Raw genomic sequence first — 71,442 nt, 5'->3', positions numbered from 1 at the left:
TTCCTGTTATATTAAGAATAAAAGTTTACATGTTTAAAGTACTTACCGACTGCTCCTTCCCCTGATTCAGGGTCCGGGTTAACGGCCGGGGAGGGTTGGTAGGGGATCTCCGTGACGGTGATGAAGAGATCCTGGCTGTCGGGGAAACCAGCGTTGTAAGCGCTGTCGCCTGCCTCGTCCTCCACAAACCCTTCCTCATCTTCCCCGTCCGTGAACATCGCCGAGGAACTGTCCGTCAACACTGTCCCATCGTCAGAGTCCATGGTCACTGGTGGGGCAGTGGTGGCAGGCTCCGTAGCGTCCGTTTGCCGCTTTGATTTTTTGGTAGCCTTGTCTGGGGTCCTTGATTTTCACGCGGCGCTGCGTTGCATCCCGCCTGTATCCTCCGTCTCTCATGGCTTTGGAGATCTTCTCGTAGGTCTTTGCATTCCGTTATTTGGAGCGCAGCTCCGAAAGCACAGACTCCTCGCCCCACACACCGATCAGATCCAAGACTTCCCGGTCAGTCTATGCTGGGTCCCTCTTTCTATTCAGAGATTACATGAACTCCTCTGCTGGAGAGCTCTGCATTGCTGCCGGTGCTGCTGAGCTCGCCCCGATGTCCAACCACGAAATGAGATTCAAACTGTCCAGACAGGAAAAGGAATTCAAATTTTCCCGGGGCTTCTCCTGTGTGGCTGGTCAGAACATCGAAGCTCGGACTACTGTCCAGAGCGTCAACAGAGTGGTGCACTGTGGGATAGCTCCCGGAGCTACTAAGTTCGATTTGCATCCACACCTAGCCTAATTCGACATAGCCATGTCGAATTTAGCGCTACTCCCCTCGTCGGGGAGGAGTACAGAATTCGAACTAAAGAACCCTCTATGTCGAATTAAATGGCTTCCTGGTGTGGACGGGTGCGCGGTTAATTCAATTTAACGCTGCTAAATTCGAATTAAAGTCCTAGTGTAGACCAGGCCTCAGGAAGCTTGGCCAGGGTTCCGTTTGATAGGAAGATCTATTGAAGTGCTTATATGACCCTCATCACCCAAGTAGACAAGCACTTTACAACCCTGAATGGATTTTATACTCAATACACCCATGAGATCGGGAAGCATTATCCCTATTTTAAAGGCCAGGTGCTCTGACAAAGGGTAAAGAAAGTGACTTGTCTAACATCATAGAGGAAATCTGTGGTTGAGCTAGGAACTGAACCCAGGTCTCCTGTAGCCAAGTCCAATGCTGTATCTACTCAGCTACCCTTAAGATAACACTCACCACTTCCTGTGATCCACCCTAACAGAAATCTGTGGAAACAAGCATCAGTTATGGAAGCCAAAGGGAGAATTTGGCCTTAGGTTTGCTCTTCTTATGTAGTCATATTTTTTAAATAAAAAATGAACCCCAAACCAAGATAAATGCCAAGGGCAAATGCCTAACAGCCCCAACTCCTGCCATTCCTTCATGGTGCTGTTCTCTGTACCTTTTAACATCTTGACAGCTACAGTGATGGCCTTGTCTGGTTTGTCCTTATCGATCCCAGTCGCTTCTGCCATCACCACTTGACCAAAACAACCTTCACCCAGAGGTTTCCCCAGAGTCAGGCTGAAGTGACAGACACAAACAAATGAATTAATGTGTGACCAGGCTGAGGACTGGAATGAAGACAGAAGAACGACACGTTTAACTGACCGAGATCTCGCTAATTCCCACTTGGGATCAGCAGGCAGCTCGAGCTCTGAGACATTTGCTAGCTTCAGCCCATCGCTGGATGAGAGGTGGGTGAGATTGACCAGCGGGGTACCGGAATTCATGGAAGGGTTTGACTCCAATGACACTGGCTTCAATAGAGCAAATAAAATGTTATTACCAACTGCCTCTGTGTCAGATACATGCAGCGGTGCTTGAAAAGGAACCAGCCAAGAAAATCACTTTGAACTAATCTTTGATTATTGAAGACTTACAATCAATTGTAACCTGGAAATTAAAAATATCAGTCTCATATTATGGGAGTGTATCTATCTAGGCAGGCAGAGCCAGATCCTCAGCCAGTGTAAACCAGAGCAGCCTCACTGAAGACAGTACTCTATTGATTTACACCAGCTACATCAGTTTAGAGCGGTTCTGGCCCATATGCATGGAGTGTGTTTGTGTCCATGGAGTCAGTCCCAGCTTTCCAGTCCCAATAGGTGGTTTACAGCCAGAGAGGCTGAACCAGCAGGGTTTGCAGTCCTTTTCAATTCCTACGCTTACTGCTCTGCAGTGCCAGTCCCTGATGCACGACTGGATGGGATTTTTATTGTACAGAGTGCCATCATTGTCCCTTGCGGAAAGAAGGCCCAATCCTGGACCCACAGAAATCAGTGGAAGTTTTGCGAGTGACTTCAGTGGGAACAGGACCAGGAATACACTTCTTTTCCCACTCCTCCCCTTCATGCTGGCTACGGCCACAGGACTGTAGGCTATTCTCTGGAAGGTCCATTTTCCCTGGGGTGTTGTTACGTGTGGCCAGCAGGGCTGGTTTAAGGGTCTGCTTTACTAGTCCTAGGTAAGCCCAGGGCTCTGTGGAATTGCTGGCCTCTGACAAACAATAACTGCAAACTAAAAAGAGAGTTAACTGCCACACACTACGTTTTCACTGAAAAAAAAAATGAATAAGTGAAACAAACTGAGACACGGGGCCTGACCCTCATTCAGGCAAAGGGCCCGCTGATGTTAATGGGATTGTTGCCTGAGTAAAAACATAGGGTCACGTTCCTAACGTAGAAAGGAAATGTAAAGGTAGGTTGGGGCTATAGGGGGGATAGGAATCTTGTATCTACTTTCTGTTACCTGTACAGTAGGGGTGTTCATGGCTTTTTTGTTGGTCATTTTCACCCTACAGACAATCATGATGACAACCACCAAGAAGAAGAAAATGAAGCCAACCCCACAGCGGAGGATCACAGCAAAAATGGAGCCAGAATCATCCACCTCCACTAGCTCTGTAGAGTAACAAGAGACGGAAGTGAGGAGTGAGGACAGGCGACAGCAGCCAACATGTACACATGTAGTGCGAGAAATTCAGGTAGGGCCTGAGCGAAAGCTCACTGTCACCAATAGGAATCTTCCCATTGACTTCAGTGGGAATTGGATCAGGCCTAGGTTGGACACCTCTTTGTCTATGCGTAACCCTGTTGGACTTGGCCCAGGAGCCCTGCCAAATCTGAATGCCTACAACATTGCAAACAATGCAGGATCGGGCCCTTCCTCTATTTCACTCATCAGTTTTGACTCCAATGCTGGCAACAGATGTGCCCCAGACAAGGGATTAACAGGGCAACTCAAGCTAAGATTTCAGTGTATCCCACCTGAATCACGCCTGTCTCCAAAGTATGGTGAGGTTAAAAACACGATACTTGGGGGAGGATAAATGGGAAACTTGGCTTAATTATATTATAATTCATAATGTAAATATTTTGTTCGGACAAGTAAAGGAAGGACAGATGATCTCAATAATTTTAGCAAAAATCCCACCCCAGGATTCCAGAAAGTCGGAACTTCCCGTAGGCCCCTTGAACAGGCATGAGCGCAATCATTTTGATGGCTAGAACATAATTAGCATCATGCACTCAGAGCTCAATCCTGCAACCCCCCCTCAAGCAAAGCGCAAATCAAGAATGATTCCCCACCTGCTCCCTTCAGTCCAGGCACTTCTGAATTTACAAGGGGTCAAGGCAAAACCAAAAACATACTAACAGAAAGAGGATGCCCCATGATTCTTTAATCAGCAGTGGAACTCCTTATAGTGAAATTACTCTGCTTCCTTTCACACAGTCACTTCACTCTGGGCTAAATGCTGAGCTGGGTAAGCGGGTGCACGTGGCTTGAAAGCAGTTGTACAGCTGCACTCGTGGGCACAGTAATGAAGAAAACTCATGGGGGAACACTAATCCTTCGTGGGCAAAGGGAATATGAAACCACTGAAGCTCCACCCCAAAGCCTATTGATTTCAATGAGTCTTTCCACTGACTTTATTGGACTTTGGATCAGGCTCTCAGTGACTGTGTCCATGAAGAAACATAGCAATGTGAAAAACGGGGGTTCCACTCATAATCAGGGCATGGCTATTGTCTATACATACACGTACAGACTGTGCAGCAAGCTACATGGCTGTGAGCCAGCTTAGCAGATGAGCTGTGGCATTTCTAAATTGAACACTGAAGCATCACCAAGAGGAAAGAAAGGGCACAGCGCAGAAGGAAATACCTGGTAGAACCGTCAGCCAAGCAGAATGATGTGAAAACCCCATAGAATTCCCAGCGAGACAAATATATTCCCCTGCATCCTCAAAAGTAACTGACTTGGCCAAGGTGACAGGGGGCCCATCGGTTGCAGGGCGGAAAATAAATGTTGGCATCCTTGCCTCAAAGTGATTGATGCACGCGCACACGCACACGCACACGTGCTCGGTGTGCATAATCCCCGTGAGCAGAGTTAGTTAACCTTCCCAAGCCTCTGGACATCAGTTAGAAGCCAACTGCCCCCATACAGCTGTCAACAGTATTTTAACAACGCGTTTTGGAGCGGATTCTTGGTACACAGAATCAACTGGCATCAGTGATGCCAGTTCTGCACACTACAGAAAACCAAGGGCTGATGCAGAAAATGAGTGGTTAATCAGCTGTCAGCACTTTTAGCTACAGCAGGTGAATTCAAACGGAGCCACTGTAACCAACTTTCACTAGTGGTTATCTGGATCCCCATGCCTTGTTTGAAAGGGATCAGAGCACAATTAACCTGTCAAAAGCAGCGTTACTACTGGACATTGGGTGTAAGGGCTATGAAGCAAATATGGCTTGGTTTTAATGGAGAGGGTGTCACGCTCTTGCCATAAAACTATACTTTCCCCCCACCTTTTGTATCTCGGCATCTGCTCAAGTAACAGTGTTGACTGGCCTACATTCCTAACTTGTTTCTAAGTGTTGACAACAAAGCATGTCACTGCATTTAAATGTATACGTAATAGAAAGACAGAAAGGTTTTGACTGAAGAAAGGTTTTGGCTGCTGACGATGATGGGTTCAATTCTGATGCTCTTCCTGGAGATTTCACTGGGCATTCTGTCATGTAATTTACAGGTGAAACTGGACCAGATTTGATGCCAGAACTTGGGGTGGGGAGAGGGGTGTCTCGATCTAAACCTGTTACTGATCTGTCTCTATAGTGGCTTATATCATAGCCTTGCATCTTCACACCCCTCTTTATCCTTCTCTCCTAGGCATTTGTAAAGCACCCATCATGGTAGTATCTAGGATCTGAACTCTGGTAAAGCTTGGCTCCAGATACGAAGCATGTGTCATAAACCTAGATCCAAACACTCCAAACATCCAACCACGTGTCTTGCCTATTCTAGATATAAAGTGTCCATCACCTCATTGTATGGGACTTGAGCTCTGGGGAAGTGGGCTCTGAATACAGATTCAAACTGTGGGTCAGAGCTCTGTTCCTGTGACACAGAAGGTGTCTGGAAAGGTTTTTTAAAAACAACTAAGGAAAAGTTTTAGTCGAAAGCTGAGTCCAGACCCAGGGGATCACAAGAAGGATGTTCCCAATTTTGGGCAGTCAGTGTACTCGATAAACCATTAGAAACATGAAGTAACTCGTTGCAGACTTTAATCAACATCAGTGAGACACTGGAAATCCCTCTGGTTTATTTGGTGTTGTCACCAGGGCTGACGAGAGGGTAGGGGGGAAGCCAGTACAAATTACCGGGGCCCGGCAGTCTAGAATGGGACCCTGGCTTCCCCAGCTTCATCGGCCCTGTTTAGCCAGTCCACTCTTGCTGGGGGGCCTGAAAATTGTTTTTCGCTGGGGCCCGAACCCGCTCTCGGTGGCCCTGGTTGTCACTCTTGGCTCCTTGAGAGACAAACATTTGCAGACACACTTAGAAACTAAGACCATGTTTGCTAGACTGGTACGCAAGCCGGTGCAATGGTCTGGGGAAGGGATAATCCTCAGTCTCCCCCTTCCAGCCGCCCATTCCCTTCTAGGGTCATTTAACACACACAGGCTTACAATATTATAGATTCCAGCAAGGATTCTATAATATTAATTCTCTTTGGGAAATGTCATGTGATAAGTCATATGAATTTCACTCCTCTGCCATTTAAGAATGAACTGTATATAATTTATTTCAGCCATGTTTGGAAGTCTTCTCTTCCCCCGTTTTGAGTTTTGATGCACATTAGGGGGTATCTAAATGCCATTTACCAGAGGTAAAAATTAGAGGTTAGGATGGGATATTAAAAAAAAAAAAATCCAAACTTGGATGTTGCAAGTTCCAGCTTTCTTCTGCTGGCCACGGATTTCCAAAGAACAAAGTCTAAACTACTCTGAACTCTGGAGAAAAAGAGAAAGAGGAAATGTTAATTTGTGATTCTGGTCTTTGCAGGTTAATCCACTGGGCTTGATCCTCAGCTGGTGTAAACTGTCCAAGCTCCACCAGCTGTTGATCTGGCCATTCACTTTTACCGGGCCTAAATCCTGGGATAGAAACTCCATCGTACCTGAAGAGCTTAATCTTCAATAAATGATACACTGAACTGATTTAATTTTTACTTTCTTTCTGGCGCAGATCCTCACCTGATATAAATGGGCATATCTATCTATCTAAGCTCTACGAGGGTAGGAGGCAAGAAAGAGAGAAACAAAGCGATGTTTCTGTATCTAGAGAGAGAGAGATCTTTTTCTAGGCAGACAGAGGGATTACACTCCTATTGGTTTAACAGACCACACACTGCCTCCGATAGCTTTTTAAACATTTACTTATTGCTGGAAGGTGCCTCTAGAGAAAATAAAGTGCTATGGTGCAAGAGATGTGACTGTGATGCAGAGGATGAAACTTTTCTATCTGAACTCAAGGGTAGATTCACACCACAGGAAAGTGGGAAGTGGAATTACTTTTACCTTTAGGTTTAATTCTGCGAGCATAATTTAGTGCAGCTGTCGTCACACATTTTTGTATAAATGCACATGCAAGCCTGAAAGAGCATGTAATTAGTACAAAATGTTTGTGCTGCACTGGGTGACTTGGAAATGTTATCTATAATCAGATCAGTTGCAGAGAGGAGTTACCTCCCTGATTCTCCTCTCCTTAACTTCTCCAAAGATCTAGAACTGCCTGTGTGCCCTCAACCTTGTCAACAAACCACAATGTGCTGATTAGGAAGCTTCAAAGGTTTAAGTGAAACAAACATATTCAGCTCTTCCAGGAAGAGCCTGAGTGAAGGAGGAGGAAACAGTCTGGAAAGAGAGAGATTTTTCTTTCTTGTGACTCTGCTGTGTTTATAACCATCTCACCAACTATTCTGTTCCCCAAAATGGTAAACAGGAAGGCATTTGTATAGTACAAGAGGGGAAAAACATCAAGAGCAACTGATTTTCCTGCTAAGTTACTGCCTTATTTTGATGTACAATTACAAGGTGGCACAGAAATTGTGGTCAGATAAGTCGCCTGGTTAGGCATTCATTTACTGGTTTTCGGTGTCTGTGGGCTCTGTTTGTAGACATCAAAATCACGCTGCCAACCGGTCCCTCTTTTGTATTACCCAGGGCAAAGGGGCTTCCAGCATTTCACCACAAGAATGTTACTGGACCGAGTCTCAGTATTTCTGCCGGGCTCGTGTTACACGTCTGAATGATGACAGAGAGAGGTCTGTTTAAGAGCTTAGATCAGATTAGGTGAAGGTTTCTAACCATCACAGACACGTTTTGGATCAGCCTCCCGAGGGGACCAATGGGGGCAAAAAGCTGAGCTCGATACCTTCATGGAGGGGATGGTATGATGGGCCTGCCGACAATGGCATGTCGCTGATCTGCGACTGCTAGCAGCAGATATCTCCAAAGGCTGGTGATGGGACACTAGGTGGGGAGGGATCTGAGTTACTACAAAGAATTCCTTCCCAGGTGTCTGGCTGCTGGGGCTTGCCCACATGCTCAGGGTCTAATTGACTGCCAGATTTGGGGATGGGAAGGAATTTTGTCCAGACTCAGATTGGCAGAGTTCCTGGTTTTGGGTTTTTCTGTGCCTTCCTCTGCAGCATGGGGCATGGCCTGGGTCATTTGCAGATGTAAACTAGTGTAAATGGTGGATGTTTTTTGTAACTTGAAGTCTTTAAATAATGATCTGAGGACTTCAGTAACTCAGCCAGAGGTTAGGGGTCTATTACAGGAGTGGATGAGTGAGGTTCTCTGGCCTGTGTTGTGCAGGAGCTCAGACTAGACAATCATGATGGTCCCTTCTGGCCTTAAAGTCTGTGAGTCTATAAACTGTCTTGCATTGAACTATCAAAAAAACTTATAAGCGTTTAGGAGGAGGGACTGGATTTTTATTAAGTATGTCTGCTGCCTCGCTCAATTGGCATTTGTGAAAGAAATGAATTTGTTTCAATCGTTTGTAATCACATGTACTGTGACGTTTGGAACCGCATCACTGTCTGCTTTCAAATACAAACACATTTAGAGGAAGAGCACTCTCATTTAAGCATAGGTTGGCTTGTATCCTACGTACAGGGATCAGAACCACACTAAACCATGCTTGTTGATATGGGTGTAACTAGCAGGGTGTCAGTCAGTGTGGACAGGGATTTTTTTTCCCCTGAAAATTGTGCTAGTGAATTTTCTTGAAGGCTAACTTTTTAGCAGTGTGCCACTACGTTCGACTGTTTGCCTCAAACAAAACCCAACCCCACCACATTCGGGGAGACGTGGTTAAACTTTGATAATAGCTATGTATCAACAGAAGTGTCACTAGTACAGGTCTGTTCCAAGTGTGGACCAGGCTATATTACAAAAGAAGTTGCTGTGGTGGAGGAGCTGGTTTCACATTAATTCCCAATATGGTTAAAACACTATTTGGCCTTATAGATGGGCTCAGACGATGCTGTTAGTACCTGACAGAAATTGAGGCTTTATCAAACAGTAGAATGGATTTAGCAGTAGTTTATTCACTTCACCACAACCAGTAGCTTGTTCTAAAAACAGCTTCTTAGGTTGGTTTTAGGACTGCATCTTCCTCCCCAGTTTAATTCACTTCAGTAGCTTCCAGAACTGATTAGCTGATTGCCATATTTGGGGTCGGGAAGGAATTTTCCTCCAGAGCAGATTGGCAGAGGCCCTGGAGGTTTTTCGCCTTCCTCTGCAGCATGGGGCACGGGTCACTTGCTGGAGGATTCTCTGCACCTTGAGGTCTTCAAACCACGATTTGAGGACTTCAGTAACTCAGACACAGGTTAGGGGTTTGTTACAGGAGTGGGTGGGTGAGATTCTGTGGCCTGCATTGTGCAGGAGGTCAGACTAGATGATCATAATTGTCCCTTCTGCCCTTTAAGACAGGGTGACTCATAGACTTTAACGATACATCTTTGCAAATGCTTAGACACCCCAGCTCTTCTCTAGCTTATACAAGTGCAGCCAGGAGATTGAACGCTGTGAAATACTGACCAGACACTCCCTCCCTGAGCCCAAACGTCCACACCCCCTCCTGTACCCCTGCCCCAGGTCAGAGCCTGCACCCCTCACCCAAACTCCCCACAGCCTGCACCCCAAACAGGGCCGGATTAACCTTTTGTGGGCCCGCATAGGGGCGAAGGAGACATGGGGTGGGGGGGCAGAGTCCTCAGAGCGAGGGGCAATGGGAGATGGGTCATGGCACGGCAGGGACAGCCCCGCTCCACCCAGCCCAGTACAAGAGCACTGTTCACAACCCGGGAGCCGCCAGACGTACACTGGCCAGCCCAGCCCTGCGCTGCCATCGTGCTTCTTCCCCTGGGGGAGGGCCCGTGCTGCACCATGCTACCCCCCTGCCCATTGCCACAACCCCAGAGACCCCCACAGACCACCCTGCCCAGAAATCCCGACCCCCAACACCCAGTGCCACGCCCCCCTCTGACCCCCCCCCCCAATCCTCCCCGCCCAGTTCCCCTCTGACCCCCTGCGCCCAGCGCCACACCACCTGGAGACCCCCACAAAACGCCCCTGCCCAGCCCCCCTCTGACTCCTTACACCCAGCACCACACCCCCCAGAGACCTCCCCCAAACCCACCTGCCCAGCCCCGCTCTGACTCCTTATGCCCAGCGCCACACCCCCCAGAGACCTCCCCCAAACCCCCCTGCCCAGCCCCCCTCTGACTCCTTACGCCCAGCACCACACCCCCCAGAGACCTCCCCCAAACCCAGCTGCCCAGCACCGCTCTGACCCCCATGCCCAGCACCATGCCACCTGGAGACCCCCCCGCCCAGCACCGCTCGAACCCACTATGTGCGGCACCACCCCCCGCCCAGAGACCCTCACAAACACCCATGCCCAGCACCCCTCGGACCCTCTACGGGGAAGCAGACCTGGGTTATTAATTAAAGTGGATAGTGGTTTGTGAGTTTTTCAGTTTGAGAAGCACCCTATACAATACCCTAATGAAGACAAAAATAACCAGGCTGTGATCCCATGCAGCACTTAAGCACGTTTAACTTTAAGCACAAGTATCCCATTGATTTCAAATGGAGTACTCGCATGTCAAAGTTAAGTATGTGCTTAAATGCTACTGTAGTTTAATTGTTTGCTAGCCTTTCATTTTAGGAAATCTAAGATTCAAACATAGGGCCTGATCCTGCAAACCTTATTACTCAAGAGAGCAGTCCAACTGGCATCAGAGGGACTTCTGCTCATGTAAAGATTACTCACAGGAGAAAGAGTCAGCAGGATAGGGTACAAAGTGTCGTTCATGATAAAATCCATTTTCCAACCTCAATCTAATCCCCTATGCAAGTCTACAGTCTCCATCTAGTCCCCGTGCAAATCCACCTTTCCTGCAGAGGGATTGTCACAAACGAGGTTTTGAGAGGCTTTGGTAGACTGTTATAGGGAACCTCAGACAGTGCCTGCCTGCACTTGATCTGATCCTAGCCAAAACCACTCACCTTTGACACGTTAAAATCCTGGCAAGTCCTAGAACGCTGGCATGTTTGGGGATCTGCTGTGCTGTTATACAAGGCACAGTCATATGCAGCTGTAGCCACCTGCTGCTCTTCCGCTGGATCATTTATCAGAGCAATCAAACCTTTCACAGGATGAATTAACAGTGGGGATTCTTGCATTGCCACTATTGCTTCGAAGTCACTGTATTGTCACAGTGGCTTCCTCCCTCCTCTGCCACCTTAGATTATAGAATTTAAAAAATGATTCCTTTAGGAGTCTGGTTTTCTGTTAATCATTTAGCTGATCAAAAAGGCTCCAAAAAAACTTGCTTCTTTGTCCATGTCAACTATGTCCTCGTTACGGACAGAGACAAAAATCTTATCATCCCTTTTTAGCTGAAATACTCCACCTTGATATATGGAGTAAAGTCCATATTCTGCCTTTTTAGACCAGCAGCTAGTTCTTGCACTTTTCATGAGAAGGATAGGCTCTGGATATGTCGTCAGTTTGTAAACATACTGGACCATTTGCTTAGGGTTTCTGCTTAGTGCTAACGGATCTGATTCTGAATCCTCGTTCTCGGGTTCGCTGAATCGAAAGTAAGTTTGAGAGTAGATGTAATAAAACCCTGTTCTGGGTATGATTAACTCCCCATTTTTCAACTCCACATTATAGAGGAATGAATGGTCTTTCCTTGAGGGTTCCCAGGTATTTATTTTCTGCCCAACACCTCTTCTGGGTGAGGAATCTATTTGAGGGGGAAAAAATAGAGAAGAATATAGAGCTAAATAATGCTGTGTGCAACAAAGTCCACTGTCTCTTAGCTGATGAGACTGTTTTTCAAAAACTAAATAAGAGCAATGGGCCAGATCCTGCATCCATTGGCTTCAGATGGTCCCGGATTGGGCCCAATCACTCTTAAAGGGTATGTCTTCACTTGTGGTAGATTGGCACTGCTGCAATCGATGCAATGGGAGAGCACTTGAGTACTCCACTGCCCCAAGAAGCATAAGGGAAGTCGACGGGAGACACTCTCCCGTCAACACAGCACAATGTAGCCACCGCGGTAAGTGGATCTAACAACAACAACTTCAGTTACATTATTCACATCACTGAAGTTGCTTAAGTTAGATTGGTTTACCGCGGTAGCGTAGACCAGCCCATAGATTTCAAGTTTCATTAAGTAGCAATTTGGCACATCACTTTGTGGGGACTTATTTTAGTTTTGATCTTTGAATCCTTCCCCACTGCTGCCTGAAATACAGAATGAAAATTAAACCAAGTTGCCACGTGGCTACTGAGCAAAATAATGTGAGAATCCTAACTCAGCCCTGGGTTTCCCAGAAGATTTGGGAACTTTAGCAAGTCCTTCAATAAATCTGGTGTGAATTTAAATTTTTTTATGTGCTTCTAGGCCCTCATACACATATATTTCTCCAAAAAGACACTGCAGAGGAGATAGGCAGAGTTACAAAGAGGGAATTTTCATTAAAAAAAAACAACTAAAGACATAGAAGGAAGGTGCACCATAGATACCCAAGTTGAATGGGGTTGATACTACTACTAGAGTGAGCTGAAGAATTATTTTGACCAAAACTAGAAAATCTTTGATTTTTTAAAGCTCTCTCTGTTTTCTGGCCAAAAAAATTGCATTAAGTCCATGAGAAACAATCAAAAAAAGTGTGCCTAGAATAATCAGTCAATATTCATTTCTGGAAAATCACAAAGCACACATATTCAGTGACCTTTCCCTATTTTGTATCCATTTTCTTCCTTCATCAATATAGCAAAATATCTTACTTGATGTGGCTAGAGAGCTCTTCTTATTGCGGCTTCCAGTTAAGTGAGCTGCTATTCTGTGTCCATGGTTCTGAGATCCCTGTTCTTCAGTTCCTGGAAGAGTTAGAGACATTTCAGTTACATGAAGATGAGAAATAACCATTTTAAATCTCAAATTAGAATTAGAGAAACAACAAAGCCATTGTCATCTCCATGGAAATACGTGACTGCCTAATTACTAAATTGACAGTATTTGAGGAGTTGTGTTTGTCAAAATATTTTATTTGACCAAATCAATGAGAGATTGAAGTGTAATGGTTGATATGGTCAAAATTTCTCTGAACTTCCCATACTCTCTTTGAAATGCCTTTTTAAGCCTTCTATATCTTCCCCCCACTCAAAACCAGTGCCCAAACACCCTGTACTAAAAATAAATATGTGCTCATGGAAAGGGTAAATATCTTTTAAGGCCAAATTCTGTGGTCTTTACTCAAGCAAAATTTCCTCTGACTTCTTGAGCCAGAATGCTTCTTGATAGTCCTCCAGGGGTGCATCAGTTTCAGAGGAGAGCTGTGCCCAATCCTTAATTAATGTACCTGCACAACAACAAAGTACTATTTGTTCTCTGAAGCACGGAGAGGTTAAACGAATTGCATAAAATCACTGAATCAGAGACAAGAACAGAAGCCAGGCACTTTTCCTGAATCCTGGTTCCATACTCTAATAACTTGACCACATTTCCTGACTGCTTAATATGTCTCTTAAAAGAATACCAACTAATAACTGTTACTCATCTCCCATGCTTTGCTGCAGAAGAACTGTACAACTGAGTAAGAAATTAGGAACTATTCTCTACAACTGGAAAACATGTATGGAACCACTGCACATCTGCTACCATCGCAGTTTCTTTTTTATGTGCTAAATAAATGTGTTACATTAAAAATACCTTTCACCGCAGATGAAATGTTTTCTTCATAGTTTCTTGATATCATCTGCAAACACACGTAAAGAAAACTGTTTTCTTTCTAGGAAATCAGTAGAGCAGTGACAAAGATGCCAGAAACACAACTATTCCACACACTCTTATATGCCACATAACTGAACAAACTCCAGCATTTGACCATCAAACAAATTTGATTCCTATTTGTAAATAAAAGTGGACATCAAAAGGAAACTGTATCATTCATTTCTCACAACAAACTGTTTTGCAGTAATTTTAAATATCTGGGGCCAAACTGCAAGGGAGCTCATCCAATTGAGTGTCAAAGTTCTTTGTAAAATCTGGCCCTCAATAAGAGGAAATATAGAGTTCAGGGCATCAGATTCTGTTTGCAATTACTCCAGTGTAGGTCTGGAGAAATTTGATTGTGGAATAATTCACTGGAGTTACTCCAGATTAACTCTGGTACAACAGAGGAGAATTAGATCCAGTAGTTTTCACAGTGGCAAAACCATTGATATATAAATAACGGCAGGAATTTATCTGGCTTAGTCTTTGTCTACACTGCCACTTTCAGTGCTAAAACTTTAGTCTTTCAGGGGTGTGAAAAAATGCCCCCCTGAGCGACAAAAGTTTTAGCACTGAAAAGCGCCAGTATACACAGCGCTTTGTAGCTCCCGGCGATAAAGCTACCACCCCTCGCCAGGAGAGCTTTCCCCCGGCGATACAGCGTGACTAGGCTGCCCATGTCACAGCACTGCTGCAGCCGCGCTGTAATGTGGGCAGGGTAGACATACCCTTATTTACTGTAGTAAATCTCATACCCTGTTCTCAGGCAGTCTATCACAAAACTTACATTCAACATCTTGAGCTAAGATTCATGTGAAAAGTTCTCACTCATAAATTCCTGGCTTTCTTGAGGTTTTAATCAGATCCCACCTTATTTTCATGTAATTTTGATGTTAGTTCTTTATTAAGCAAAAATATTCTGTCACTTGAAGCCATTACTATTTCTCCACTGTAACTCATGGTTCCAGTGTCATGGGAAGGGTATTTTGAATGCACTGGAATAGTTTCCATTAAGCAATGATGGCTCCTCAATCGTAATAGCTCCATGAGAACAACAAAAGCATTGTCATCTCCATGGAAATGTAAGAGACACTGCCATTATCTAAGGAATACTGAGATTACACAATGTAATGGCTCTGGAATACCTTAATCTGCATTTAATTGACCAAACAGCTTTCTTTCTAGCAGAGTGTTTATATGGATATGGAAACAGCTACAATATGAATATGCAGCAATTGCTTCTCTAGGAAATTCTGAATCCTAAGTGTCTTCCCAGTGGTAGCAGTGTTAGAAGTTGTAGTGCAGACAGGGTGAAGGGCCTTTCTCCAACTATGTTGTATAATTGCAGGACTACACTGGTGCAGAAAAATATTTATGAATTTTCCCATTGTAAAAACCTACTAAGTTAATATAGTGAACCAAATTCTGCCTTCAATTATACCAGTTAAATTTGGAGTAACTCCGTGGACTTCAGTTTGGGCCAATATTTTATTTAAAACAGACCTCCAGTGCATCACTGTATACTAACTAAATCACTATTAGTTTACTAGATCAGTGTTTCTCATCCTTTTCAATTTGGCAACCCCTTATTCAAAGTAAAACTTCTTCAAAATTACGTTTGTGATAAAAGTGAGAGTAAAGTATCAATGATAACCCTATATAATTTATTAGTGTGTATGTGTGTGTATTTTGAAAGGCTGACACACAATACCTGACCTTGAAGGGTAAGGCTGTGTGGGGAATGGGGGGGAGTGAGATTTCCAGTTTAGAGATTGTAATAAAACCGTCAAGGCTTCATGACATACCTGTTCTTTGTACAGTTGTGAGGCAGGAGGTGAAAAGTGGTTTTCTTTATGATAACAGAGACTGTGGGCAAGATTTTGATCTCACACCTGTTACATTTCCTGTGGCTTGAGTGGAATCACTCCTGATTTGCTAGTGTGAGTGAAAGAAAATCAGGCCCTACATCTCCATGCTCTGTCACAAATGAGGAGAAGGATAGACAGACATTCTAAATAGTGGGCATGCTAGACAAACATTAGTGGATGAAGCCCTCTTTGGGATGAACGTAGTAATAACTGGTCACCTGTATTTTCCGTTTCCTAAATACAGTGAAACTCTTAGTGAAATGACAATTTTTGTTCTCAGAAGAACTTCACTGCAGACAGAATTCCTTTATATCTGGAATTGCGATTTGACCACTAAAATGCAAGGAAACAATTTGGGATTTGCATTTTATTTCACTAGTTGGAGCTTAACTCTCTGAACCATCTGGATTGTTATAACCAAGCTCCATTGTTTAGTTTGTGTGAAAGTTCCAAAGTACCTTTTTAATTAATTTTCCTAGTTGCCACTTCAGTTGCCAGCAGGGGTCACTCTCTCTTTCTTCATTCTCATTTACATCCACATGTTTTATGAAAGTTCCCAGATCTTCCCCAGTGAGACAAGCAATGCCACTCTTGGAATACGTGTCCTGGAGCTGTGGTAGAAGGCAATACGCTAGTTAATTCACTTAATGTGCAGATATATGATGCATTTCTAAAACTCTTGTGTTTAGGAAAACTTTTTCTGTTCTAAGTAACACCAATATGCTACAGCAAGTTTATTTATTTTTATTTATTTTATAAAGGAGAGTTAATCCTGACTTTACATACTTATTTAGTTACAACCAGATACCTAATATGCAAGAATACACTTACATTTTTATTTCTATATGGTCATAAATTGGACATCCAGGACTCAGCTGAATACGTTTATGCACTTGCAATATCTACGTCACTAATGCTGACAATTATTTTATCAGCTCTGACATTGTTAGAATTTAGTTCCTCCACTGAGGACTGAAGATGAGTCTGAACATCAGCCACTAACCCACTCCCCATGTCTGCACTTTGGGCAAATTCCACCCCAGATTCAAACCTTGCAGCTTGGGGCATTTTCTGTAATGGAAGGGGGCCAGAAGACCACATTCAAACCTCTTCCCTATGAATTTTGAGGAAGCTGGCATTCAGATCTGATTCCACATCTCGGTCTTGTGACTTGGGCCCATCTCTACATCATTCACCTCTCTAAAGAGAGAATTCCTTCTTCTGATGTGTAAAGAGAAAGAGTGAAATCAGAGCCCCACTGAAGTCAATGGCAAAAGTCCCAATGTCTTCACTGTGGTCAGGAATAACTTTCCTAGTTATAGTTTACAAATAGTAGTTTAAATAGTTAGTAAAGAATATAGTGAACAACGAAACCCTTCCTCGAGCTCTGCTGCTTCTGCAGGGGATAACCCATTATCAAAACTGAAGCTGGCACTTGTTGCTTAATGTAAGAACACAGTAACCTAAGCAGCCTAGAGAGATCTCCTGATCCCATTGAGTTCAATGGTTCATCATCATCCACAACCCCTGTTAAGACCTGTATGCCCGTAAAGTTTGGAAAGGAAAGAAACTAGTGAACATACAAAGCATTCAGGCTGGCTGCTTCTTCTTGATTTAATAGTTTAAATTGAACCATTCCTATCTTAAAGGATTTTTGTTTGTTTGTTTGTTAATCTGCTGCCTCTGGAAGTTAATGTACTTAACATGTCACAGTTTAAACTATTCTTCAAGCTTGGAACATTCAGCACCAGAGAACAGGGGGACTGTTCTCCACCCCTCCCCACACCATTCCCATCCTTTCCCGTCTGCTTGAAAACAAAGGAGGCAAGCCACAGATTTCCCGCTGTAGCACGATGGAGAGAATTCAACCATCTGACCCTGCAAATCCTACCTCACTTAACCTCAAGCTCCTGACCTTTGTGCAGCAGCATCTACAGAGAATTCTCTTATGTTTAAAAATACTAGCCTATTCTATAATCATTGACACAAAATGCTCTGACGGACAGGAGTATCCCTACAGGCTTTTGGATCATTACTGCAGAATAGACTAGTATTTTTAATATAAGGCCTCTTACTTTCGGAACTTTACTTAAATTGGTGGAAGTAAGCTATACACCTTTATACTAGTGTAACTGCATCCATGAGAAGGGGTTGGTTTTTAAACCAATATAATTAAATTGATACCAAATCTGTGTGTAGACCAGCCCTTACCAGACCACTCTCCTACCAGATCTAGGGACCAGGAAAGGAGAGGGCGCTTCAAAACTTTTCTCTTCAATCTGGAAGCAAACAGTACTGCCATTTCTGCTTTCTGCTTACTTGTCACACACCTAGCCCCTGAGATAACTTTACTGTACTAGTACCTGGTGTTGCTGCAGTATCTTGCATCTACAGTGTTTAATGCACTCTGCAAACGTGAGTGTGGCAGGGAAGTATTATCCCCATTTTAGAGGTTAGGGAAATGGAGGTGCAGGGCATTATGAGTCTTAATGAAATGATATTTGTACAGCACTTTGAGATCCATGGAGGGAAGGTGCCACAGAAATGTTAAGTGGAGTATTATTAGTGAAGTATTTCTACAACTTCACCCATTACCTAAGGGCAACATTTGGATTATGCTTTTAAAGTCAATGAAGTCTGTTTTCTTCACTCTCCTATATCCTGGATGTGTAATTAACTCTACCGGGCTGAGTAACTGCTTTTCAGCACTCCCCTCCCATAAGCCAAACTAGGCTGTTCAAAAAGCTTTAGCCATCTTATGATCAACAGATGGTTACATTTAGCTAATCAGATGACTATCCATGTAGATTGAGAAAAATTACCTAGCATTAAATAAGATTTTTAATTTGTACAGACAGCTGAAAGGATCTGACCCCTGGCCAGTGATGATTATTTGACAGAAGTCTCGAAATACAGATACTATGAAACAGCAAAAAGAAGGGAAAAGAGGGACCAGGCTCACTGATAAATATCACTAACCATAACCCACAGGTACAATTAAGGTAACAAACTGTATTTACAGTTCTAATATAGCGATACCTTACATCTGTGTGCAGGAGAACAAAAAGGATGTGTGTAATAGAGACACCATATAATATTATTATGCAGATACTGTACCTAGGCTATTTTCAGCCCAACAGAAATCCCCTTCAAAGGACTGGAGTCAGCCTTCACACCACAAAAGGGTTAGTTATTCTCCTGCAATAATAAGAGCTATATCTGAGGTAAGAATTGTTGGACGTGGTTTATTCAGGATAGTAGAGTACTCTTTCAAAAGTTCAAACCATACATAGTTGGAGGAAAAGCAACTAGGAGAAGGTGCTGTGGTTACTAATTGCTGATGTTCAAAAGTTTGATAACAAAGAACTTTGAACCAAGTAGACGAGGGTTGGAACAACTTTGCCTACATTTCTCTCTTATCGCCAGTACAGTGTAACCTATTTTCTTAAGACAAATGAAATGTTTCTGTAGATTCCTAATTTCACCAGATATGAAGCTATCAGAGCAACAAATTCAGCAGACAGGTCCCCAGATTTATACACTTAAGAAGTCTGGTATTGATTGTAGAGTGGTGCAAATCATCTGATAAGAATTTCCCAAACCATCTGATTTAGCCATCTCAAAAGAAGCGGTGAGTAGAGTACTACTAAATTTTGCAGGTGGTAAATTCAAGGGTTGCAATAGTATTTTATACTTATACAGCACCTTTCAAATGCAAGGATCTCAAAACCCTACAGAAATGATATACCTAGAATGCTGCTTGTGTTCAGCCACCTCTGGAGCTAGGGAGAGCACCCAGATGGACAGCACACTATAGTAGGGATGGCAGGATAGGAAACGTGGATGGACACCTAGACAAACCCACTATCCCTACAGAACTGCCATGGGGTCATGAATGTCCATATAGGACCATGGTTTTTAAAGTCTTGTGCAAAAGTCAACCAGCCAAACGTTGCATGGACCTTCAATTACGTACTTAAGAAAAGATAAATGGCTGAGCTGATATATGAACCTGTGGTTGCAGAGTGTGGAAGGCGCAGCCCCCTCCACAGACATTCCCCAACTCTCTGCGTGGGGGCAATGATCAGCTTGTGTCTGCCTGAAATTCTATCAGGATTAGTCACTGTCCGAAAGCAAAGTAGTGTCGTTGGGTTTCTCTTTAAGCGTGTGACTATTCGGGTGAGAAGGCTGACTCTCCTCCTAGCCCCGAGCGCTACTAATGTTCCAGCAGTGCTGACAAGGCACAAATTGGAGAGAAGAAAGAGCGACTTTGGACCATTAATGAAAAGCGCATTTCTGTTTCGGGGGGGGGGGGGGAATAAAAGTCTAAGGTGAGTTTTTAAAACCTCTCTTTTCGTGACCTTCGTGTTCTGCATAAAGAGCAAACAAACCCAGCCTAACCCACTTCTCCTACAATGAAAGCAAAAGCGCTGGATCTCTAAGGCTTTTCTGCTACAATAAACACTGCCACACTACAGTTCAGCTCGGGCCCAATCCTGCTCCCTGCAAACACTGGGAGTTTTGCCACTGCCGTCAGTGGGAACCGGATCACTCGTGCAGGAACCCATACAACCTTCCTTTGAGCAGGACAAGGGCACACACGATGCGTTGGTTTTTCGTGGCTAGATTTGCAGGGAGAGTGAGAGAGAGAACGAGGAACTGCCTGTAGGCTGGCCAAATCAGCCTGCAGATTGAGCAGTGCTGGATCCAGCAACCTAGATCGCCGCCGTGGTACTTACCTGTTTCAGCTCATTAGTGAAGTAAAGGAAAGTCACCGCCACGCAAATGGATTGCAGCAGCACAGCGGAGATCAGCACAAGCCCACAGGTCTGGCCAGTGCTGGGGCCGGCCCTTGGCAGCCTCATGGTGCGCCCACAAAGAGAAGACACACAGACTGGGAGAGCGAGCGAGGCAACAAGGGAGGTTGTTATTGTTTGCTGTGTTTGAGGTGGAGCTCTTCCTGGTTGAGCAGGGCTGCAGACTTTGTCTCTCATGCCAGAACTAGAGAGAATTTGTATTGGGGGCGAGAGGCACAAACATGGACAGGATCCAATTAACTCCCCCCCCCCGGGAATTTCCTGGCTGCCCAGAGACAGTTCAACCCCCCCCCCCCAACTCCGGCTTCTCCCCTCCCTGCCTGACACCCCCCTCCCCCCACAGCGCTCTGCCCCCCCAATCCCAGCGGTGCCGGGGCGGATCCTGCTGCAGCTCCCCGGGGGCCGAGGCAGCTCCGAGGCTTCTCCCAGGTTCCCCGGGGCAGAGTCACTTTCCCTCCCGCCCGCCCCCCGGGGGTCTCTCACTCACCGGTTCACAGGGAGGCGGCAGCGGCAGCTTTATTCTCCTACCCCCAGCAGGGCTCGCACGGAGCATGCGCAGTTTTACATGCTGACTCCTCCCTTACCTGGGCTGGAGAGGGCGGGAGCGCCCCGGGGCAGGCTGGGAGATGTAGTTCGGGTTGCGGTTCCCGGCTCTGGGCATGCGCAGATCAGGGGGGCGGGGCGGAGCGTGATCAGCTGCTGGATGAGCGCCGCGTGGCTGCTCCATTGTGAGCTGGGAGCCTGGGCGGAGCAGCGCGGTCTGTGCCGGGGCCCGTTAATCCCGCCCCCCCCCCCGTGCCCGGGCCGGGCCCTGCTCCTGCTGGGGCCGCCCCGGGCTCCGCCCCCGCTGCGGAGCTGCAGCCTCTAGGTACCGGAGCGAGCCCGGGGGGCGGGGCCACTGACATTTTCCAATCCCGGCTTCTGGCAGTCAAAGTTTAGGGACACCTACAGCATGGGGTTGCGTCCCTGACTGTCTTGGCTAATAGCCATTAATGAACTTTTTTGAACCCATTTATACATTGGGCCTTCTTAACATCCTCTGGCACCAAGTTCCACAGGTTCAGCGTGCATTGGGTGAAGAAGTACATCCTTGTGTTTGTTTTAAACCTTCTGCCTGCTAATTTTATTGGATGACCCATAGTTTTGCTTCTTGCTTGCTTATATATACCTGCCCCTGGAAATTTCCACTACTTGCATCCGACAAAGTGGGTATTCACCCACGAAAGCTCATGCTGCAAAACGTCTGTTAGTCTATAAGGTGCCACAGTGTTAGGCCTGAATGAAAATATAGCAGGCAAAACAGTTATGCCAACCTGATTGAAATCAGGCTACCAGAGGTTTCTGGGTAATCCCAGAGTGGAAAAGTACTGAAAAGCAGCATTGTCTTACAGAGTCCTGGAAAACGTGAGATAAGCCAGGGATTGCATTGCTGGCATGCCATTAGCTGTGCTAAGGACAGTGTTTGAAGAGCTGATAAGGAACTCTAGCATCCCACGGTTCAGATTCTAACTTTTTGGTTGAGTTATAGGTTTGTTTAAAAACTCCCCTGTATTTCTAACTTTTGGGTGTTGTTAAGAGATAATTAATAATCTAAAGTTGTAGACATAAAGTCTAGGCATGTGTGTATATTAAAAGTGTCTAGTTTTAAGTTGTTAAACAAAGGGGGGTGGGTTTTGCTCAAGTGAGTGATGTATGACGTAATAAAACTGTCTATATAGGCTAATACTAAGCTGAAAAGTGCTGCTGGTTCTCACTGGAGACGAGCGGCCTTTTGTTGATGCGTGCACTTGTCAATAAAAGGCTTTTGATCGGACCTTGCTGGTGTTGCCTGTCTCTCTGTGAACAGACAACGAATTTCGCTGTCGGCGTTAAAGTCCCCAACAACAGGATTCTTAGTCTGGTTCTGTAAAAGCAGCAAACACGGCTACCCCTCTGATACTTGACACCATAGTTTTATATTGTGTGTGTTGTCAGATGCTACCAGTGCGGTGCTCTGCTCTGTTCAATGTTGATATCAATCGGCTGCGTGCGTGTACTCCCCCTGTGTGCTGTCCCAGCTCTGCAGATAGCTGACACAGCAGACAGGGCCGGCTCCAGACACCAGCCTACCAAGCACGTGCTTGGGGCGGCACCTCGGGACGTAGCGGCGATCGGGGTTTGGTTTTGTTTTTTTTGGTTCGGTCGGGCGGCACTGGGGGGGCGGGGCATGGGAGGCGCGGCGCCGTGCTGGAGGGGCGGGGACTTGGGCGGCGCGGCGCTCCAGGGGCGGGGACTTGGGCGGCACGACGTGACGCTCGAGGGGCGGGGACTTGGGCGGTGCGACGCGACGCTCGGGGGGCGGGGACTAGGGCAGGGCGGCACGACGGGATGCTCGGGGGGGCGGGGACTAGGGCGGCGCGACGGGACACTCGGGGGGGGCGGGGACTAGGACGGCGTGACGGGACACTCGGGGGGCGGGGACTAGGGCGGCACGGCGCGACGCTTGGGGGCGGGGACTAGGGCGGGGCGACGTTCGGGGGTGGGGTCTTGGGGGATGCTCGGGGGCAGGGACTTGGACGACGCGATGCTCGGGGGCGGGGTCTTGGGCGACGCAACACGGGGGGGCGGCCCTCTTTGTTTTTGCTTGGGGCAGCAAAAATGTTAGAGCCGGCCCTGCCTATGGTATGTATATTTATCAGGCTTGAAACATCATGCAGTACTAACAAATTCTGTTCACTTATTTTTAGTAGATCAAGAGAAGTTGTGTAGGTTGATGACTGAACTGGTAGAATATTGCAGCACTCAGAACAATCACTCCTTCAGACCAAAAGTGGGTGAAGCCTGTTGTGCCAAGTTTGCAGGTGAGACAGAATTCTTGCTAATCCTTAAAAAAGGAAAAGTGATCTGAATTTCTGAATTGCAAAACTGCGGCATGTTATAAAGGATAGATGGCAAAGTCCAAACCTTTAAGAAGAGAGATTTGTAAAATCCTTTATATGCTGCAAAACATTGCCATATTTCATTTTGTATATGGCTTCTGTTTAGTTACAAACAATATGTGACAGTCTAGGCTAGAAAGTAAGGGATGCCTCATGCGTCTGAAAATCCATGGAGTTTTAGGAGGGGCAATATAGTGATCTAAACTGGAATTCAGTGAGGCTACTTGAGTGAACTCCCCTATTCCTAAGCAGTTTTATATGTTATCCAAAATATTTTTTTTCAGGTGCATCCCAGAGGGGAGGCTTGACTGAGTCATTTATTTCAGTATTGTTGCTAAAGGAGTTGGCCGATGAGATTGCAGAGCCATTGGCCATTATCTTTGAAAAATCATGGCGATCGGGGGAGGTCCCGGATGACTGGAAAAAAGCTAATGTAGTGCCCATCTTTAAAAAAGGGAAGAAGGAAGATCCAGGGAACTACAGGCCAGTCAGTCTCACCTCAGTCCCTGGAAAAATCATGGAACAGGTCCTCAAGGAATCAATCCTGAACCACTTAAAGGAGGGGAAAGTGATCAGGAACAGTCAGCATGGATTCACCAAGGGCAAGTCATGCCTGACTAACCTAATTGCCTTCTATGATGAGATAACTGGCTCTGTGGATGAGGGGAAAGCAGTGGATGTACTATTTCTGGATTTTAGCAAAGCTTTTGATACAGTCTCCCACAGTATTCTTGCCAGCAAGTTAAAGAAGTCTGGGCTGGATGAATGGACGGTAAGGTGGATAGAAAACTGGCTAGATGGTCGGGCTCAACGGGTAGTGATCAATGGCTCCATGTCTAGTTGGCAGCCGGTATCAAGTGGAGTGCCCCAAGGGTCGGTGCTGGGGCCGGTTTTGTTCAATATCTTCATTAACGATCTGGAGGATGGTGTGGACTGCACCCTTAGCAAGTTTGCAGATGACACTAAACTGGGAGGAGTGGTTGATACGCTGGAGGGTAGGGATAGGATACAGAGGGACCTAGACAAATTAGAGGATTGGGCCAAAAGAAATATGATGAGGTTCAACAAGGACAAGTGCAGAGTCCTGCACGTAGGATGGAAGAATCCCATGCACTGCTACAGACTAGGGACCGAATGGCTGGGTAGCAGTTCTGCAGAAAAGGACCTAGGGGTTACGGTGGACGAAAAGCTGAATATGAGTCAACAGTGTGCCCTTGTTGCCAAGAAGGCTAATGGCATTTTGGGTTGTATAAGTAGGGGCATTTCCAGCAGATCAAGGGATGTGATCATTCCCCTCTACTCAGCACTGGTGAGGCCTCATTTGGAGTACTGTGTCCAGTTTTGGGCCCCACACTACAAGAAGGATGTGGATAAATTGAAGAGAGTCCAGCGGAGGGCAACAAAAATGATTAGGGGGCTGGAGCACATGACTTATGAGGAGAGGCTGAGGGAACTGGGATTGTTTAGCCTGCAGAAGAGAAGAATGAGGGGGGATTTGATAGCTGCTTTCAACTACCTGAAAGGGGGTTCCAAAGAGGATATATCTAGACTGTTCTCAGTGGTAGAAGATGACAGAACAAGGAGTAATGGTCTCAAGTTGCAGAGAGGGAGGTTTAGGTTGGACATTAGGAAAAACTTTTTCACTAGTAGGGTGGTGAAGAACTGGAATGGGTTACCTAGGGAGGTAGTGGAATCTCCTTCCTTAGAGGTTTTTAAGGTCAGGCTTGACAAAGCCCTGGCTGGGATGATTTAGTTGGGTTTGGTCCTGCTTTGAGCAGGGGGTTGGACTAGATGACCTCCTGAGGTCCCTTCCAACTCTGAGATTCTATGATAAGAGTTCTGCCAAAGAAATCCATAAACATTACTTCCTGTAGCACTTGAATTTTCCTTGGTGGTCTCCTATCCAAGTACTGACCAGGCCTGCACCTGCTTACATGATTGGACATTGGTGTCAAGATCACAGTCCAAAGTGGTATAGCTGCAAGCAACAGAACATTCCTGTAAAGTGAATCACAAGGGTGTCAGATGTGTCAATGGTTCCAGGAGAGATGGACAGAAATACTACAAAACACTGTGTTAAATATAGGCACTGAAGTCAAGTACTAGATGAAAAGATGGCCAACAGAGTTGAAGTTCTGAGTTACTTTACTATTTGAATGAGTTGGGGGGTTGTAACCGGGTCCTTTCCTGGGCTGCCTCCCTGCTGAGCTCTTTCTCTCTACCAATAAAGCACTATGAGGCTTTTCTTACTGCAGCACCCGTGGCTTTTATTTACAGACAGTTCCCACCACCAGCAATACTATTTACAAACTTTACAGGGAGTCTCCCTTCAGCCTGGAGACTGTCCCTTCCCTGGCCATTCCCCCCTTACACTGGCTGCCAGCCAGCCAGCCTGCCTTTATAGCTCATCAACGAGCAGGCCCACAGGTGCAGCCAGTTCCAGAGGCCAGGCACCAGACTTCTCCCCAGCCCCAATCTATTTCTCCTGATTGGGGCTGGCTGAGCAGGGGCTAATTAGGTGCTTTTGCACCAGCCCCCTGCTACAGGGGTTAAAAGAGATGTTGAGGAATTTGTGTCAATTAGAAGCTCGGGCTTGGGGGGGGGGTGTCATTCAGCTACCTAATTAGCTAGTAGGTAATTAAAAAAAATACATAGCATTTGTATAAACACCCAGAAAACACAACTAATGTTACAGCAGAGATGTTATAGTTAAGACTGAGACAGCAGTTAATAAAATTTAATTGCTGCTTTAAGTGGTACAGTTGATGCTTAATTAAATTGTGTGAAGATCTCTTTCCCCTCCTTTTGTGCTGGGATGCAAAGAACTCCCCTTGTCAAGGCCAGGTCATGGGTAGTTAGATTTTAGTAGTTGCAGCCAGAGTCTGCAGTCATGCAACAGCAGTTAGGAGTCAGCTGAGTCAGGATACCAGGAGATCAGAAGACAAACAAGAAATTGGAACCAGAGTTAAGCCCAGATCAGGATACCAGGAGGCCAGAGCCAGGAAACAAACTGGAGGTCCAGAACCACAAGTCAGATGCCAGGATTCAAGCTGGGTAAGGATGCCAGGAAATCAAGAAGCATAAGGTGCACAGTCCAGAGCAAGGTGGAGCTCAGTTGTTTTGGATACTTTTCTGTGCTTGCTGCTGGCTTAAGTAGGGCCAGTGGGCCAATCAACTGCCCAAGGGCTTGACCAATTGGACATGTGGGTCTGGTCTGGTTTTGGGGTGTGGGGGGTCATTCTGAGGAGGGATGGGGGTTTGCTCCAGTTTGGCTTGGGGAGGGATGTGGGTCTGGTCTGGTTTTGGCGGGTGGGGGGTCGTTCTGAGGAGGGATGTGGGTCTGCTCCAGTTTGGCTTGGGGAGGGATGTGGGTCTGGTCCAGTTTGGGGGGGTTAGGAGTCGTTCTGAGGAGGGATGTGGCTCTGGTCCGGTTTGGAGCGTTGGCCCGGTCTTTTGAGGACACAGCTGGGTCTGATCCTGGTGTCTGTGCCTCTCTGCCTGCAGGGAAGGACAAGGAGCCGCTGGAGAAGCTGTACCAGGTGGGCCCGCTGCTGGGAAGTGGTGGCTTTGGTTCTGTCTACTTGGGCACCCGCCTGTCGGACAGCGCCCCGGTGAGTAGAACCTGGACAGGGACCCCCCACCCCACCCCACCCCACCCCTGAAGCCCGCTCCCCATGCACGCTGCTCTATAGAGCTCCGCCTTTGGTGAGAAACCCGTCCCTTACCCCGTTACATCTCCTTTGCTTTGCCCTGGCATAGCCACCATCTTGCCTCCCCTTCACTGGTCCCTTGTTTGCCTCCCCTCTTTCTGGGGTTGCCTGACCCGATTCTGATTGTCTGGCTGGTTCTGTCCTAGGTAGCCATCAAGCACGTGGACCGGGACCGGGTTTCTAACTGGGGAGAGCTGGTAAGTGTCTTGGGCAGGGATATGTGCTGTGGCTCTGCATTGCATGGTCTTGGCTCTGTAGTGAAGGTGTCGTAGGTGTCACTGAGTCCCCGGGCGCTGCTCTGGAACTGCTCCCCACAAAGCCAGTCAGGACTTTGGGGAGCCTCCTCTCCCGTGGAGCATTCAGCAGGCCCCTCCGTGTGCTTCCCACAGCGAGTCCACCCCGGCGGGGTCCTGGGGAAGCCAGAGGGTCCTGCCCCCCCACTTTGCAGTCAGACGTGATTCTCAGCCAGCCAGTAACACAGAGGTTTATTTAGATGACAAGAACACGGTCCAAACCAGGTCTTGCCGGTACAGACCACAAGACCCCCCTTAGTTAGGTGCATCTGGGGCCCCAGGGAGGCCACCGCCCCACCGGGAGGCCCGAGCCTCCTCGGGGCTCCCCTCCATTCCCCAGCCAGCTTCCAAAAACTCCCAAACCCCCTCCAGCCCCTCCTCTCTGGGCTGAGTCTCTTTCCCGGGCCAGGAGGTCACCTGATCTCTTTGGCTCCAACACCTTTAGCATCCCCTTGCAGGGGGGAAGGGCCTGGCCATTAGTTGCCAGGCAACAGAGGGTCAGGCAGAGCTGAGCCCCCCCTCCCCCCCCCGCAGTATTCAGAGGGAACATTAAAACCAGTCCCACTTCATCACACCTCTCCCCCCTTCGAGACCGAACTGAGCGGGGTCACTTCAGCCAGTGACCTGGGGAAGTTCCCAGGGATGCCCCAGCATCCCCCTCTTCATGGGGGAAGAGTTGCACCAGCCAGGCCCTTCCAGTTTCCTGCCCCCCTTTAGGTCGGGGGTGCTCGATGGCACCCGTAGTCTGCAGGGAGGAAGGGCCTGGCCATTAGTTGCCAGGCCACAGAGGGTCGGCCAGAGCTGAGGGCCCCCCCTAGTATTCAGAGGGAACATTAAAACCAGTCCCACCTCTTGACTTGGTGGGTGGGTTTGCCTGCCTCTGATGGAGCTCTCCTTTCTCTCTCTGTGAAGCCTTGCGGGAGCAGAGTGCCTATGGAGATCCTGCTCCTGAAGAGAGTGGGCTCAGGCTTCCGGGGGTCATTCAGCTCTTGGACTGGTTTGAGAGACCAGACAGCTTCGTCTTGGTTTTGGAGCGACCGGATCCTGTGCAGGACCTGTTTGACTTCATCACGGAGCGGGGTGCTCTCCCCGAGGAGCAGGCCCGCAGCTTTTTCCACCAGGTTGTGGAGGCGGTTCAGCACTGTCATAGCTGTGGGGTATTGCACCGGGATATCAAGGACGAGAACATCCTGGTTGATCTGAACAGCAGGGAACTGAAACTCCATAGATTTTGGGTCTGGGGCATTACTCAAGGACACAGTGTACACTGATTTTGATGGTGAGTGTCTGTTTCCATCCCCTTCTATTTTATCTGCGTAGGGAGGGAATCCAGGGAAATTCCTCTTTGAAATGAGTTGTTCCCTGCCTGTAAATGTGCAGTAACTTCCCAGCCAGGGAATGGTTTGTTCCCTCCTCCCCCTGCCATTCTCAGGGCTTGGCTACACTTACAAGTTGCAGCGCTGGTGGAGGCTTTCCAGCGCTGCAACAACACCCCGTCCACACTTGCAGGGCACAACCAGCGCTGCAACTCCCTGGTTGCAGCGCTGGCTGAAAACCCATCCCGGCAGGGGTATAAGGAGTGCAGCGCTGGTGATCCAGCGCTGCCCAGCAGGTGTGGACACTCACCAGCGCTTTACCTGTCCTCCAGGGAATAAGTAGTTATCCCAGAATTCCTGTTCAGCCACTCTGCACATCAGTTTGCACTCTACTGCTCTTGCCTCAGGTGACCCGCCCTGTAAATGCCCCGGGAAATTTAAAAATCTCCTTCCTGTTTGCTGCAGCCAGGTGTGGAGTGCAATCAGTTTTAATCAGTTACAGGTGACCATGCCTCCACGCGGCAAACGAGCCCCAGCATGGAGCACTGGTGAATTGCAGGACCTCATCAGTGTTTGGGGTGAGGCATCTGTTCAGGCACAGCTGCGCTCCGGCCGTAGGAATTACGATATCTTTGAGCAGATATCAAGGGCCATGCTGGATCGGGGCCATGATCGGGACGCAGTACAATGCAGGGTGAAAATTAAAGAGCTGCGGAGTGCCTATTACAAAGCCCGAGAGGGGAATCGACGATCCGGAGCTGCTCCCACGACCTGCCGTTTTTACAGGGAGATGGATGAGATACTTGGGGGTGACCCCACTGCCAATCCCAGGATAACGATGGACACTTCTGAGCAGGCTGGGGGACAGGAGGAGGAGGCGGAGGAGGCGGCGGAGGCGGAGGCGTGGGGGGGGGAGGAAACCGCGAGTGAAGCTCCTGGCATGGGGGAAGAAACCGCAGATTCCCTGGAGGCATGCAGCCAGGAGCTCTTCTCAAGCCAGGAGGAAAGCACCCAATCGCAGCAGCCAGCAGTTGCAGAAGGACAAGCAGAGGAGCGTGTTACCGGTAAGCGGCTTTTATTTTCTGGGTGAAATGTTTCTGGAGAGGAGGGGGGGTTATGGATGCATGCATGCCAGCCTCTAGATGTGGAATAGCCCGTTGATGTGGTCTATCACGTCGCGGTAATCTGCCTCAGTTATCTCAGCAAAAGCTTCATCCAGAGCGTGGGCAATATGCCTGCGCAGGTTTATAGGCAGAGCCACTGTGTCCCTTGTCCCAGTGACGGTGACGCGTCCGCGCCACTCTTCTGCCAGTGGTGGGGGGACCATTTCTGAACACAGGCAAGCCGCATAGGGTCCCGGGCGGAATCCACATTGCTCTAAAAGAGCCCCCCGCTGTTCCCTAGTGACTCGCAGTAGGGAAACATCTTCCAGGATTAAGTCCTGTGAAAAATGTTGGGAGACTCTTTAGTGAAGAGATAGGGAGATAAGATCACCCCTGCATCTGCATCTTCATTTCACTCAACCCCTCTAGCACTCCAGATTACCCGAAGCAACCAGCTCCCCTCTTACACCCAAGCCCCACTTCTCCCCATATAAGCACTGCTCACTCACCATGTCGTGGCTTCTGTAGTGTTATGCGTGTGGGTAAAAGAATGCTTAAATAAGAACTCACTCCCTCAGTGTAACAATTCATGTCTGGAGATAGTGGATACAATGCTGCCCGTGTTAAATGTTGTCATTTCTGTTTCTACAGTGACCTTGACTACTGGACTGCCCAGATGTTCAACATCACAGAGGCTTCAAAATTTGAGAAAAAATCCCCGAAAGAGCAAAGAAGACATGCTGAAAACTGTTCTTAATCAGTCTGCTCGAGAGAGTAAGGACTTGAAGGATTGGCGAGAGAAAGAAAGCAGGACACGCAAGAGAAATGCAGTGGCCAAGAGGAAAACCACGGAGCGGCTGCTAAGCATCCTGGAGCGCCAAGCGGAGTCTATAGAGTCACTCGTTGCCATGCAAGCAGAGCACTACCGTGCTACTCCCCCACCCGCCCCGTCCTTTGTGCCTTGTGCCCCAATGTCAGCTCAAACCACCTTTCCCCAGCATCCAGGTTCTTACCACCACCAGCTGCCTCCAACACCTGTATGTTCCCCAACCAGCCCTGATACCTACCACCACCCTTACCCTCTGCATTCAACCCCCATCACCATGCAGTATATGAACCCTGAAGTGCAGGATTCATTAAACAGCAATCCAGACAGGGCATATGCAAACTTGTGACTGTACAGTTCACCAACCCACACCCCTGCCCTCTTGTGTTCATGAAATGTTGTGTGTCTGTCTATCTGTCAAGGAAGTTTTTTTCTTTTCAATAAAACAATTCTTGGCTTTGAAAACAGTCTTTATTATAGCAGATAGTGAAAGATACCTTAGCCCAGTAAAGAAAGAGGCACTACAAATCATATTATTATTATTATGGATAATAGAATAACAGTGTAAGCAGTGCAATTCACTCCCATGCAAGGCAGCAAACATTATTGTTGGCTTTCAGCCTCAAATTCTTCCCTCAAGGCATCCCTAATCCTTGTAGCCCTGTGCTGGGCCTCTCTATTAGCCCTGCTCTCTGGCTGTGCATATTCAGCCTCCAGGACTTGAACCTCGGTGGTCCATGCCTCACTGAATGTTTCACCCTTCCCTTCACAAATATTATGGAGGGTACAGCAAGCGCATATAACCGCGGGGATGCTGCTTTCCCCCAAGTCTAGCTTCCCATACAAGCAACGCCAGCGGGCTTTTAAACGCCCAAAAGCACACTCCACAGTCATTCTGCACCGGCTCAGCCTGTAGTTGAACCGGTCCTTGCTCCTGTCAAGCTTCCCTGTATAGGGTTTCATGAGCCAAGGCAGTAACGGGTACGCGGGGTCTCCAAGGATCACAGTGGGCATTTCGACATCCCCTACTGTGATCTTCCTGTCTGGGAAAAAAGTCCCTGCCTGCATCTTCCTGAACAGGCCACTGTTCCGAAAGATGCGTGCATCATGCACCTTTCCAGGCCAGCCTGTGTAAATGTCAATGAAACGCCCGCGGTGATCCACAAGCGCCTGGAGAACCATAGAGAAATACCCCTTCCGATTAACGTACTCTGATGCCAGGTGGGGGGGGGCCAGAATAGGAATATGCGTCCCATCTATCGCCCCTCCACAGTTAGGGAAACCCATGTGTGCAAAGCCATCCACAATGTCCTGCACGCTCCCCAGAGTCACGGTCTTTCTTAGCAGGATGCGATTAATTGCCTTGCAAACTTGCATCAAAACGATTCCCACGGTCGACTTTCCCACACCAAACTGGTTCCCGACCGACCGGTAGCTGTCTGGAGTTGCCAGCTTCCAGATTGCAATAGCCACTCGCTTTTCCACCGTCAGGGCAGCTCTCAATCTTGTGTCCTTGCGCCGCAGAGTGGGGGCGAGCTCAGCACACAGTCCCATGAAAGTGGCTTTTCTCATACGAAAGTTCTGCAGCCACTGCTCGTCATCCCAGACTTCCATGACGATGTGATCCCACCATTCAGTGCTTGTTTCCCGAGCCCAAAAGCGGCGTTCAACGGTGCTGAGCATTTCCGTAAATGCCGCAAGCACTTTAGTGTCACACGCGGCAGGCAAATCCATATTGATATCATCGTCGGAATCCTCACTGTCACTTTGGAGCTGAAGGAATAGCTGGACTGCCAAACGTGTTGTGCTGGTGACACTCATCAGCAGAGTCCTCAGCAGATCGGGCTCCATTTGCCACAGAAATCGCGATTCACACAGAGAGTAACAGAAAGACACTCACAATGGCGCCAAACGCTGCTGGAAAGAGTGAATGCTGGGATGTGAAGCGATGCACCACGGGGCGCTGGCAAACAGGAAGCGGAATGACCCGCACACTTCCTTCCCCTTCCCACAATACTCAGCGCCAAAACGGCGCCAAAACGGGACGAGGTGCTCTGTGGGATAGCTGCCCACAATGCACCTCTCAATACAGCGCTGGAAAGTGCTGCAAGTGTGGCCACACTGCAGCGCTGGTAGCTGTCAGTGTGGCCACACTCCAGCGCTGGCCCTTCCACAGCTGCATGACCAGCGCTGTAACTCCCAGCGCTGCAACTTGTAAGTGTAGCCAAGCCCTCATTTGCTAAATATACTGTTGTGTGATGTGCAGCTTTGATACCTTTGGGGTTTTCCTCCCTGCCTTGTATCCAAAAAGCATTTCACAAATGTGTTTGCCCTTTGGTTGGGTGTTAACCGGTGGTAGCTGCCCATGTCATGCAGGGGCTGGGGGCGGGGCACATGGCAGAAACCGGGTGTGAACTCACAAGCATCAATCTCTGGAGTCCCTGTGAGCAATAAGAGGAGAAAGTTGGGCTCTGGTTCCAGTGATTTGGTTTTCTCTAGGTCCACGACATCTGTAGCATTTCAGCAGGGGTCTGGCTGGTATTCCGCCCTCCAGGGGTGGTGCAAACAGGATCTGCCTCACCTCCTAGATGGAGAAAGATTGAGTGAAACCTCTCTGCAGTCATGGCTGCTCAGGTGCTGGATCCTAACCTAATCTACCAGCTAGAATGCAGGGGAGGGGAAGTCCTCCCCCTCCCCCCTCAAGGATAAAGAAGAGGGCTCTTGTGCAGTTTCTTTCTGTGGGGATGGATGGACATCAATGTGGGGAGGGGATCAAGAGGAGAAGCTGCTGTCTCCGCCATCTCGCTAAATTATTTGTTTCATTGGAAAGTTGCATTTTGTCACGAGATGAATGTTGTGAAATAGGATCGGTGGGAGATCTGCTTACAGCTGGCTCCCTTTCCTCTGCTCCTCAAAGGCACCTGAGTCAGATCTTTGGGGAGGGGGGAGCTCCAGACCCAGGGAGGACTGTTTGACCTTGGTTCAGGGATCTGCGTGGGGGACAGATAAACAGAGCAGCAGGCATTCTTTCTGACCCACTAGAAAGGCAGATTCAGGATAGGGCCCTTGACTTTCAAAAAACCAGATCAGTTTGTTGTTGAGGGTTTGTTTTGCTTCTGCCCTGCTGGATGGGTGCTGCATTTTTTGTTTTTAATGTAACGGCTCATGACAAGGGATGGGTTTGCCCCTCCCAACCACCCATCTCCTGCAGAATTTCCCAAGCTAGTGGTGCCCCTGGTGGGACATCAGGTTTCTTTTTACAACCCAAAGTTTGTAAACAACAGTCAAGTGGCCAGAAACCAGACTAGGAGCTCTGACCTCAGTCTCCTCTTCCTGCCAGAAGGGAAGAGATCAGATACAACAAAGGCAAAGGGCGTAAGCCTCTGCAGAGGCCAAAACAGGGTTCCAAGCATAATTATCACATGCACAACGGTACAAACTAAAACCACTCCCTTGACGTTGTACAACAAATCTTTCTCCCCAGCTCTGGAGAAGGCAGGCTTTATCCCTGCCTGACTCAACAGTAGTCAGTGCCAGAAAAGGAATAAACTCTTCTTTGGGTTAAGCAAGGAAACCCTTTTATGTAGAAAGGACTGTAAGGTTGTCTGGGGTCCTTGTGCAGTAGACAAGGCCTCAGCACCTCCCCAAATGCTCTGGCTGCACTGGGTCACCATGGACTGAAGCATCTGCAAGCTGCCTCTCTCTTTACCTCATTGAGAAATGGTTACATTGACAGAGATGAAGTCAGGATAACGGTGGCCTTAAGAAAGCTGTTACGTATTGTGGCTTGTATTGCAGCTGGGAAACATGGTTGGTTGCACTCCATTTGGTTCTGCTTCATTTGTAGTCTATGCCCTAGCACAGCTGCTGGGGTTTAAATCCCAATCAAACTGGGCTGAGAGTTAAATAATATTAAGATATTGCAACCTAAGTTTGGGGCTGAAGTACCAGACTTGGTCTCTTGGTCACCCTGATAACACCTGAACAAATCATTAATATCTGGTTGCTCTGCTTAGGGTAAGAGATGAACTATTTCTGCTAACCGTGCTCCTCTGATCTCCTCTACAGGGACCAGAGTGTACAGCCCCCCAGAATGGATCCTCAATCACCAATATCATGCCAGGTCAGCCACAGTCTGGTCTCTGGGGGTCCTGCTCTATGACATGGTCTGCAGGAATCTCCCCTTTGAACATGATGAGGAGATTATTAAGGGCCGGGTCTGCTTTCCGCAGAGCGTCTCTCCAGGTGAGCACACTCCTTGGTAGTGTTAGAGTTGGGCGAACCGCTGCTTAGCCTGAATGCCACACTGACAGAGCGATAATATGACGACACAGAGGTGCATTTACCATCACTTCATGCAACCAATGAGACATGCAAGGCATAGTCTGTGATCTAGTGGTCCCTTCATGTCTTAAACTCAATGAGATGTTCCATGCTATTGAATCCCGGGGAAATGCTGGGGACCCCGCTGTCTTCCCTGCCTTAGACAGCTGCTTCAGAGCTCACTGTTGTCGTTCACTTCAGCACTTGACTCTCCTGCCACTCGCTGGGGTCTTTAATGTGGCTACTGCTGCTGGCTGATGAAGCAGTCTGACAGAAAGTGGAAATGACAAAAGAGCTTGAACCGAGTAGCTCTCCGGTTTCATCATCTCACTGGGGAAGGGAAAGTTGATTTTTGCTATTAGCCTGCGTATGAATGACGGGGGAGGATGGGCTGCTCATGGACTTGCCCTGCTAATTTGCTCCCTTGTGTATTTTTGGAGTCTCCATCCAAAGATGGGACCTGGTTCACCTACGTACTAGGGTGGGGGAAGTAACTAAGAAACCATATCTAGGGCAGGTCTACGCTCCGGCCGGAATCGATGCTGTGAGATCGAGCTGGGGGGGGGTCAATTTATTGTGTGTAGTCTAGATGTGATAAATCGACCCCTGAGCGCTCTCCCGTCGACTCCTGTACTCCAGCGCCATGAGAGGCTCAGGCGGAGTCGATGGGGGGATGGCAGCTGTCGACTCACCGTCTCCCCACTGCTAAATGAGGGAGGGAACCTAGTGACAGAGGATGTGGAGAAAGCTAGTGTACTCAATGCTTTTTTTGCCTCTGTCTTCACAGACAAGGTCAGCTCCCAGACAGCTGCACTCTGCAGCACGGTATGGGGAGGAGGTGACCAGCTCTCTGTGGGGAAAGAAGTAGTTCGGGACTATTTAGAAAAGCTGGACGAGCCCAAGTCCATGGGGCCGGATGCACTGCATCCGAGGGTGCTAAAGGAGTTGGCCGATGAGATTGCAGAGCCATTGGCCATTATCTTTGAAAAATCAAGGCGATCGGGGGAGGTCCCAGATGACTGGAAAAAGGCTAATGTAGTGCCCATCTTTAAAGAAGGGAAGAAGGAAGATCCAGGGAACTACAGGCCAGTCAGTCTCACCTCAGTCCCTGGAAAAATCATGGAACAGGTCCTCAAGGAATCAATCCTGAACCACTTGAAGGAGGGGAAAGTGATCAGGAACAGTCAGCATGGATTCACCAAGGGCAAGTCATGCCTGACTAATCTAATTGCCTTCTATGATGAGATAACTGGCTCTGTGGATGAGGGGAAAGCAGTGGATGTGCTATTTCTGGACTTTAGCAAAGCTTTTGATACAGTCTCCCACAGTATTCTTGCCAGCAAGTTAAAGAAGTCTGGGCTGGATGAATGGACGGTAAGGTGGATAGAAAACTGGCTAGATGGTCGGGCTCAACGGGTAGTGATCAATGGTTCCATGTCTAGTTGGCAGCCGGTATCGAGTGGAGTGCTCCAAGGGTCGGTGCTGGGGCCGGTTTTGTTCAATATCTTCATTAACGATCTGGAGGATGGTGTGGACTGCACCCTCAGCAAGTCTGCAGATGACACTAAACTGGGAGGAGTGGTTGATACGCTGGAGGGTAGGGATAGGATACAGAGGGACCTAGACAAATTAGAGGATTGGGCCAAAAGAAATATGATGAGGTTCAACAAGGACAAGTGCAGAGTCCTGCACGTAGGATGGAAGAATGTTGTTTATCACCTGAACCTGTCAAAAAAAACCTGCCAGAAGAGCAACACAGTATTTTCAACAGCAGTGCTTTCATGGGAGTTGATGTAGGTGAGGTAACAGGGCACAGCTGAGTTATGTTCATGACATATTAACCAGCCGGTGTCATGAAACAAGTTTCCCATGCATTGTTGACTGTGGGAAAACATAAGCCAGTAGTGTGATTCTTTTCACTTCAGTCATAACCATCCTGCATCCCCCATTTGCTTAAACACAATCTGATAGTTAGCATGGGATTTATGTTTATGATGTGTTTGCTCACAGAGGACTCTGGACAATGATCAATAGAAACTTGTTCCCATTTGACTATTCAACAAGGACTGCATGTTTAACAGGTAAAGCCATGTCATCGGGATCTGTGTTTCTGGGGTTCATTGTGTGCCTGACAGATGAATCTTTTGAACTGTAGCCCAGTGGGCTAGCTTGCCTTTATTATATTCACTGCTTTGCATTATATTCAGCAGTAATGAAAGAAACTTACAGGCCTGTATCCTGTAAGACATTAGCTTCAGCAAGTTAGCATAAGGCTTGAGGCCTATGAACTTTCAACAGATAAACTTTGCACAGATAAACAGCCCCGTGGAAAATTCCAAGTATTTGGGGAGCTGAAAATAGAGTTTCAGGGAAAGTTCTCACCACAGGTACGTGATTCAACCACAGAAGTATCCTGGCAATGAACTGACGTACATAACAGGTACATGAGATACATCTAAGGCTCGCCTGCTTGCTTGCCTATATATTTTTTTCTTATAAGCTTATTTTCTTATGGGTTTGATTATTTGTTTTGTTATAATAGGTTTATAGGTTTATATTAGAGTATATTTTGGCTGTCATGCAAGAGACCTACCGGTCACATCCTGTATGTTGAGCTAAGGCAAAGTTAGCATACATATGTTTGGGACCTTTCACCTAGATAGATGGTGATGATCCAAAGCATAAGGTCCATGTATGGCTGCAACCCATAACATAGAGGATGCACTGAAGTAGGTTGGCATAGGAGGCTGCCTAAGTTCATATCCTTTTAAACTTAACAGGTCTACCACAACTTGGAACTTGGAAAGAAATGAAATAACTGGTTAGGACAGAAATAAAAAAAATGTGATACCTAATCACAAAAGGGCCAGGGTAACAAATTGATGTATATGATAATAAATTGAAATTATTGATATACTAACCTAGAACAAAGACACTCCAACATTAGTAAGGTGAGGAAATACAAATAAGGAAAAGGGGGAAAATGCCCTACTGAATATGCATCAAACATAATTGTGTCAGTGTAACATATAAAAATGGCATCTCAGCACAGAGGCAGTAGGAGAAGGAGATGTATTCCTTGGGAGGTGCCAGAATGATGGCCACTGGTGATGATGGGGAAGGTGATGGTGGTGAGGAAGATGATGGCTCACATTTCAGGTTGTTCTACAGGAGAGGGTGAGAGTATGGATGTGCAGATGTACATTCTGTAGTATCTCTATCTACTGTACTAGTCCACTATCCTCTCTCTACGGGTATGTCTTTATTGCACAGTTAACCCAGGCTCTAACCCAGAGTTTAGCCCAACCCCATCCCCCCTCCTGCTCCCATCCCCAGTCCCACCATCACACAGGAAAACCACTCACCTGGGTTTGGAGCTGTTGAAGACGGAGCTGGGTTTGGAGGTGCTTGAAGCCTGAGCCAGTTTACCTGGCTGGGTACACAGGTTAGAACCCAGGCTCTGTTTTAACTCAGATGGAGCCCACCTCACTTTTGCAGTGAGGATACAACCAAAATCACTCAAGTGCTGACAGTCCTCCAGTCCTCTTCCCATGACTCCTCTCAAAGGACAGACAAGTTCTCCCACACGTGACACAATTGATTGGGGAAAAATTGTAGAGCAGATCAGTACAAAGAACCATGCGATATGCCCCTGGATACACATGGGCAAGTGCAGAAACAGTGAGGACACAGTAATGTGAGCAGAGCTTTGCAGTGCGGACACTCATACCTGGGCTAGGCTCACCTGGGTGTGGATCACCTGGCTTAACCCTGCAGTGAAGATATACCCCGACAGTGGCCAGAGGCTTCAGAGGAAGGTGTCAGAACTCTGCAGGAGGCAGATGTGGGATACTCTGCTCCCTATCCAGGTCTCAAGCTAGTCTATGCTAGTTTGTGATTGGCTGAAAATCTGAAGCGTGAGATTTAATATCCCTTCCAAAATGTTTATCTTCATTGAGGGTTTCCCTTTCAAAGCATTCTTTTAAAACTAAAATAGCAATAACTTGGCATTGTTCTTAATTACAAGCTTTGCAGATAGTTAAGTGTGTGCAATGCCTAATTTACATATGCAAATACCCAAGGTGTGCATGCAGATTAACTGCACGTACATGTATGTGCGCGCACATACCACAAACACACACACACTGCCATTTAGGTGCCTAACTAACCTCTCTCTCTCTCTAAGTACTCTATTGAGTTTCTGCATACATAAATTATACGTACACACCAAACTTTGAAAATGTACCTGCCCCATGAGTTTGGAATATGAAGGGCAAAATCCTCAGCGGGCATACATTGACATATTTCTGTGGAGTTAATGAAAGTTGATTTAGACCAGCTAATGATCTGGCCCTAGATCATTAAATACACCTTTGATCCACTACAAATGACTGTGATTTTTAAAAAAAAAAAAAACAGGAGTACTTGTGGCACCTTAAAGACTAACAAATTTATTTTAGCATGAGCTTTCGTGAGCTAAAGCTCACTTCTTCGGATGCATAGAATGGAACACACAGACAGGAGATATTTATACATACAGAGAACATGAAAAGGTGGAAGTATGCATACCAACAGGCAGAGTCTAATCAATTGAGATGAGCCATCGTTAGCAGGAGGAAAAAAAACTTTTTGAAGTGATAATTAAGATGGCCCATAGAAGGTGTGAGGAGAACTTAACATAGGGAAATAGATTCAATTGGTGTAATAACCCAACCATTCCCAGTCTTTGTTTAGACCACAGTTAATAGTATCTAGTTTGCATATTAATTCAAGTTCAGCAGTCTCTCTTTGGAATCTGTTTTTGAAGTTTTTTTGTTGCAAAATTGCCACCTTCAAGTCTGTCACTGAGTGGTTAGAAAGGTTGAAGTGTTCTCCCACTGGTTTTTGAATGTTATGATTCCTGATGTCAGATTTGTGTCCATTTATTCTTTTGCGTAGAGACTGTCCGGTTTGGCCAATGTACATGGCAGAGGGGCATTGCTGGCACATGATGGCATATATCACGTTGGTAGATGTGCAGGTGTACGAGCCCCTGATGGTGTGTCTGATGTGATTAGGTCCTGTGATGGTGTCACTTGAATGGATATGTGGACAGAGCTGGCATCGGGCTTTATTGCAAGGATAGGTTCCTGGGTTAGTGTTTATGTTGTATGGTGTGCGGTTGCTGGTGAGTATTTGCTTCAGGTTGGGAGGCTGTCTATAAGCGAGGACTGGCCTGTCTCCCAAGATCTGTGAGAGTGAGGGATCATCTTTAAGGATAGGTTGTAAATCTTTGATGATGCGCTGGAGAGGTTTTAGTTGGGGGCTGTAGGTGATGGCTAGTGGTGTTCTGTTATTTTCTTTTTTAGGCCTGTCCTGTAGTAGGTGGCTTCTGGGTACTCTTCTGGCTCTGTCAATCTGTTTTTTCACTTCAGCAGGTGGGTATTGTAGGTTTAAGAATGCTTGATAGAGATCTTGTAGGTGTTTATCTCTGTCCGAGGGATTGGAGCAAATACGGTTGTATCTTAGAGCTTGGCTGTAGACAATGGATCGTGTGGTGTGTCCGGGATGGAAGCTGGAGGCATGTAAGTAAGTATAGCGGTCAGTGGGTTTCCGGTATAGGGTGGTATTTATGTGACCATCGTTTATTAGCACAGTAGTGTCTAGGGGTACGTCTACACTACGGGACTATTCCGAATTTGCATAAACCGGTTTTGTAAAACAGATTTTATAAAATCGAGTGCGCGCGGCCACACTAAACACATTAAATCGGTGTTGTGCGTCCATGGTCCGAGGCTAGCGTCGATTTCTGGAGCATTGCACTGTGGGTAGCTATCCCGTAGCTATCCCATAGTTCCCGCAGCCTCCCCCGCCCCTTGGCATTTCCGGGTTGAGATCCCAGTGCCTGATGGGGCAAAAATCATTTTCGCGGGTGGTTCTGGGTACAGCCTCACCCCTCCCTCCCTCCCTCCCTGAAAGCGGCAGACAACCGTTTCGCGCCTTTTTTGCTTGGTGAACCGTGCAGACGCCATAGCACAGCAAGCATGGACCCTGCTCAGCTCCATACCGCAATCGTGGATGTTTTAAACACCTCGCGCACTCTCGTGCAGTATATGCTGAACCAGGACCTTCGAACCGTGGCGAGTAAGAGGCGGATACGGCAGCGCGGCGATGACAGTGATGAGGACGTAGACACAGAATTCTCTCAAACCGCGGGCCCCTGCGCTTTGGAGATCCTGATGGTAATGGGGCAGATTCTATCCATTGAACGCCGATTTTGGGCCCGGGAAACAAGCACTGACTGGTGGGACCGCATTGTGTTGCAGGTGTGGGACGACTCCCAGTGGCTGCGAAACTTTCGCATGCGTAAGGGCACTTTCATGGAACTTTGTGACTTGCTTGCCCCTGCCCTGAAACGCCATAATACCAAGATGAGAGCAGCCCTCACAGTAGAGAAGCGAGTGGCGATAGCCCTGTGGAAGCTTGCAACGCCAGACAGCTACCGGTCAGTCGGGAATCAATTTGGAGTTGGAAAATCTACTGTGGGGGCTGCTGTGATGCAAGTAGCCAAAGCAATCACTAAGCTGCTGCTACGAAAGGTTGTGACTCTGGGAAACGTGCAGGCCATAGTGGATGGCTTTGCTGCAATGGGATTCCCTAACTGTGGGGGGGCGATAGATGGAACCCATATCCCTATCTTGGCACCGCAGCGCCAGGGCACCCAGTACGTAAACCGGAAGGGGTACTTTTCAATGGTGCTGCAAGCACTGGTGGATCACAAGGGACGTTTCACAAACATCCACGTGGGATGGCCAGGCAGGGTTCATGACGCTCGCGTATTCAGAAGCACTACTCTGTTTAAACGGCTGCAGCAAGGGAATTACTTCCCAGACCAGAAAATAACAGTTGGGGATGTTGAAATGCCTGTCGTTATCCTGGGGGACCCAGCCTACCCCTTGATGCCATGGCTCATGAAGCCATACACAGGCAGCCTGGACAGTGGTCAGGATCTGTTCAATTACAGGCTGAGCAAGTGCAGAATGGTGGTGGAATGTGCATTTGGCCGTTTAAAGGCGCGCTGGCGCACATTACTGACTCGCTCAGACCTCAGCCAAACCAATGTCCCCTATGTTATTGCTGCTTGCTGTATTCTCCACAATCTCTGTGAGAGTAAGGGGGAGACCTTTATGGCGGGGTGGGAGGCTGAGGCAAATCACCTGGCCGCTGATTACGTGCAGCCAGACACCTGGGAGATTAGAAGAGCACACCAGGAAGCGGTGCGCATCAGAGAAGCTTTGAAAACGAGCTTCATCAATGGCCAGGGTACAGTGTGACTGCTGTGTTTGTTGATGAACACCCAACCCCCTTGATTGACTCAGTCCCTGTAAGCAACTCCCCCTCCCCCTTCGAGTACAGCTTACTTATGCAAATAAAGTCACTCTCATTTTAAAAGCATGAATTCTTTATTGATTCATTATAAAAAGAGGGAGAGAAGTAAGGGTGTGCTTTGGGAGGAGGAAAGGAGGGATGGAGAAGGCCATTAAAAAAAAAATTCAGAATAACGGCATCCTTCTGGTTGGGCTGTCCACGGGGGTGGAGTGGGCGGGTGCACGGAGCCTCCCCCCACGCGTTCTTACACGTCTGGGTGAGGAGGATGTGGAACATGGTGAGGGTTGAGGGTGGTTATACAGGGGCTGCAGCGGCACTCTATAATCCTGCTGCCGTTCCTGAAGCTCCACAAGACGCCGGAGCATGTCAGTTTGATCACGCAGCAGCCCCAGAGTTGCATCCCGCCACCGCTGATCTTCCTGCCGCAACCGCTGATTTTCCTGCCGGTCTTCCTGCCGCCACCTCTCATCTCGGTTGTCCCTCCTGTCCTCACGTTCACTGGCCTCTTTCCTGTAATTTGAAACCACGTCCTTCCACTCATTCAGATGAGCTCTTTCATTGCGTGTAACTTCCATAATATCCGAGAACATCTCATCTCGCGTCTTCTTTTTCCTCCGCCTTATCTGTGCTAGCCTTTGGGATGGAGGAGGGATGGTTGAAAAATTTGCAGCTGCATGAGGGAGATAAATATTTAGAAAGATACATTTTACAGAACAATGGTTATACTGTTTCACAGTGAACATCACTATTCACCTAGCACATGTGATTTCCCTACAAGGTCGCATTTTTCATCTTAATAGTGACTGCTTGCAGCTCTGGGGTTACAGATCTCACAGACACATCAGGTCCAGGCATCAGAATTCAGCTTGCATGCGGCCATGGTAAGCCACTGTCTCAGTGATTTACCCCTCCCCCCCAACGCATGGCTAATACCACGCTAGCTCCCTGCTAATCAACAACCTTCCCCCTCCCCCCCACCCACTGCTTGTCCGGTAGCTTGGGGAAGATCGCCTCGCCGGTGACCAAACAGAAAAGATCATCGGCATTTCACTCCTCCCCTCCCCCGCTTCATTTTTTTTAAGCTGCTGCATTCCACGAACCCAGTAGAAAAATGGCCACCCCCCTTACTTAAATTCCTGATTTTTAACCAGGTTATCCTGAACGATATCACTTTGCTGAGGATAACAGAACAAGATAAAGAGCGGATGCTTCTTGAATGCCAGCAGTCACCGGGACCATACGCTGCTATGCTTTGCCACGCAATGATCCCTGATTACTTGCTACATGCATGGCATGGTAAAGTGTCCTACCATGGTGGGCGGAACAAGGATGCCTTGCCCAGAAACCTTCTGCAAAGGCTTCTGGAGTACCTACAGGAGCGCTTCATCGAGATGTCCCTGGAGGATTTCCTCTCAATCCCTGGACATGTTAACAAACTTTTCTAAGTAACTATACTGTCTGCGAATGCATCCCAAGACCTCAGGGCAAATCAATCATTAAAAAAGGCTTGCTTAAAAAAAAATGTTTGATATTTGCAAAGGTACACTCACCAGAGGTCCCTTCCATGGCGTCTTTGTCTGGGATAGTGGCTTGTGAGGGCTGGGAGGACGGTAATTCCGTCAGGGTGATAAAAAGCTCCTGGCTGCTGGGGGTCACGGAGTGCTGTGTGCTCTCTGCTAGGTCTTCCTCCTCTTCTTCATCTTCCTCTTCCCCGTCTGCATAATCCTCAGCCATGGCAGAGATTACAACCCCCACCTCGGAATCCACAAACAGGGGTGGGGTACTTGTGGCGCAGCCCCCTAAAATTGCATGCAGCTCAGCATAGAAGCGGCATGTTTTTCGACCTGCCCCTGACCTTCCGTTTGCTTCTTTGGTTTTCTGGTAGCCTTGTCTGAGCTCCTTAACTTTCACTCTGCACTGCACTGAGTCCCGGCTGTGGCCTTTATCCATCATAGCCTTAGAAATTCTTTCAAATACTTTTTCATTTCGTCTTTTGGAACGCAGTTCTGTTAGTACTGAATCCTCTCCCCAGATAGCGATCAGATCCAGTACCTCCCGTGTAGTCCATGCTGGGGCTCTTTTACGATTCTCAGCAGACTGCATTGTTAACGCTGATGAGCTGTGCGTGGTCACCTGTGCTGATGAGATGAGATCTCCACGCTGGGGAAGCAGGAAATGAATTTCAAAAGTTCGCGGGGCTTTTCCTGTCTACCTGGCCAGTGCATCCGAGTTCAGAATGATGTCCAGAGCGGTCACTGGTGCACTGTGGGATAGCTCCCGGAGGCCAATGCCGTCGATCAGCGTCCACACTAACCCTAATCCGATATGTTAATACCGATACTAGCGTTACTCCTCTCGTTAGGGAGGAGTACAGAAACCGGTTTAAAGAGCCATTAAAATCGATATAAGGTGCCTCCTAGTGTGGACGGTTGTGGCGTTAAATCGGTTTTAGGAGCGTAAAACCGATTTAAACGCCTAGTGTAGACCAGGCTTAGGAAATGGACCGCTTTTGTAGCTAACTATGCAATCTTGCTACCCTCTTGTGGACAAATAGGCATTACTGCAGTACATCACTTATTTCAGCTCTATGAATTATTGCGTGGGCTTGGTAATACTCCACACAGAAGAAACAGAGGGATCTGCTTTCTGTACTGAAGTATCTTTTTTTCACATGGGATGTCACTTTTAAAAACACACAGATTTTCATATGGAAATTTTAGCACACATCAGCACAGAACAAACCTGTAGCCCCCTGTCTACACTGTAATTTTTCCATGCTTAAAATTTTACTATGCTCTGTTTTTCTATGATAGTGTTTTAGCTTGGTCCATTACTTAAGTTCATCTGGAAGCCACATTTTAATAGTATTCCTAGATTGTGAGAGAGCCCTGCAAATGTTTAAGGCTAACACGTGATTTGGGGACAGGATTAAAACACATCTTAATGATATTAGTAACAAAATTAATGTTAAACATTCTCCTGTAACTGCTATTGTTATCCTAATGGTGTCCTTTTAAATGACATGGTATCTGATTCTGCAGGCCTTGCTCAAGCAGAAGTTTCCGAGACTTCAGTAGGCATCTGGCCTGAATAGACTCCAGAGGCTGCCCCACAGGGTGGAAACCACATGCCCAGATATCTAATCCAATTACCACTGCGAAGATCCATGCCTTTAGCACTAAAAGGGGGAGAACTTGTTCGGATAAAGTAAGACTCAAACTTCAACATGGTTGGAGGCTCAGAAAAATTCCATTATTTTTCCTTTCAATGCTCATGTGTGTGAGCGGCTGCATTTGCCCCGTACTGGACTGGGAAGGGTTAACGCTACACTGTGGGCTGAGTAAGCCATGCCCCTCATATCTACTGGGCATGCTCCAAATGCATCAGCATAAAAGGGAGCAGCTCAGCTCGGCTGGGGCTGACCGATGGAGAGGAAGGAGGTCTGCTGCTGGCTTTAGCCAAGAATCAGCCGAAGCCAGAGGCTGTGGGAGCCGGAGCTGCCATAACCCAGGCAGACACCAGGCTACCCACAGAGGTCCCGCAGAGTCCAGAGTCACTGGGGACAGTGCAGCCCGGGGAACCCAGAAACAGCTGAAACACCCAGACTGCAGCAGCGAGAAACACAATAGGAAGCAGCCCAGGGGAAACAAATAGTGGCCCAGTTAGTGAACTAGAATACTGAGTCAGTGTGTTTCAGTTAGACCCACACACACACCCACACTGACTCAATGGCATGTGCTCCTGCCACTACCAGGGCCCTGGGCTGAGGCCCGGTGGAGAGGGATGGCCTGGACCCCCCTACCCGGGCTGCTGCTACTCCTCTTTCTGGGTTTGGCCCCCTTCCCTGACTGAGGCCACTTGGCCACAAGGCCTTATTGCTCTGCAAACAGGGGTGAATTCATTGACTGTGGCCACTGGGCCTTATTGCCCTGCGGACGGGGATGAATCCATGGACTTTGATCACTAGCCCATACTGCCCTGCAAACTGGGCAGTTCTAATTGACTTTGGCCCTGAGGCCCTACTGCCCTCCGAAGAGGGGTGAACTTATTGACTGTGGCCACTGTGCCGCACTGCTCTGCTAACAGGGACGAATACAGGACTTTAGTCCCCAGGTCTTGAGGCCCAGTGAACTGGGGCAAATCCATTGACCCTGGCCACTAGGCCTTACTGCCCTGCCAAGAAGAGGAATCTACTGACTCTGAACATTGTGTCCATACTGCCCTGCTAAGCGGGGCTAATACATTGACTTTGGCAATTAGGCCTCATTGCCCTGCTAACAGAGGCCAGTATATTGACTCTGGTTATGGAGCTATAGATGCAGGTGACATATACTTTGCCCCTACACCCTAAGGGAGCCGAGGCGCATTTGCCCTGCACTGGACGAGGTCCCCTGCAACCCTGTCACAATGTGCCTCTGCATTTTCTGGCTCCATGCGGGACCCGGACTGAAATACTATGAGACACAGTTGTCTTGATAATCTTGAGCTGGGCAATACCATGCACCACTGGAAACCTCACAAGATAACTTTGTTCTCAGGAGACTTCCAGACCAAAGATGTCTGGATAAGCAATGAAACTGTTCCAAGCTTATCTGACCATTGAATCTCATGGAGTTATATCACCATAACTCTGGTGAATCAGACTCAGAAGCTCTAAAACTTTTGTGTATTTGGCAGTGAATCTACATTAGTTGGCTGGTTCCTGCTGTGATGCCTATCTGAAGTATGCTAATTAACAATAGCTTGAGGGCCATATGGGGTTAGTTGACACTCTCTCCATTTTTTTTTTTATAAAAGTTACAGATCTACAGATCTGATTCCATCCCTCTGCCCCACCTTTAGTATGCCACTTGATATGTAAGAGCCCAATTTCACAAACTCATGAGTAACTTTATGTACGTGAATTTATGGAAATAAGGCATATGTTTTTAATGGTGAGAGTAATTAACCATTGCAACAATTTACCAAGGGTTGTGATAGATTCTCCATCACCAACAAGTTTTAAATCAAGATCAGATTTTTTTTTAAAAAGATCTGCTTTAGGAATTATTTTGGGGGACGTTGTATGGTACATGTTATATAGGAGGTCAGACTAGATGATCACAATGGTTCCTTCTGGCTTTGGAATTGATGAATCTATGAATAGTCTCCTTTGGGCTAGAGAGGAAAGATGGTCCGCTGTCCCTCACTCCATGCCCCCTCCCCACCCCACTATCAGTCAGGCATGGGTCGCCTCTGGTCCGCTGATTAGGGGGATAATCTGGGACCTGAGTTCAATTCTTTGCTTTGCCACAGATTTCCTGTGTGAACTTGGTCAAGTCATTTGGCCACTTAGCCTCTCTGTTCCTCATTTCCCCATCTGTAAAAGGAAATAACAATAATTCCGCACCTCACAGGGGTATTATGAGAATAACTATATTAGAAATTGTGAGGCAGTTAGATACTGTGGCAATGGGGGCAATATATGTATCTTAGCTAGATAAACTTACTCGCCTGTGTTTATTTGCAAGATTGGGCCCTTACACTTTAACGGCCAGGGACTGCATGTTTGTCTTTGCCTAGCACATCAGGAACCCAATACTAAGTACTACTATAATAAAAATATTTAATATTCATCTGTCATTGACATCTAATGTCAAAAGGTTTCCTAAACTATTCTATTGATTGAATCAAATGGAATGCGCTTGGGTCAAATTTACAGAAAGCAAATTGCTATAGTACTTACAACTATTTGGAGATATATATATATATTTTAGTCTAACTGGACTTGTTACCCATGCAACCACCAGAGGGCATAGCACAACTTGCAGAGCTAATGGTAGGGCTAAGAATGGCAATAACTGTGTGTGAGTACTGCATCATTTAATTGCAGTCATTGTTCATTATTGAGGGTTTGGGACTCTTTATTCCTTATCTCATTCAGAATGTTATCCCTTTAATAACTACATGACATTCTTCTTTAGCTATTTACTGAGCTGCCAGATGTGTGCCTAAACTGAACACAATGGACTGAAATAAAGGATGGAAGCTATGTTATTTTAAATACCAGTGATTTGGTTGCAGAAATATTGATCAGATTAAATGGAGGATCACATTAAACAGTGAATGAATTTTAGTGCAAGTGGTTGTATTAAACTGCTCAGTTGATCTTGTGTCTTTTTTTTCTAATGTTCTTATCTGATCAGCTGCACTTAATTTGTGGTCATATAGAATTACAGCAACAACAATGTATTTTTAAGAAATCCTTAGGACCAAAAACTTGCTTCTGTTTTTTTTGTTTTGTGTTTGTGTTTTTTTAGGAGAAGCAACACAGACCAATTAATAAACAAAAAATCTCTCCCAGAAAACCCAACAAACTCTGATGCAATACCTGACCTGAATTCTTTTGGACAGACATGAAATGAAGTACAGTTTTCCCTTATCTCTTATTTGCTGTAGTCTTCTATCTCAGCCTCCATGATCTCTTTGCATGTGCATGGTAATCTGTCTAGATCCCAATCCAACTTTCACTGAAGCCAAAGGAAAACTCCTGAAGTCAGGAATCTTGTTTTCTTATCTGTCGCTAGGGTCTTGTCTACATAGTGTATTTGTCCATGCCAGTGGGGTGTGAATTCTAGTTTGCACTAGCATGTTGCGCACTCACTAGCTCTTGCGGACCCTGCTGGAGCACACAAGAAGTTCCCTAGTGCACGTTAACATAGTAATGTTTGGGACTATGGCAATGTGCACTACGAATTTTTAGTGCACATCTGCGGAATCCACATGGCCCAGTTAGTGCACAGCATGTGAGTGCCGACCAGAACTCACACCTGTGCTCACTAAGGCACTGTGTAGACAAGTCTTAAAATGCCATTCTCAGCATTGGCACTATATAGTAATTTAGAAAATGTATACTGATACTATAACACCTTTCATCAGAGGGCCTCTAAACTCTTTAGAAAAGATGAGTGCACTAAGTTTTGCAACTAGGAAAATAATACACAGCAATTAGCTTGACAAAGTAATGGTCTACATGCAGCATACTTTTTTCTTTAAAGGGTTCTTTATAGGATGGATCCTGTGAGGTACTGAATGCTCCAGCCCTGATCCAGCAAAGCTCTTAAACATGAGCTTAACTTTAAGCACCTGAGTAGTCCCTTTGCCTTAGGTGTCTTTTTGGGTGAAAGGCACTATATAAGATTATCGTCACATTGTTTTAGGCATGCAAATTAGCCAGAGAATGCATTTTGCTGCAAATCAGTATCTCTTATAAGAAATCTCTGTTTCATCTTCCTTTCAAAGTTCCATATGGTTATGGGACATGTGGGCTCCCAATTAAATATCTGACAAATTCCTGTAAGAATGGCATTTGATTTTAATACAGCATGAAAGTCTGAGATGATATTGACTAACCCATTTATGACTCTATTTTGCTCCACAGCATGTGAGTTCACTTATTTCTCACTTGAGAATATATTGTTGCTTGTGTAGGATTCGGAAGCCCACCATCAGAAAGAGAAGTGTCTTTATATGCTAGAAATGAGCCCAAGCCACAAACTTCAGACCTGAGCTTTTCTGGAATTCAAGTGTTTAGATCTGGAGCTATGGATCAACCCAATATAGTGCAAGGGACAAGTCAGTTTGTCTCCAGATTTTTTAATGTTCAGATCAAGGCACAAATCTTGGCCCCATTGAAATCCATGATAAAATTCCCATGAACTTCAATGGGGCCCAAATTTCCCCTCAGAACTGTGCAGATCCTGGGCTTAGGGTCAGGCTCATCTCTGTTAAAAACAGATAATTAAACTTCTTGGGCCAGATCTTCAGCTAATATAAACTGATGTAGCTCCATGGTCTTCAATACAGGTACATCAACTTTCACCAGCTGAGAATCTGTCCCCTTTGAAGGAGATGTTCAAAAGTGCCCAACAGATTTAGGAGCACAAGTCCCATTGGCTTTTTAGCAGGACTTGTGCTCATAAGCCCCTTAGGCACTTTGAAACTATCCCTTATTATTCTGGCGGGGGTCACAATTTTCAGAAAAACTCTTCTTAATTTCGTAAGTGCTGCCTTGTGTGGCGATGTGAGATACTGCGACAGATCATCCCACTTATGTGATACTCCTGTCTCATCACATAACACGGTACAATGTGATTGATGCTGCCTGTCATGATGTATCACACTGAAAGGTGAGAAATAAATGTAGGGTTGTGGTTTTAGGGTAGGGGTCGGCAACCTTTCAGAAGTGGTGTGCCGAGACTTCATTTATTCACTCTAATTTAAGGTTTTGTATGCCGGTCATACATTTTAACCTTTTTAGAAGGTCTCTTTCTATAAGTCTATAGTAGATAACTAAACTATTGTTGTATGTAAAGAAAATAAGGTTTCAAAATGTATAAGAAGCGTCATTTAAAATTAAATTAAAATGCAGAGCCCCCTGGACCAGTGGCCAAGACCTGGGCAGTGTGAGTGCCACTAAAATCAGCTCATGTACTGCCTTCGGCACACATGCCATAGGTTGCCTACCCCTGTTTTAGGGGCTTCACTGTTTACATAAAAACAGTCAATGGATTATTCACAGTAGGGATATGTTGTTTGTGGTAAACATTTTAACTGGGTTTGATTTTGCTGGGTTTTTTTTTTTTATTAGTTATGGCCCATAACTTTCAGCTTGCTTTCCTCTTTCATCCACTGGTGACAAGATGATGTGACAGGTATTCTGAGCATCTTTCTGAGCTCCAGAGATCGCATGTGTGGGTATTTTTATTCACTCATCCATCCTCTGTCATGAAGGCAGCAAAGAAGAACTGAAAATAACTCCTACAGCATCCATCTGTGCTGCCCCCAAATGTACCTTAAAGGCATTCCCTTCATCCCAGAGCTTTATATGCTACCCCCTTCTAGCGTAGGAGCTAAGGCCCACCTCTTGTAGTGCAATGAGTTGTTACAAGACCACCAAATTGGCCCAACTTCCAGTTTTCACCATACAAATGCTTTGCATTTCTATAGTGCTTTCCATCTGAGCATCTCAAAGTACATTATAAACATAACTTCACAACCACCCCTCTGAGCTACTTAACTATAATCTACATTTTACAGATGAGGTATGTGAAAGAGGTTAAAATGGTATGCCCAAGGTTCAACTTTTTTTGCAGAACAAGATTAGAACCTGAGCCCCCGACTATCAGTCCTGTAACTTAACTTCAAGACTTGCCTTTGGCTAGGACAGTAAAAAAAAAATATTTTTCAAGTTTTCTTGTTTTTTAAAGTATTTATTCATTTTATTTCCTCCCTCCCTCCCCCGAGGAGAGGCGGTGGGGCAGCATAAAGCATAAAATTAGAGAATGGATAAGTATATTTAAAATTGCAGATTGAGCTCCTGAGAGAGTCTCCCACTGTTCTTGCCAAAATAACATAGCAGCAGTTCTTCTATGCCAAAGGAATTAGCAACCCCACTCCTGAGGTGGTTTTGTCCCTCTAGCCAGTCTCCAGTGCTTCATTCCAGGAGAACCCTGGGTCTCAAAACAGTGCAGTTTCTGCATGATTCCTGCTCTTCTCTGCAATTCAAAATGATTCCTGTTTTGTAGTGTAGCAGAAAATTTCAGGTGTGGTAACTGCAAGTGCGCATTGCCAACAAAATGAAGTACAGCCCCTAGCTGCAAGCTAACTGATATCCATGGCTGCAGGCTACCTCCATAAGTGCTTAGTATTCTCTTAACTAGTGTCTAACAAACAATTGACAACCTCTTTCCCTCAACAGATTTGTGTTCTAGACGCTTCTAATGCTCCCCAAGATCATCCATTTGTCCAGAAGTCTGCAAGAGAAGTCTCTCTCATAAATAATGTGGACACTAAAATCCAGGTAGCAAGAAAAAGAGCCACTGTACTTTGGGACAGGAGCCTGGAAGATGTGATAGAAGATGACGATGATTTAACTGTGGATAACAATGAGACACATGAGGAGCATGATACGGCAAAAGAGATGCCGGAGGAGGAGGAGGAAAATAAAGTAATTATTGGAAAAGAAGATTATCTGGTATGTACCTGGAATGCTCAGTCAATACAATATAACTTTTGATGGGTAGGTGGTATCCTTAGTATAATGTATTTGTGGGGGACTGAAGCATGCTGCCTGTTGTGGAAAACTGAGTAAAAATGGCTTTTTAAGTTTGGTTGCACCCGTTACTGAAAGTCAGTGTAAATAGACCTCTTCTCAGTATACTGTATTTTACAGCATGGGCAAGCTGTGGACTTCAGTAATATTAAAAAATCCTTTATTGCCTATATTCTATGCATGCAAGATCTCTGGAAGCAAACTTTTTCTATGCTTCAGCATGCTCATCAGTTTAATGGCAGGTGGTAACTAATTTTATTTAAACATAGGCCAACACTGTAACTACCATTAAAAGACAAATGCCAAAGGAGAACAGCGATGGGACAATAGAAGGCACTCAGTCTAGTGAAAGTGTGAAGCATGGGTTGGATGTAGGAAGAAAACGCTGTTTTGAAAGTAAGCCTACCCAAGAGGAAGAGCCACCTACAACGAAAGATACCATTTCTACCACAGCCGAACAGGGAGCCTTCCGAAAAAATCTGATTCCAATGTCAGAACAAAAGCAAAAATTCGCAATTCGTAAACTTTATCATCTGAGGAGAAGAAAGTCAGCAAAATTAAATGCTAAATGAAAGTAACTGTTTGTTTTCATTTTCTTGTGTGTTGCCTCTAAATTCTTAAAATAAAAACTGCTTTTTAGATGTCTTGCTTCCCCTTTGCTATGTCTGCAAATACATTTGCTAATTCTGATGTAGTCAAGATATTTGTTAGCGTGGACTTTACCTACAACTGGCATGTTTTAACTGCTGTTTTTCTGCCCAGGCTTGCTCTTAACCTCGTTAAACCTTAGCTTTTTCCTGCCTAAGCTCTTTTGAAAACTGAAGTGTCAATGTGGTCTATGATCTATTCTGTCATACAGTATGTGGATGCTGTACCCACTTCTGTGCAAGGTGTTTCATTAGGTCAGTGTATAGAAATGTAAAAATCCATATATAGTATGTTAAAGCTGATAATGGTAAAACTGAAATTCATTTTGGGATCTAGTGTTTCTCATAAACATCTTTGCTGCCGGACACTGCATTAAGTAGGCATTCAACTCCTGTATGGCATATATCTACATAGCTGTTCAGTGTCTGCAGCTTTGAAATCTCCCTGCTCCCGTAGCCTGCTTGGACTCTGACTGTAAAGTATCATGTAGGTGCCTCCCCAGAAGCTAGGGGGGCTCAAATAACAGGTGTTAGCATCACCTCAGTGGGGATTGCAGATGGGAATATGTTGATTAGTAATATGTTGACCCAAACAAGAATCAAGGAAAGGAGGCAATGAGGCAGCCTAGAGGCTTTTCTCTCCTTCCCTCAAGTAAGAAGCTAAAGGCTTCCCCCAATTAACATGTGGAGATGGATTAGAGCTACCTAGTCTCTATCTGATAGTAAAATGGGAAGCAAAACATGGAGGTCCAGGTAGCCCAGCCCCCACCAGGGGATTGAGAAATAACAGCTGTTGAAGGGCACTCCCTTCAGAGCCATGTTGAACAAAGAAGGAGTGGTATAGCAAGTTCCATAGATCTAGCACAGGGGTCTCAAACTCAAATGACCCCGAGGGCCGCATGAGGACTAGTGCATTGGCCCGAGGGCCGCATCACTGACACGCCCCCTTGCTGCCCCTGGCCCCACCCCCAATCCACCCCTTCCATGAGGCCCCGCCCCTGCCCTGTCTCTTCTCCACCTCCTCCCCTAAGCGCGCGGCTCCCCGCTCCTCCCCCCTCCCTCCTGGAAAGTGCTAAGCGCCACCAACAGCTGTTTGGTGGCTTGGCGGTGGGGCACTTAGGCGGCGGGTCCCGGAACAGAAGGGGGCCCCCACCGCCGAAGACCGGGCTGCGCTTCGGCGGCGGCGGGTCCCTCTTTTCCCCACCCCGGCCCCGGCCGGTCCCGCTTCCCTCCCCACCCCCCGGCCCGGCCCGGCAGGTCTCGCTTCCCTTCCCCACCCCCGGCCCGGCGGGTCTCGCTTCCCTTCCCCCCCCCCCCCCCCCCGGCCGGCCCGGCCCCGGCGGGTCTCACTTCCCTCCCCCGGCCCGGCCCAGCAGGTCTCGCTTCCCTTCCCCCCCCCCCCCCCCCCCGGCCCGGCCCGGCCCCGGCGGGTCTCACTTCCCTCCCCCGGCCCGGCCCAGCAGGTCTCGCTTCCCTTCCCCCCACGGCCCCGGCGGGTCCCGCTTCCCACCCAGGCCCCGGCCCGGCCCCGGCGGCTCCCGCTTCCCGCCCCCCCTTACCCGAGCGTGTCTCCGGCGAGGCCTGAGCTCGTCCCGCTCAGAGCCGCGTGGTGAGGGGGCGGGGCTGTGAGCTCCACGCCGAGCGCAGCACTCAGCCCAGAGCTCCCAGCCCCGCCCCCTCCCCACGCGGCTCGGATCGGGGCGGGGCTCAGGCGCTCGGACGGAGACTCGGTGCTCTATGCGCCGAGGCTCCAGGAGAGGGCGGAGGTGGGAGCCTCCGCTTTTCTCTTGGGGGCCCCTGCGGAGCCCGGGGCCCGGGGCAATTTGCCCCCTTTGCCCCCCCCCTCTGGGCGGCCCTGCGGCCCGTGGGCCGCATGTTTGAGACCCCTGATCTAGCGCATAGCAGGTGAGCAAGCTGCTGATGCTGCTTTCTCTGACAAGAGAAGGAAGTGCTATGCCTGTCAAGACCTTCACAGGCATATGCCTGTCAAGACCTGCCTTGGTTAGGGCGAACCTTGGCTCTGCGTGGCACCATCTTATGAAGCAATCCATGTAAATGCCAAGAGGAGAGAAGGTGATGACAAAATTAAGTGAACATTAAACCCCTTGCCTATAGCAAGCTGTATCCGATAGCTGCTCTAATCTTGGTATTCATGCCTGATGAGTGTCTATAAATACTAATTTTAGCATTGCATTCTATCTGATTTTGTTGGTAGTAACTGGGCACCCTGTTTGGCAGTTTCAACAGAGGTCAAGGATGAATGGCATGTAATTTCAACCAATAGAAGGGACCTTCCAGGAAGGGGTAAGACATACTTAGGGTGACCAGATGACAAGAACAAAATATTGCGACACACGTGGGAGCAGCCCCAGGCTCACCCCCTCACACCCCATGGAGAAGGAGGATACAAAGCCTGAGGAAGCTGCGGGTCAGGGGTGCAGGGCCCTGGCTCCGGCTGCATCCCTGCCATGGGTTGGGGGCTCATGGCCCCCACTCCAGCCCTGCTGCAAGCCGCGGGTTGGGGGTGCATGGCCCCGGCCCCCGCCCGCAGCCCATCTGCGGGCACAGGGCCCTAGCTGCAGCCCCGCCGCTTACCTGGGGGATGGTTCCCACCCACTGGGAAGCACCTGGCCGGTTCCTCTGGCTCCTAAGGTCAGCGGCGGCCAGCGGGGTCTCCACTCCACATGCTGCGCCTGCCACAAGCACTGACTCCAGCTGCCATTGGCTGGACGCTGTGGGGCTGGGACTTACTTGGGGGCATGAGTAGCACGCAGCGCCTCAGGGGCAGTCAGGGGGGATCTGTGCCGTGTCCGCACCCGCAGCTCCATTGGCCACGATGGAGCCAACACTTGCGGTAGATGCAGTAGGCAAAGACCCCCCCCCGGCCACCCTGTGTCTAGGGGCAGCAGGGTCCTGCCGCCTGCCGTTTCCTGGGAGCTACCCCAAATAAGCACTGCTGGGACCCCAGGTGAGTGCTCACCAGGGTACTCCTCCAGCCCTGAGCCAAAATATCGGGACAAATGACGTCTTGACCGTACATCAGTCGGGACACGGGACAAAACAACTAAATATTGGGACAGTGTCAATTTTATCGGAACGTCTGGTCACCCTAGGCATACTGGCAAGGCACTGAACTACCATTACCCATGCTTTACCAAATATGCAAACTAAGACATTCTGTAGATAATTGGAGGTCCCTGTTTAGGATAAAAAACACAAAAGTCAAGAGTTCTGGACTGTCAAGATGTTCTATCAACTTTTTCTAGGAAAGAAGTGAGGAAAAAGTGGTTATTTTTATTAAACTAAAACATGACTGTAAAAAGCTCAAAGAGTACTTAATATATGATCAAGCAATGACATCCTTTCACTATTCATGTTGAAGTCCTTGTTTTGAACAAGACGCACCTTGCAATATTCTTGTCTTAGCTGAAACTGTTCCTGCTATTATCCTCTAAAAGAAAACAATTATGTTGGCTGTGTCATTTTATAGCAGTTTCAGAAGGAGCTATGCCAAATATCTGCACATCAAGGAATCACAGGATGCGGGGTTATTTCTGAAGAGGATTTAGGAGAGAGAAATACACGTCGACTTCATGTGTATCAATAGAAGAATTGACCCTCCCTCCCCCTGTTTGAACATGATTTTGGAGAAAAACATGATTCATTGTTCAGTTAGAGTTCATTCATTCTAGAAGGAACCCAGATTTCTTGACAATAGTATTAGCTTTGAAAGCTGAGAAGTCTCAGCAACTGCCTTCCACCAATTTACAATGTACAAAAGCTGATAAAGGAGCGAATTATTTTTTTTTCCTTTGCAAACAAAGCATTAAACAAGAATTCATGAGACAAATAGGCATATTCTTATGTACACATCATATGCATGGGAATGATTGAAACCTAAATGCAATGAGGAAAATATACCCTCTCAGCTTTGATTCTTACAGTGCAAACTGCAAATCAAGTCTGACAGATCAGACTTTCCATCCTATTCAGATTCTGCCACTCTCATTCATACTAATTAACACCTGGCTCTACAAGTAGTCTGACTTTCTAAAGATGTATTCACGTGGCATTGAACAGGATGCTACAAATGACCACCTAAATCCTGCCTCTTGTCTCTGAACCAAACTAGTGTTTTAGAAGAAGGGTTGGTTTTATTACTTCCAGGCAAAATTATAAAAATATGCTAAAGAAACACCTGCATGACACCAAACACACTCTGATTTCTAATCTGCCCTAACAGGCTATGATTAAAGCTGTAGCAGGTTATTTATCACAGATCCCAGTTAGCGTAGAAACGTCCCTAGAGGTTGTAATGAGCTGGACTCCTAAAGCAATTCCGCATACAATGCATTACCGCTGTGACTATTTGCTTCTAGTTCGTTAAGGGTAGCTGCTTCTCGTCTAAGCTACACCCTTTGGCCAAATGGAGGAATGGTCTTGTAGCCAAAGCACAATGAGGAGAGAGGGTCTGGATTCTATTCCAAACTCTGTCACAACTGTCGAATGTGCTGTAGTCATGAACCCTCTGTGTCTCAGTTTCCCCACCTATAAAATGAGAATAACAATATATATTTCCCTGCCTTATGAGATACTGTGAAACTTAATTTACTGATGTTTGTAAGGTGCTCTGAGGCCATGTCTATGCTACAGAGCCAGCGCTACGGTGGCATAGCTGCAGCACTGTACATCCATCAATGCAGTTAATTTAGCTAGATAAGTGAAAGAATCCTTCCATCAACCTAGCCGTGGTCTGTACTGGCAGTTCAGACAATCTACTACGGTGCTTGGTGCAACATTTTTCACAGCCTTGAGTGATGTAGCTAGGCTCATCTAATTTTTAGGTGTAGACCCGGCCTGAGCTTCCTACATGGCAGCTGGTATAGAAGTGCAAAGTAGCATTATTCCTGACATACTCCCTGCTGGACAAAGAGGGGAGCAGCCCAACAAGAAGGGAATCTAGAAGGCAGGACTGGATAGTTGGGTATCTGTTGTGGGTGGGCAATGATCATTCTTGTGAAGCCAGCTCCACCCAAAGGCAAGAGCCAAAGTAATGTGTATGTCACTGAGCGGGGTGTGTGTTTTGTGAACAACATTCTGAATAAAATGGTCTACATTAGCTACAACCCGTGTCTGGACTGTCTTTCATCTGCACACTAGAGACAAAAAATGTTTTTTTGGTAAAGGACATATTTCAGTAGCCGTTTCAGTAATAGAGCTGATAACATTTTCAATAAAAAGAGTCCGATTTTTTTAAAAGATTTTAAAATAATTTATAAAACACTTTTCTTCCTAAAAAGGCCAATTTTTTCCTACAAAAAAATTAATTGAAAAATGTTGACCAGCTCTAGTCCCTCTGAAATCAATGAGGTGACTCGAACAAAGAGAAAACCACTCAAGTAAAATTTTTATGGTTGGGTCCCATGAGACAAACTCTAAAGGTAAAAAGGAAACGCTTTCTAATTGCTTATATGCAAATATTTGCAGACCAATTTAGCTGTTATAAAAATACTAATCTGAGGTGCATATTTGAATTTGCACATAAAAAACCTGGCTTAATTTAAAAAAACACAAAGAACTGGGCAAATATTTTAAAATCAAATTATTTAGATATTTCACTTTTACAACTGGATACTGTTACTGGCACTATTTTGAATTCAAGTAATGTTTATACAATGTCACCTTCAGTCTATGGGGCTCTGATGAGCAAATGCTGTAAGACGGGGCCCTTAGATAAGATTAGTTCCTGCCCCAAACAGCACATAGTCCAGGGTCCCAGGCTACATATGTGCCTACTTTACTCACAAAGTAGCCTAATTGAACACAGTGGAGACACACACAAATAAAGTCTACTTACATGCTTAAGTATTGTCAGGAGCAGGGGCTAAGGGCCCTATTCTGTTTTCCATTTAATTCAATGGGAAAATTCCCAATGACTTCACTGGAAAGAGACTGAGCATCTCCTGGAAGGTGGTGATTGCTCTCAAATCCTGCTTATATCAGCATTTGCGAGGAAGCCAGTGGCACCTAGTAAATGGAGGCGTTGAATGAATAATACCAGAAGGAATGTTACTGTACATAGGGCCCCTTTTAAAGCAATGGCCTAAATACACACTTACATAAAAGGCCATTCTAGTCTCTTCAGAGATGAGTTGTTGGTTTTTTAAACTGTCTGAATATGTTTACTGTAGACACAAACCTCTGCCTGTGTAAAGGCCTCAGTACTCTGAATACCTCTCGACCTTCTGTGAATGCCTTCACCTGGCTCCAAAGAAATCATTAGTCAGTTCTGCTCTCCTGGTTTCTATAGGGAGTTATGTTTTTTTTATGTGGTGAATAATAATGAAAATTCTGAATAATGGCCCAAAACTGTTATACTGGAGTAACATGATATTGCTGCAAACCCGTTTAGAGGAAAAGCCCTGTATTGCCAGGCCCTCTGAACTGTGGATGTCATTACTTCTTCTTGGAAAATTAAGGAAGCTGAATTAACTAAAGGTGTGAATTTGAAGTGTAAGTACAATATTTATATTCCAACTGATGTATTTTATAAATATATAGTAAAAATGAGAAAGTACGCACTTTTTCAGTAATAGCACGAACCATGTATATATAGTTTTTTAGTTCTCATAATATTGTACTTTAAGATCTGATTAGGAAGTTTCCATTTCAGATATATTGTTCCCCTACTAGTCTCCCATGGTGCCTATTCCAGATTAATGCAGTCTTGTTGTAGTTATGTAGATGAAAATATAACTTTCTATTTCAGATTTTAAAGTTCATGAAGCAGGCGGAAATCAGACTTGTAGTTATGAAGACCATTCTAAAATGTTTCTTGCGGTTTCAGCAATTATTTTGTGTAGTAACAGGCATATATAAATCCCTCACTCCTTTGGTAAAATTCTACCTTGCACTGCGAACACGTGTATATATATCAACATCAAATGTGAAAGAGTATAACCGTTGAGAAGGTAGAAATCTTCAGAAATGGCCTAACTGTGCTCTAAGCCTATAAACTATTGAATGATAGAGGCTGGGAAGCTGAATTTACATTTCTTGGCGTCAGAACTAAGGCTGTTTTTGATTTCTTAGGTGTGATGGAAATGCTCTTGATGAAAGAGTGGTGATTTAGATAAAGATTGTACATGATCTTTAACTCTGGATTTCTAGTATTTTTAGTGTTTGTGTTACTTAGGAATTGATTTCCTCCACCTTAACTCCAGGCTTGCTGATTTTTTCTTCAGCAGCTGTAGCTACAGATTTTTGCTTTACATGTTCTACATCAATGTTACATGTGCGTCCATTATATGATGGGGAAGCTGTTAGCCACGGCTCTAGCTAAAGCTGCCTCAGGAATGTATAGGTGTAAATCCTCCTCGGGATCTCCCTAGAGAAGCAGGGCTCTGGCCCTAGGGGTGTATTGATGCCTGAGGCAGATCTCTCTCCTGGCAGGAGTTGTTCTGCGATCTGGCTCCTGCTCTGTGTACAGTTAGTGAGAGAGAATAAGAAACCTGTCACCCCCTTACAGCAAGAAAAGGGCCCTGGTCTTGACTTCTAGCCTCCTCCTCTCCGCAGCCTCCTACCCCGCAGGCCCCTGCCCTGGACATCGGCGCTGAATGACAATGGGCAAAGTGCTGTCCCGCTGGCGGAACCGGCACAGGCCAGCTTTTGTGGCCTGTGCTGGCCGGGTGCGAATGCGGACTGGAGCGGGATCTCGGCTTGAGCAGCCCCGGGAGGCAAGATCCCGGTCCATGCGCGGCGGTGATGTCCTGCCACTGAGCTGCCCGGGCTCAGCGGAACCCAGCAAAGTGTGCGAGGGGGCGACGCCTCTGCAGCAGCCGCCTTCTCGGCTGGGCCTGGAGCCGAGGGGGCGATCGAAGCTGGCCAACGAGACCCACCCCCGCCCAGGCGGGTTCAGCCCAAACCCAGCCACGTTCCCCTGGGCGGGATCGCTCAGTCCGCAGCAGCAGCGCCTGGGGAAAAGCCACTAGCCAAAGCCCCCAGCCAGCGCCCGGAGGCTGCACCTGCAGAGAGCGGGTTCAGAGCCAGGGGCGGCTCTAGACCCCAGCGCGCCAAGCAGGCGCGTGGGGCGGCCCTTTCCCGGGGGGGCGGCATTTGGCTCCGGTGGACCTGCCGCAGGCATGACTGCGGGAGCTCAACCGGAGCCGCGGGAAGAGGGGACCCGCCGCGGGACCGGGAAAGGGCGGCGCAGCGCACCGCGCTGCTTCGGGCAGCCTCATTTCTAGAGCCGCCCCTGGCTGCAGCTGCGGGGTTGTTTAAGGCGCTGCCGTGGATATGTCCAAGGGCGGCGGCGCTAGGAAGCCCTAAATCAAAGGGGGAAGTGGGGGGCGGACTCGATCTCTTCTGCCTGGGTGGAGCGCGGGTCCATTGCCGGTGACCTCTCCCCCGACCCCAGTGTTCTTTAATTCATGTGTCATGACCCCGGTTTGTTTCCCTTATTGCCCCATTGATCCTAGCCCGTTAGGTCAGATTCATCGGCGCTGCGGGGCTTCATCCTTCAGCCATTGTTAACTTGTTAGCTGTCTATTAAAAATAAAGCCCTGGGAGAAGGAGGTTCCCCCCCCCTGGCCCCTTCCCCTGCCGGCTCGGCCTCGGTTCTGTCTATGCAGAGGGTCAGGGGTCTGTAGCCCGGTTACAAACTACCTGCTCTGAGCCCCTGTATAGGCAAACCCTAAGTCAGAGCAACAAGAAACAAACAGGGCGCACGGCCCCAGCCTGAGCCTCGGGGCAGCCTGAGGAGAAGCCTGACCCACGCCTCACAGGGGCCCTGCACCCCACCTCCACAGTCAGCTGTGACTCTCAGCCAGCTTGGAAAACAGAAGGTTTATTGGTCGCTGGGAACACAGCATAGAACAGAGCTTGTTTGCACAGAAATCAGGAGCTGTCAGCAAAGTCCATCTGGGGGGGAATCCAGAGTCCCGAGCCCTGGACTCTCCCCACTGAGTCCCAAACCAGGAGACTGACCCGCTTCCAGCCCCCCTTCCTCAGTGATGTCCAGCTGCTCGTGCTTTCTGTCTTTCCCAGGAAAACAGGTCACTTCCCCCCCCCACACACACACACACTTTAGGCTGGCTCCTTGCAGAGGACTGGCTCCAGCCATCCCTTGCCAGGATACAGAGTTTTGGCCATTATCTATGCCCAGGCGTCCACTGTGCAGTCACACCTGCCCTCTAGAGGCCTCTTGCAATGATCACACACCTGTATCCTACGGGCTTGATACTTGAGTAACACACGGGGAAACTGATGCACACACACAGTATTCACAGAAAACATTCAGAACCTTCCTGCTTCATCGCACCCCTCTGAGACCAGCCCAGGGGCACTTTCTCCAGTGGCAGGAACCCCTCTAACCATACCAGCTCCTGAGCCTGGAGAGAGCTGGGGAAAGGGCTGGAGCCAGGCAGGGAAATGACTCTGCACAAAGGGCCCCTTTCAGGGATCAGCTGGGGAGTTTGGCCTACAAGGGGAGGGGCTCCCTGTGTCTGTGAGTCCCAGAGCTGCTGCCCTCAGTGGCACAGCCAGGTTCAGCCCCTGTTACCAGTGTCCGTGGCTGAGCTGCCTGATGAGAGCAAAGGCCCGCTGGCTCAGAGATGCTGTTCTGGGGAGGTTTAGAAGGGACTTGGTGGGGTTAGTTCTAATGGGGGGGAGGGGGTCTGACCGGGGTGGTAATGAAGTAACTGGGTTTCTTCCCAGCATGGCAGAGTCCTAGAATCAGCCTGGGGGGGAATCGGGGAGTGACATGGTCTCCAGCCCCTTATGAAACCTGCCCAATCTCCCTGCTCCTCTGACAGGCTGAGGAATCGCGTCCACATTTTGCTCCAGATCGTCCAGTCTTCCAGGAGACAGGGCAGGGAAATGGCTGTGATGGAGCCAGCTCAGGTAGGGGATTTTTAGGGAGTTTTGGTGGTGGGGGAGGTCAGTTTCGGAACCAGGAAACACCCCGCTGGGCAGGGCTGGGAAAACTGACTCCCAGTGCTGGAGCCTGAGCCCACTGGCCAGAGGCTGCCGTGAAATACCAAGGGAAGCTGTTGGGATTCCTGTCCCTGGCTCAGAACTCTGCTTCTCCTATCAACCTGTGGCTGGCAGGTGTGTGGGAAACAAAAAGACCCTGCCCTGCTCCGTGTGCTGGGGGGGGGACAAGGAGCTCTTACTTTCTACCCACTCCCTGAAGCCTCCTGGCTGCTCTGAGCAGGGTGGGGGGAGGATTCTGCTTCTCTGTCCCTCCTCCCCCTTGACTGGTGGAATTGTGGCTGGGGCAGCAGGTGCTGAGTGGGGGAATCTTGTTGTTTCAGATGCCGTTGACCTTCGAGGAGGTGGCTGTGTGTTTCACCCAGGGCAGGGGGCTCTGCTGGACCTCTACTGGGACAGCACGCAGGAGAACTACCAGACGGTGACCTCGCTGGGTAAGAGTGTGAAGGGCTGGATCACAGAAACCCCCCTGGGAGCTGCCACCCAATGTGCAGAGACTACCCCTGCTCCTGTTTTCCCTGCCAGCTCAGGACTCCAGCACCCTGTCTTGCTGAGCCAAACACTCCCGTCTGCTCCAAAAACAGACCCAGGGTCTGAATTACTTGCCCCAACGCTCACAAAAGTGTGCTTGTCTTTAACACTCGGATGCCCAACTCCCAGTGGGGTCTAAACCCAAATAAATCCGTTTTACCCTGTATAAAGCTTATGCAGGGTAAACTCATAAACTGTTCGCCCTCTGTAACACTGACAGAGAGATGCATAGTTTGCTCCCCCAGTTATTAATACCTACTCTGAGTTAATTAATAAGTAAAAAGTGATTTTATTAGATACAGAAAGTAGGATTTAAGTGTCAAGTATCAGAGGGGTAGCCGTGTTAGTCCTGGATCTGTAAAAGCAGCAAAGAATCCTGTGGCACCTTATAGACTAACAGACGTTTTGCAGCATGAGCTTTTGTGGGTGAATACCCACTTCTTCGGATGCAAGTAGTGGAAATTTCCAGGCAGGTATATGTAATGCAAGCAAGAAGCAAGCTAGAGATAATTAGGTTAGTTCAATCAGGGAGGGTGAGGCCCTGTTCTAGCAGTAGAGGTGTGAAAACCAAGGGAGGAGAAAACTGGTTCTGTAGTTGGCAAGCCATTCACAGTCTTTGTTTAACCCTAAACTGATGGTGTCAAATTTGCAAATGAACTGAAGCTCAGCAGTTTCTCTTTGCAGTCTGGTCCTGAAGTTTTTTTGCTGCAGAATGGCCACCTTAAGCTCTGCTATTGTGTGGCCAGGGAGGTTGAAGTGTTCTCCTACAGGTTTTTGTATAATTGCCATTCCTAATATCTGATTTGTGTCCATTTATCCTTTTCCTTAGAGACTGTCCAGTTTGGCCGATGTACATAGCAGAGGGGCATTGCTGGCATATGATGGCGTATATTACATTGGTGGATGTGCAGGTGAATGAACCAGTGATGGTGTGGCTGATCTGGTTAGGTCCTGTGATGGTGTCGCTGGTGTAGATATGTGGGCAGAGTTGGCATCGAGGTTTGTTGCATGGATTAGTTCCTGAGCTAGAGTTACTATGGTGCTGTGTGCAGTTACTGGTGAGAATATGCTTCAGGTTGGCAGGTTGTCTGTGGGCGAGGTCTGGCCTGCCACCCAAGGCCTGTGAAAAGTGTGGGATCATTGTCCAGGATGGGTTGTAGAATCCCTGATGATGCGTTGGAGGGGTTTTAGCTGGGGACTGTATGTGATGGCCAGTGGAAGTCCTGTTGGTTTCTTTCTTGGGTTTGTCTTGCAGTAGGAGCTTCTGGGTACACGTCTGGCTCTGTTGATCTGTTTCCTTGAGAATGCTTGGTGGAGATTTTGTAGGTGTTGGTCTCTGTCTGTGGGGTTAGAGCAGATGCGGTTGTACCTCAGTGCTTGGCTGTAGACAATGGATCTTGTGGTGTGCCCGGGATGGAAGCTGGAGGCATGAAGGTAGGCCATAGCGGTCGGTAGGTTTTCGGTATAGGGTGGTGTTAATGTGACCATCACTTATTTGCACCGTGGTGTCTAGAAAGTGGACCTCCCGTGTAGATTGGTCCAGTCTGAGGTTGAATGGTGGGGTGGAAGCTGTTGAAACCTGGTGGAATTTTTTCCAGAGTCTCCTTCCCATGGGTCCAGATGATGAAGGATGTCATCAATGTAGCGTAGGGAGAGAAGGGGCGTGAGTGGACGGGAGCTGAGGAAGCGTTGTTCCAGGTCGGCCATAAAAATAATGGCATATTGTGGGGCCATGCGGGTGCCCACAGCGGTATCACTGATCTGGAGATATACATTGTCATAAAATTTGAAATAGTTGTGTGTGAGGATAAAGGCACAGAGCTCAGCAACCAATTGTGCTGTGGCATCATCAGGGATACTGTTCCTGACAGCTTGTATTCCATCAGTGTGTGGGATGTTTGTGTAGAGAGCCTCTACATCCATGGTGGCTAGGATGGTGTTTTCTGGAAGGTCACCAATGCACTGTAGTTTCCTCAGGAAATCAGTGGTGTCACGGAGATAGCTGGGAGTGCTGGTGGCATAGGGTCTGAGTAGAGTCCACATATCCAGACAGTCCTTCAGTGAGAGTGCCAATGCCCGAGATGATGGAGCGTCCAGGATTTCCGGGTTTGTGGATCTTGGGTAGTAGATAGAATAACCCTGGTCGGGGCTCTAAGGGTATGTTGATTTGTTCCAGAGTTAGTGTAGGGAGTGTCCTGAGTAGATGGTGCAGTTTCTTAGTGTATTCCTCAGTGGGATCTGAGGGAAGTGGCCTGTAGAATTTGGTATTGGAGAGTTGTCTGGCGGCCTCCTTTTGGTAGTCAGACCTATTCATGATGACAACAGCATCTCCTTTATCAGCCTCTTTGAGTATAATGTCAGGATGGTTTCTGAGGCTGTGGATGGCATTGCGTTCTGCACGAGGTAGGTTGTGAGGCAAGCGATGTTGTTTTTCCACAATTTCTGCCTGTGCACGTTGGCGGAAGCATTCAATGTATAGGTCCAGACTGTCATTTCGACCCTCAGGAGGAGTCCATGTGGAGTTATTCTTCTTGTGCGGTTGGTGGGAGGGTAACTGTGTATCAGTGCGCTGTTCAGTGTTGTCCTGAAAGTATTCTTTGAGTCGGAGATGGCGAAAGTAGGCTTCCAGATCGCCGCAGAACTGTATCATGTTGGTGGGGGTGGCAGGGCAGAAAGAGAGTCCCCAAGATAGGACAGACTTTTCTTCTGGGCTGAGTGTGTGGTTGGATAGATTGACGATATTGCTGGGTGGGTTAGGGGTACCACGGTTGTGGCCCCACGTAGCAGGTAGGAGTTTAGACAGCTTACAGTCCTTTTTCCTTTGTAGAGAGGTGAAGTGAGTGATGTAGATCTCCTGTCTTATTTTAGTGAAGTCCGTTTGTATGGAAGTTTGGTTATTAATGAGAGTCTCCAGGTTGGAGAGCTCTTTTTTTATGTTTTCCTGTTTGCTGTATAGGATGCTGATCAGGTGGTTCCTCAGTTTCTTTGATAGCGTATGGCATAATCTCTCACTGTGGTCTGTGTAGTATGTAGACAGCAGTGGATTTTTTACCTTTAGTCCATTTGGTATGATGTCCATCCGTTTGCATTTGGAAAGGAAGATGATATCCGTCTGTATTTGTGCAAGGATTTAAGTGGTTCCAAGTAACAGACAGAACAAAGTAAGTCACCAAGCAAAATAAAATAAAACGCGCAAATCTATGTCTAATCAAACTAAATACAGATAAGCTCCTCACCAGTTCCAGAATGTTCCCTTTTACAGACTAATCTCCTTTTAGCCTGGGTCCAGCAATCACTCTCACCTTCTGTAGTTACTGTCCTTTGTTCCAGTTTCCTTCAAGTATCCTGGGGGTGGGGGGTGGGGAAGAGGCTCCTTCTTTAGCCAGCTGAAGACAAAATGGAGGGGTCTCCCAGGGGTTTAAATAGACTTTCTCTTGTGGGTGGAGACCCCCTCCTCACCCTGTGTAGAATCCAGTCACAAAATGGAGATTCGGAATCACATGGGCAAGTCACCTGCCCATGCATGACTCAGGCCTTGCAGGTAGCAGCCATTACCCACATGCTACCTTGAACATCCTCAGGTAGACTTCTTATGTGGATTGGAGTCTTCCAAGCTCTTTTGTCTGTTAAGTTCTTCCTGATTGAGCATTGAACTTGCACATTCCTTTTCCAAGAAGTGAGCAAATGTTCTACCTAAGGCTATTTAGAAGTCAAGCAATTATAGAGCCGGTGTTCATAACTTTGAACACACAAATGGTGCCTGCACACAACTAGGATGAACATAACCAGTAGATCATAACCTTTACACAGATATGTTACATGGCATATGTAGCAAAACCCTATTCCAGTTATATCATACATACGTTTATGAGCACCTCACTATAAAGCCTTATGGGGTACACTGTCACAAAGGGATTCCTGGCCCCATGGTTATTGGAAGCTGGAGGCGGGTCTGCATGTCTGACACCGGTCAGGTTCTTCCCTCATCACTCTCCAGTGAGACCAGGGTGTCAAAACCTAAGGCACATACTAAACCATCCCCACCCAGCCCTCCTAGCTTGCAAGGTGGAGAAGCCATGTGTTGTCCTGTCTGTGTTGTTTCTCGGTCTTTCACAGAATCCCTCTTCTCCCTCCTCCTTGGGAACAGCTCAGCTATGTGGAGGGCTCTGGACTCCGCAGGTTTAGAAATAGGCAGGGGTTTAACACTGGAGCTGGGTGTGTGTCACAATTCCCCTCTCCTCCCCAGACGTCTGCCTCCCCCAAGGGGGCTCAGTGACCACGTTCCCATCCTCTTAGATTCCACATTCCCCAACACAACACAGGGACAGGTTCCACCCATGGAATGTCCTTTCTGACAGATGCTCTCTCAATCCTCCACTCATCCTGATCTGCTCTGATTTCACTCCCTGCACGGGATTTCCCCTTCCCAAACCTGACCTGATCACCCGGCTGGAACGAGGGGAAGAGCCGTGGGTGCCCGATCTCCAGGCCAGTGAGGAAAGAGGGATCCCGAGAGGCGCCCACACAGGTGAGGACTGACACTCAAACCATCTGGGGAATGAAGAAAAAAGTTGAGAATCCCAAAAATGTAGTATCAATAAGTGCCCTTAGTTCCTTCCTCATCTCACCCAGGGCAGGGCTGCAGCCAGCAGGTATCACTGACATCGCTTTCCATGTGTCCTGTTACCTGCAGGAGTTTCCTTCCAACTTTCCTTCTCTGTGAAAGTTTGGGTGGGAAGTGGAGGCAGAATCCAATTGCTCCATCTGTGCAGCTTTAGTATGTTGGGTTTCCCCTTGGTGATATTCCTCTTAATTTCTCCCCAGCACAATGACTTCTGTCCGGATTGTCTCTCTCCCAGCAGGTGATGTGAGAGTGAGTGAGAACGAGGAGGGGAACCAACAGCAGGAAGTTCCTGGGCACGGGGAATCGCAGGGAACCTCTGTGGGAAGACCCCATAAGTGCTTCGACTGTGGAAAAAGCTTCATACAGAAGTCACACCTTGTTAGACATCAGGCGATCCACACTGGAGAGAGGCCCCATCAGTGCTTAATCTGTGGGAAAAGTTCCATACGGAGGTCAGACCTTGTTAGACATCAGGCAATCCATACTGGAGAGAGGCCCCATAAGTGCTTCGACTGTGGAAAAAGTTTCACACACAGATCAAATCTTACTGCACATCAGGCAATCCACACTGGAGAGAAGTCCCTTAAGTGCTTGGACTGTGGGAAAAGTTTCACACAGAGATCAAATCTTACTGCACATCAGGCAATCCACACTGGAGAGAGGCCCCATAAGTGCTTCGACTGTGGAAAAAGCTTCATACAGAATTCACACCGTGTTGCTCATCAGGCTATCCACACTGGAGATACGGCCCATCAGTGCTTATTCTGTGGTAAAAGTTTCATACTGAGGTCAGACCTTTTTAGACATCAGGCAATCCATACTGGAGAGAGGACCCATAAGTGCTTCGACTGTGGAAAAAGCTTCATACAGAAGTCACACCTTGTTGCTCATCAGGCGATCCATACTGGAGAGAGGCCCCATAAGTGCTTCGACTGTGGAAAAAGTTTCACACACAGATCAAATCTTACTGCACATCAGGCAATCCACACTGGAGAGAGGTCCCTTAAGTGCTTGGACTGTGGGAAAAGTTTCACACAGAGATCAAATCTTACTGCACATCAGGCAATCCACACTGGAGAGAGGCCCCATAAGTGCTTCGACTGTGGAAAAAGCTTCATACAGAAGTCACACCTTGTTGCTCATCAGGCGATCTATACTGGAGAGAGGCCCCATAAGTGCTTCGACTGTGGAAAAAGTTTCAAACACAGATCAAATCTTACTGCACATCAGGCAATCCACACTGGAGAGAGGCCCCATAAGAGCTTCGACTATGGAAAAAGCTTCATACAGAAGTCACACCTTGTTGCACATCAGGCAATCCACACTGGAGAGAGACCCCATCAGTGCTTAATCTGTGGGAAAAGTTACACACGGAGGTCCGGCCTTGTTAAACATCAGACAATCCATACAAGAGGGAAATAACACTTAGATTAAACTTGGGTTTAATAATGTCATTGTATATATCTCTCTTTAAAGTTTGTGGTAAACTGTCTATGAATGGCTTTATGGATAATTACCTTATGTTAATCCGTATAGTTTTATTACCTGTGGTGTTTGCGAAATAGAAGGTTACTTCCAAAACCTATTGTTCACCCAAGGGCTGCCTGCTGTCGAGAGGCTGCAAAAATGTGTGTGTAAACTCTTGAGACCTGATCCTTTTATCTCCGATGTTCTTAAGCTTTATTCAGGGGCATTTGAGTCGTAAGACTGAGATCTCCAGTCCCCTCTGCACTGCCCTGATATTGAACATTTGGACATTGGACTAGAATGTGATGAAATGATTCTGAAAAGGACTCTTTTCAATTCTAACGCACCATCTCTGTGGTGAAACTGACCTAAGGGCTCTATTCATGTTTATATGTCTAATGACCTTTGAGCCAATACTGTCTTTTCTTCTATTAGTAAATCATAGTTTCGTTAACAAGAATTGGCTGTAAGCGCGTATTTGGGGAAGAACTGAAGTATCATTAATTTGGTGGGTGATGTGTCTGATCCTTTGGGATTGGTAGAATTCTTTATATGATGACGATTTTCAGGAATCCCCATCAGAATCTCAGAGGACATTTTCCCACATCAGGTATCGTTAAAGACTTGCCTCTGTTGCCACTCTGTCAAATCAGTTATTTTGTTACAGTATCTCCCATACCATGAAGGGTTTACAGAGCTGAATGATGCGTCATGCCTGTGCCAGGGAACTTTCAGTGAAATTAGCCTGTAATTAAAATCCAAAGTTATTACCCATTAAACTTGACAGCAATTCCCTACCTTGTACTCCTGGGCAGCCGCCTCTGTGGAAGCCACCGTGGGAGCTCTCTGAACCCGGGACAGATGGCAAACCAGACAGATGGAAGTTTGATCCTCTTCACAGAAGTTTCAGAGCCTTCTGCTGTTCCCCCCCACACCCTGTTCCCTTCCTGCTCCTTTTGCTGCCTGGAAACTCAGCCAATTGGCGATTTCTACCATGTTTCCCAGCTGCCTGTTGGGCCTGACATTTCTCCGTTGCACAGTTTTCTGCAGACAGGAGACAGCTGTATCGGATCCCTCCCAGCACTGTCTGACCTGCCTGCACTGCAGTGACAGCTTCTGTGAAATACTGCAGACAAATGGGACGTGGAGCTTCCTCCTGGAGACTTTCCAGGGGGTTCTCTGCGGCCATGGCTCCCTCTGAAGCATTTCAGTGAAAAATTGTACCACTAGGGCTCTGGTCCTGCAATCAGAGGCATCCCCCTGTGACAGGGCTGGCTCCAGACACCAGCCTACCAAGCACATGCTTGGGGCGGCACCTCGGGACAGGGCGGCACTCGGGGTTTGTTTTTGTTTTTTTTGGTTCGGTCGGGCGCGCTGGGGGGGCGGGGCTTGGGAAGGCGGGGCGCCATGCTGGAGGGGCGGGGACTTGGGCGGTGCGACGTTCAGGGGCGGGGACTTGGGTGGCAATGACGCGACACTTGGGGGGCGGGGACTAGGGGTAAGCTTGGGAGGGCGGGGACTTGGACGACGTAATGCGACGCTCGGGGGGGCGGGGACTTGGGCGGCGCGATGCGACGCGACGTTCGGGAGGGGGGGGCGGCACTCTTTGTTTTCTCTTGGGGTGGCAAAAATGTTAGAGCCGGCCCTGTACCTGCGGGAGGTCCACCGGCCGCCCCAAGCGCGCGGCTTGGGTCTGGAGCCGGCTCTGTTCACAAGACAAAACCTAGGTTAAGCTGATATCAATGTTTCAAAGGCCTGATTCTCATGTACACTAAGACAGCTCTGGCTCAATGAAAAGAAGCTGCGGTGTTTCCAACATTCATGATT

General features: G+C 47.4%; 2 protein-coding genes and 1 pseudogene across 2 annotated transcripts in view; 1 reads left to right on the top strand and 2 right to left on the bottom strand.

Moving 5' to 3' along the window:
• LOC123361468 (fibroblast growth factor receptor 3-like) overlaps window positions 1-5,776 on the bottom strand; it is an 11,086-nt gene extending 5,310 nt beyond the window's left edge. Inside the window, exons 1-4 of the mRNA XM_045001434.1 lie at window positions 5,731-5,776; window positions 2,813-2,964; window positions 1,673-1,821; window positions 1,464-1,585 (exon numbers count right to left, since the gene is read on the bottom strand). Coding sequence (XP_044857369.1) covers window positions 1,464-1,585; window positions 1,673-1,821; window positions 2,813-2,964; window positions 5,731-5,776 — 469 coding nt within the window. The remainder of the gene's footprint in view (window positions 1-1,463; window positions 1,586-1,672; window positions 1,822-2,812; window positions 2,965-5,730) is intronic.
• Window positions 5,777-11,146: 5,370 nt separating this feature from the next.
• Window positions 11,147-20,454, bottom strand: LOC123361508 (tumor necrosis factor ligand superfamily member 10-like). The gene is made up of 5 exons (XM_045001459.1): window positions 20,329-20,454; window positions 16,048-16,200; window positions 13,659-13,704; window positions 12,734-12,826; window positions 11,147-11,681 (listed from the first exon to the last, which is right to left on the bottom strand). Exons 1-5 carry the CDS (start codon window positions 20,452-20,454, stop codon window positions 11,230-11,232), a joined length of 870 nt encoding a protein of 289 aa, XP_044857394.1. The 3' UTR covers window positions 11,147-11,229.
• Window positions 20,455-23,158: 2,704 nt separating this feature from the next.
• LOC123361467 lies at window positions 23,159-60,623 on the top strand (annotated as a pseudogene).
• Window positions 60,624-71,442: the final 10,819 nt, after the last annotated feature.

This window comes from Mauremys mutica, unplaced genomic scaffold (genome assembly GCF_020497125.1).
Source record: "Mauremys mutica isolate MM-2020 ecotype Southern unplaced genomic scaffold, ASM2049712v1 Super-Scaffold_2380, whole genome shotgun sequence".
Classification (NCBI taxonomy): domain Eukaryota; kingdom Metazoa; phylum Chordata; order Testudines; family Geoemydidae; genus Mauremys; species Mauremys mutica.
Note: the sequence above shows the minus strand (reverse complement) of the source record. Positions and strands in the feature narration are given on the sequence as shown.

Bases quoted from the DNA above. Each gene is read 5' to 3' on its own strand.
- LOC123361508 (XM_045001459.1), bottom strand. From the start codon at position 20,454: ATGAGGCTGCCAAGGGCCGGCCCCAGCACTGGCCAGACCTGTGGGCTT. The intron at 16,201-20,328 runs GTAAGTACCACG...CTTCTACCACAG, and splicing joins TCACTAATGAGCTGAAACAG to CTCCAGGACACGTATTCCAA. The intron at 12,827-13,658 runs GTATTTTTAATG...TAACTCTTCCAG, and splicing joins CATTTCATCTGCGGTGAAAG to GAACTGAAGAACAGGGATCT.